The 72,089-nt window shown below is 41.1% G+C and overlaps 2 pseudogenes across 1 annotated transcript; both read left to right on the forward strand.

Moving 5' to 3' along the window:
• The first annotated feature begins 29,577 nt into the window (after positions 1–29,577).
• On the forward strand, positions 29,578–32,602 carry LOC147885722 (uncharacterized; annotated as a pseudogene).
• An 8,184-nt stretch (positions 32,603–40,786) lies between these two features.
• LOC147885723 (ent-kaurene synthase CPS/KS, chloroplastic-like) lies at positions 40,787–45,814 on the forward strand (annotated as a pseudogene). Its single transcript, XR_015543474.1, has 14 exons — positions 40,787–40,944; positions 41,229–41,311; positions 41,438–41,744; positions 41,865–42,048; positions 42,147–42,364; positions 42,529–42,649; positions 42,740–42,852; positions 43,306–43,532; positions 43,937–44,047; positions 44,274–44,372; positions 44,576–44,791; positions 44,909–45,047; positions 45,144–45,389; positions 45,528–45,814. The product of XR_015543474.1 is annotated as an ent-kaurene synthase CPS/KS, chloroplastic-like (transcript).
• The last annotated feature ends 26,275 nt before the right edge of the window (positions 45,815–72,089 follow it).

The following is a 72,089-nucleotide window of genomic DNA, read 5'->3' on the forward strand; positions in this document are numbered from 1 at the left end:
AGGGCAGCAAAGATCAGCCCATGACAGTCCGGAAAATTCAGCGAGAAATGCACAACAATTGGTTCTCAAGGAGCATGGCATTAAGAGGGAGAAAACATGTGGTTACAGCCCTCAACAAAATGGAAAGGCTGAAAGAAAGAACAGATTTGTAGCAGAAGTTTCCAGAGCCATGTTGGATGAGAAGAATATGCCTAGACCATATTGGGCAGAGGCAGTTTCATGCGCAGTTTATCTCATGAATCAGGCACCTACATCTTCAGTGCATGACATGACGCCTGAAGAGGCCTTTACAGGTGTCAAACCAGATATTTCTCATTTGAAAGTATTTGGTTGTTTATGCTATGTACATATCCCTGATGAAAGGAGAAGGAAATTGGATCCCAAGGCAGTAAGATGTGTGTTTTTGGGTTATGCCTCAGAGTCAAAGGGGTATAGATGCTACAACCCTTCTACCAGGAAGTTCTATATTAGCAGGGATGTTGTTTTTGATGAGCTGAACTCATGGTTCAAGCCACCTCATGCCAATGGGCAAGATGCCAGTGTTTTGGCAGAAACAGAAAACAATGCAATGCGCAGGCCCGCAGCGGACAGCCCACTAAACAGTGCAAGTCAAAGGGGTATAGATGCTACAACCCTTCTACCAGGAAGTTCTATATTAGCAGGGATGTTGTTTTTGATGAGCTGGACTCATGGTTCAAGCCACCTCATGCCAATGGGCAAGATGCCAGTGTTTTGGCAGAAACAGAAAACAATGCAATGCGCAGGCCCGCAGCGGACAGCCCACTAAACAGTGCAAGTTTGGGGCCCGGAGAGGTTGATAATAGTCCCAAAACTGTCACTCCATGGACAGGAAGACTAAGGTCAAATATGGGCGGTTTAGGGCAGCAAAGATCAGCCCATGACAGTCCGGAAAATTCAGCGAGAAATGCACAACAATTGGGGACTCAAAACAGTCCAAGAAATAGTGGTGCAGCAATAAGAAGTGAACAGCCAAGAAATAATGGTTATAACAGTCCAAACTTCAGTTCTGGGACTCATGGATTTGATGAGAATATGGGCTTTGATGCTGCGTATGAAAATCCAGAAGTACAATCATCAGGAAGGGTTTCTTTTTCTCCAGGTACAGTCATAGTTGATAGACACAATGCACCTACAGTTCCCCGCAGGTCAATGCGAGTTACTTATCCAGTTCAGAGGCTTACTTATGATGGTTTTATGGCAGTGCATCATGCATATATGGTTAAGGTTATCCAAGAGAGGGAGCCAAGTTCCCTTGAGGAAGCATGTGATAGCCCAAAATGGGTTGATGCCATGAATGAGGAAATGGATGCACTAAGTAAGCAGCACACATGGACACTTGCAGATTTGCCAGAGGGCAAGAAAGCAATTGGATGCAAGTGGGTGTACAAGGTGAAACATAAATCTGATGGTTCAGTGGGTAGATACAAAGCAAGATTGGTTGCTAAGGGCTATGCTCAAGAGTATGGAATTGATTTTGAGGAGACTTTCAGCCTTGTTGCAAAAATGGCAACTGTTAGAACTGTCATTGCTTTGGCTACGCACAATAAATGGGCTATGCATCAAATGGATGTTAAAAATGCATTTCTGAATGGTGATCTTATGGAAGAGGTGTATATGATGCAGCCACCTGGGTATGAAGACCCAAATCAGCCCACAAAAGTATGCAAGTTGCAGAAGGCATTATATGGATTGAAGCAAGCGCCACGCGCTTGGTATGGTAGAATAAATGCATACTTGCAGAAAATTGGTTTTCAGACATGCCAGTCAGACTCATCCTTGTATGTATATATTCAGGGGGAGCATATGATATTGCTGATTCTATATGTTGATGATCTGATATTGACAGGAAGCAGTGATGTGCTTATACAGCAGATGAAGGACAAACTCAAGGCTGAATTTGACATGAAGGACTTGGGTGAGCTGAGATACTTTCTTGGCATTGAAATCATAAGGGATGCCTATGACACTTGGATGGTGCAAAGGCAGTATGCTCTAGACATGCTCTCACGCTATGGGATGACGGCTTGTAAGCTAGTTTCAGTTCCCTTAGAGCAGAATGTCAAGTTAAGAGCAGATACAGGTGATGTCTTAGAAGATCCAGCTATGTATCGGCAGATGGTTGGTAGTCTGATTTATGTGACGATCACTAGGCCTGATCTTAGTTATGCAGTTGGCTTGGTTAGCCAGTTTATGCAGACGCCTAGAAAGCCACATTTGGATGCTGTGAGGAGGATCCTCAGATATGTGAAGTCCACTGTGCAGTATGGGCTTCACTACAGATCTTTTGGTGATCTCATCTTGTTCGGGTACACTGATGCCGATTGGGCAGGTAGTTCTATGGACAGGAGGTCCACATCTGGGTATGTATTCAGCATTGGAAGTGCCGCTATCACGTGGTCTTCCAAGAAGCAACCCACAGTTGCATTGTCATCTACAGAGGCTGAGTACAGAGGGGCAGCATTGGCTGCTTGTGAGTCTATATGGTTATGCAGCCTACTTGCAGATTTGGGGCAGTATGTCAAGGATCCTGTTGCTCTCTATTGTGATAACATGAGCAGTATTCAGCTTGCTAGTAACCCAGTGTTTCATGCACGTACAAAACACATAGAGGTTCACTACCATTTCATAAGAGAGAAGGTCCTGGCAGGTCAGATTGACATGTCCTATGTGCAGACAGGAGAGCAGGTTGCTGATATCTTCACGAAGGCGCTGCCTCGAGAGAAATTTGGGAACTTCCGATTCTTCATGGGAGTTCACAAGCTCGACTCGAGCTTGAGGGGGAGTGTTGCAGATATAGCAAGCTCCAGCCGTCATCATCCACCTGATGGATGATCTTATTGTGTGGATGTCGTTCTATCGGCAGTATGTATAGCGGAGTAAGCGATAGCTACCCGCTAGTTGTTCATCTAGGATTTGATATTACTAGATAGACTTATGTCTTGTACACTATGACCACTATGTTAGTCATATGTGGACTTAGGGTATGATGGAATAAAAAGTAAGAAAAGGGGACACACATAGTAGTCTTCCTACTACTCCTCAACACTTGTGTCTTGTGCTCATTGTCTCTCCACCTCCTCCTTCTCTTTTAATAGGTGCCACACTCATGGTCTCCCTAGGGACAAACTACTAGCTCCCATAGAGACCTTAGGCTACAAAATGTGCTCTCCCTTGTAGCACGTGATGAGGATCCAAGTGGTCTATAGACTATGCATTCATTGGGGAGACATGAGCATCAATCCCCATGGAGAAATGCTCCAACATGAGCAAGTCTCATGTCATTCATAGTTTATCGGGCCAGGTCAAAGTCTATGTGTGCTTTACAACAACAAACATTTTTGTCTTTGAGTTTTCTGATGTACCAGGGCTTACATTGCTCAAAGCTCCTTTGCCCAATTGAAATGTCAGGATTCAGATCCATGAACTTGAGATACAAATCCATCTTCTAATCCAACATGCGGCAACAATGATACAGTGAGCCCCTTTTAAATGAAACAATAGTACAGTGAGTCCTCCCTTTGCACTACTAAAACAATACAAAACATAGGATGCACAAAAATGCAATCTAATTAAAGTAATCAATCTATGGAAAAACAAAACAATTTCAACCCCTGGGCTGGTTTAATATAGTCACATATAATGAATCTAAATAGAACTAGTCATCTAATAATTAAACTAATCAATCTACTAGCAAAACAAAAAAATTTCAACCATCATGTTGATTTAGGATAGTCACAATTTCAACTACGAAACTCGTTTACAACAATCAAAATTTCAATCACAAGGTTGGTTTAGGACACGGTCATAATTTCAATTCCTGGGCTTGTTTAGGACACGTTTAGGACAGCAACAATTTCAACTACTAGGCTTGTTTAGGATAATCACAATTGCAACCACTGGGCTGGTAAAGGACATTGCCACGATTTCAACCACCGGGATGGTTTAGCCTAACTAACAAGTATATTACTTTTCATTTCTAAATTTCACAATTAGTACATAACATATATTGATGTTTGTCTTGTGCTAGCATCGGGCTGGTTTAGGACAATCACATTAAGTCCAAGCCATTCCGATCTATAAATTAAGCGGTATATGACACAAATAGTAGGAAATTAAATTTAACTAATTTAAGTACTAGGAAAAATAGTAATTTCACCCACCGGGATGGTCAACAACTAATGTCTTCCTAACCACACTAGTTTAGGACAATTACACAGCTGGTGATTGAGTTGAAGTAGCCACGGTTGCATGATGTTCCAACCACTCATCTAGTTTCGTAAAATAATAATATATTTCTTTTCTATTCCAAAATATATTGCTATTAATGTTTGCTCAACCATGCCACTGAGCTAGTCAACAACTAATGTTTGTTTAAACCCGTTGGTTTAGGACAATCACATAGCTTGTGTTTGAGTTGAACCAGCCACAATTGCATGAGGTCCCAACCACTGGGCTGGTTTAGGATAATCACATTAAGTCCAACCATGGTTTAAGAAATGAAACAAGAAAGCTATCCCAAAGCTCAATCAACCACCAGATTGGTTTAGGCACCACTGGCCTGCATTGTATCAAGCATGTGTATGATGTTCTCATGAAACACCTTGCATCCCATCCGTTTAAAACTGCAGCATCGACTCCACTGTTTGAGGGGTGCACATTCTCTGTTCTACGTGCCTCCCTTGAGTTACTAAACTTGCAAACCATCTATGGATGGAGCAATGCAAGTTTGAATGCATTACTCAAGTAAGCTTGAAAGTCTATTTTGCAAACTTGGTGAATTATGCTAGTGGGTCAATTACTCGAATGCTTTTCCTCATTTATGGTCTTCACGTGAAGGCTATTGTGTAAAATGCTTCCAAGGGAGAATAAATTACCGACCTCAAGAGATATGGCAAGGCAACATGTGACCTCTCTTGGAGGATTAGATTACAACCACATCCATGCATGTGTCAATGATTGCGTTTTGTTCCGTGGACTACATAAGGATGTAAGAGAGTGCCCTACTTGTGGAGAGGCAAGATATAGAGCAGATCTCAAAACTTTGGACATGCCTCGTAAGGTTCTGCGACATTTTCCCATAATCCCTCGCATCCAACATATGTTCAAGTGCAAATCCATTGCAGAGCTCATGTCATGGCATTCCTCCCATCGATCAACCGATGGCAAGTGGAGAACTCCCGCAGACTCTATTGCGTGGAAGCATATTGAAGACACATGGCCAAGCTTCAAGGAAGAACCTAGGAGCTTGAGACTTGGATTGGGTATGGATGGTGTGAACCCATTTGGTCTCAAAAGCACCTATTACAGTGTATGGCCACTGATATTGGTGAATTATAATCTTCCACCCTCTATGGCTATTAAGAAAGGACATGTTATGCTGTCCCTTCTAATTCTAGGGAAACATAAATTCAAAAATCCTGATGTTTATTTTGAGCCTTTGATTGACGAGCTAGAGATACTTTGGAGAGGTATCAAGGTGCATGATGTGAGCAGGCCTCCCTCATCATGAGACTTCAACTGCAAAGTAGTCTTGATGTGGATGATGCATGACCTCCCGGGCTATGGCGAGTGTTCAAGTAAGCATTGCACTTCTAATTATGAATAGGCAAAGGATGTGGCACCCTAAACCCACCTTCAACACTTAATTGCGTCTATTGTTCAGGTCTCACTACATTGGGTTACCATGCATGTCCTGTTTGTGGTACTTCACTAGTTGCCTCATAGGCAAACGCATTGAATAAGGTCATCTATGAGAATCACCATCGATTTCTCCCACCTGATCATCCTAGATATGTTGCCCTTTGGAATGAAGTCCTCCCACAATCACTCACTGCGGGAGATTGGATGAGAATTTGGGACGGTTCCACGACTCCTCCACCACTTGGCATGAGCCAATAAGGGTTTGTAACTATTGTGTGCTATATTGGCTAGAAATAAAGATTGTCGGCTAACACTTTATTTTGTTTACATACTCCATCTTTTATCGTTTACCATATTGGTCCCACCTCAAGATCAATCACCTGCTTGATCCCATGCATATCTTCAAGAATGTGGCATCTACCATTTGGGAGCATTTGAATGGGACACGAGATTCCATAGGCATAAGGGAGGATCTACGTACCACAGGAAGGATGCGTGAAGCTTGGCCACAAGAGAGACCAAATGGGTGTGTTTTTCTACCTCATGCACCGTGGAGGTTATCAAAGCTAGAGATGGCAGTGGTGAAGCGCGCTATTACTACAATTCGTACTCCCACTAGATGATAAGTCAGGTAGAATGCTTAAATGCCTACGGACTGACAATGGCGGAGAGTATCTCACTCATGACTTTCAGCATTTCTGTGATACACTTGGGATTAAGAGGGGGCTCACATCCCCTTATACTCTAGAGCAAAATCTAGTTGTAGAAAAGATGAACCGTATCATTCAAGAAAGGTTGCAATGCATGCTTTCCAATGCAAGTCTTTCTGGTGGTTTTTGGGCTGAGGCAATGAAGAATGCAGTGCATGTGATCAATAGATCACCTAGTAAGAGTTTGGATGGTGGTATTCCTGAAGAGGCATGGAGTGGCAAGAACCCCTATTACTCTCATTTGCATATATTTGGGTGTGAGGCATATGCACATTTGCCAAAAGAGCTTCGAAAGAAGCTAGATCCTAAGTCTAGGAAATGCATCTTTCTGGGTTATGGTGAAAGTGGAGAGATGGGATATTGTCTCTGGGATCCAGAAGCAAAGAAGATCATACACAGCCATGATGTAGTCTTCAATAAGAAGAAGATGCATAAGACACCCATGAGGGATGTGGAAATGAGGAGAATCACTTTCCAGGATGTGAATCCACCTGCATATGTTGATAGACAGCAAGCTGTCCATGCACCAAATGTGCAAGAAATGGTACCAACAAGTACCCCCACAGGTATACAATCAAGGGTAGATGATGGATCATCTATTGGTGGAAATGATGAGCCAAATGTGGCTGATATGCAGGTGGGACAGCAAGCTGAAATGCCCTTGAGAAGATCATCTAGAGTGTCTAGACCGCTTGATAGGTTTGTTTCAGGGGTAGACTATGTGATGCTTACTGATTGCGGGGAGCCTTCTTGCTACAGAGAGGCTATGATGCGCGAGGATCAATGCAAGTGGGAGTATGCTATGCAATTAGAGATGAGTTCACTTATGAAGAATAAGACTTGGGACTTGATTTCTTTGCCACATGGAAAGAAAGCATTGCCATGTAAATGGGTCTACAAAATGAAGGTCACAGGTGATGATGTGCCTAGGTACAAGGCCCATTTGGTCGCTAAAGGGTTCAAGAAAGAGAAGAGTGTGGACTTTGATGAGATATTCTCTCCGGTTGTAAAGATGACCACACTTAGATGCATGCTTGGACTAGTGGCATCAAAGGATATGGAACTTATGGAGATGGATGTCAAGACGACTTTCTTGCATGGGGATTTGCATGAGGAAATTTACATGGTGCAGCCGGAAGGGCTTTGAAGAAAAGGGCAAAGAGCATTTAGTTTGCAAGCTGAAGAAGAGTCTCTATGGTCTTAAGCAAGTGCCTAGAGAATGGTATCAGAAGTTTGATGCTTTCATTCGGTCCCACGGTTTTAGAAGGAGTGAAATTGATCACTGCCTCTACACTAAAAGGGCTAAGGATAATAGCCTGATAATCTTGGCACTATATGTGGATGATATGCTATTGGCTAGCAAGAATACTTATGAGCTAGATGCATTAAAGGCCAAGTTGTGTGAGGCCTTTAATATAAGGGATTTGGGACTTGCAGGTCATATTCTTGGTATGCGCATCACGTGTGATTGGAGTAGGAAACTCCTTTGGCTTTCACAAAAAGAGTATGTTACAAAAGTATTAGAGCATTTCAATATGGAGGGGGGGAAGGTAGTGAGTACTCCATTGCCTCCATATGTGAAACTGAGTCATACAGATAGTCCCAAATCAGATGAGGAAAGGGCCATGATGGCCAAGGTTCCTTATGCATGAGCAGTTGGGAGTCTTATGTATGCTATGATAGCTACTAGACCATACATTGCATTTGTAGTGGGAGTTGTTGGCTGGTATATGGCTAATCCAGGAAAGAGGCATTGGGAGGCAGTTAAGTGCATCATGAGGTACATGAAGGGTACCAAGGAGATGTGCATCTGCTTTGGTAGAGGAGACATGCGTGTACTTCGGTACATAGATGCAGACTATGTAGGGCATGTGGATAGTAGGAGATCCACTTCTAGTTATGTGTTCACCTTTGCAGGTGGTGCAGTGTTGTGGATGTTTCGCGCACAGAAGTGCATTGCTTTGTCTACCATAGAGCTGAGTATGTTGTAGCCACAAAGGGTTGCAAGGAGGCTATATGGCTTGATCAGCTAGTGGGAGATTTGGGGATTCATACAGGTGTACCGACATTGCATAGTGATTTCCAAATATGGTAAATAACCTTTTGTCCAAGTGATTTCCAAATATTCAACTTTATGGTCTATTTCAGGAGCATATATAATTATCACTGGAAAAGCATGTGGATTGGACGGCCTTACTCTTAACAAAAATATTGACACTACTTGACATCGATTAGATAAGATATTCATCCCTAAAGATTGACTAGGCTTGCAACAACAATCCTGTGCTCTTGGTTTTTAAGGATATGACTGGCTGGTGTTGGGTCTCCTCTTCATCTAATTTTTCGTAAAATCATGTAGCTAAAGAAGTTTGATTTATGTGATTGCGCCTCTTATTGCTCCATATGGAAACGTGAAAGCATGATGAACTCATGCACAACATAAAGCAACTATAGACACGCTTGATAGACGTGCAAAATAGCAGGCACATCTATAGGCGTTGCTTGAATAGAGAAATTACGGCACATCTAATAGCGCATCTAATAGATCGTCTATTTGCATGTGTATTAACACGTCTATTAGTGCATCTACACTGAGAAAATATGGGCCCATCTAACATTGTGTTTATCAGCGCATCTATTTGCATGTGTATTAGCGCATCTATTTACGTGTCTACACTGAGAATTAGACGTGTATTTAGATGCTAAACTGAGAATACAGAAAGTGAGATTTTGGTGTACATCACTACTTTCCAAACATTGCCCATGATTACCAAAGCACATAATTTTAACAAAAACATCAATGCTTTTTTGCAAGCCCACATATACAAGAATTAAGTGAGGTGAGGAGAATGAGACAATATGTAAAATAGTTTTGCCAATATCAATGATGGGCTACGGTTCAATCTAATCCTCAATGAGATCAACCCTTGCCAAACTATCTACTTCAAAATCCAAACAAGTGTTTAGATCTACAAATACATTCAACCCACTACTACTTGTGCTACTCATGTGCTCATCAAAATCAACATCACCAATGGTAGGCTCGTCCTCACGGGTAATGGCCTCAATATCTGTATCTCCTATCTCATGATCATCCTCCTCTCTCGTATCATGGTCATCATCACCTCCATGGCCATGATCATCCTCCATACGCTCCATATTAGTAAATGTAATATACATCACTTTGGAATGTGGCATAATAGGTATGACATGTCACCATCTATTATTATCCACCATTGGTTGATAGACAACCTAATTCAAACACAAATACAATCATGTTATTTTCCTTGCATCAAAGGTATCAAATATTTAAAAGCAAGTATTTTTATATGTGTGCACAGTACTTGTTCACATTGTTGCAGTGGTACTAGTGTGTCCTTCCTACTTTGCCAAAACTTTGTGGAAACAATAGTTACAAAGCCACTTGCATGGCATTTGATTGTTGCATTAGGGCTCCTTTCCACCACGTCGTTAAACCACTTTACATCCAAAACATACACAAAGAAGCGTCGAAAGTCAAGCTTAATAATATCTTAGATTATGCCACAATAATCATCCATGGCTGCATTGGCTCCCTCAAAGCTATCAGTGATGCCACAATCTTGTGTGTTTCTCTTATCATCAATCCGTTGTGTTCAAAAATGCTTGCCCTCACACCATACCTAATTTTTGTATCCTACTATTATTTATTTTATTTCTTGTTGGTTCCCCTCCAAAGCAAGAATTATAAATCTTGCATGTATAGTACCGCATATAGCAATCTCATCCACCAAATGCACTATAAGATGTAGTTGGCTTGTGAGAATAGAACATGGAAATGTCCCCTCCACTAAACAACCACCTCCACTGACATAACTCGAGCATTCTCAAGCATGGTGGGATCTATTTCCTTTGAGCTCACATACCTAGAAATGAAAAAGTACACCATATTAGCAATATGAACACCTTGCATGGAGCGTTGATATGCATCATATTTTGTATCATGTAAAGTACCTCACAAGCTCGCCCATCTTGTAAAGACAATCTTTCACGTCCTTCGATGCACTACGAGAAAGCTAGTAGGTAGTATGAACTGAACCCATGAGGAGGTGGTTGATTAGTTGCTTATAATTATTCACTCACAAATTTGAAAGGAAAAAGATATTATGCACATAAAATACTTATTGGAGCATCTTGTGCCAATCATGAGATTTCAAGCCATATAATTGCTCTACACCTCTTTTCTTGCTATTTGTAAAGGCTCCCTTCAAACACCTTATGCATCCAGTGGGAGTACGAATTGTAGTAATAGCACGCTTCACCATTGCCATCTCTAGCTTTGATAACCTTCATGGTGCACGAGGTTAAAAAACATGCCCATTTGGTCTCTCTTGTGGCCAAGCTTCACGCATCCTCCCTGTGTTACGTAGATCCTCCCTTATGCCTATGGAATCTTGTATCCCATTCAAATACTCTCAAATGGTAGATGCCACATTCTTGAAGATATGCATGGGACCAAGCAGGTGATTGATCTTGAGGTGGGACCAATATGGTAAACGATAAAAGATGGAGTATCTAAACAAAATAAAGTGTTAGCGGGCAATCTTTATTTCCAGCCAATATAGCACACAATAGTTACAAACCCTTATCAGCTCATGCCAAGTGGTGGAGGAGTCATGGAACCATCCCAAATTCTCATCCAATCTCCTGCGGTGAGTGATTGTGGGAGGACTTCATTCCAAGGGGCAACATATCTAGGATGATCAGGTGGGAGAAATCGATGGTGATTCTCATAGATGACCTTATTCAATGCGTCTACCGGTGAGGCAACTAGCGAAGGACCATAAACAGGACATGCATGGTAACCCGATGTAGTGAGACCTGAACAATAGATGCAATTCAGAGTTGAAGGTGGGTTTAGGGTGCCACATTTTTTGCCTATTCATAATTAGAAGTGCAATGCTTACATGAACACTCACCATAGCTTGGGAACTCATGTATCGTCCACATCAAGACTGCTTTGCAGTTGAAGTCTCGTGACAAGGGAGGCCTGCTCACATCATGCACCTTGATACCTCTCCAAAGTATCTCTAGCTCTCATCAATCAAAGGCTCCAAATAAACATCAGGATTTTTGACTTTATGTTTCCCTCGAATTAGAAGGGACAGCATAACATGTCCTTTCTTAATAGCCATAGAGGGTGGAAGATTATAATTCACCAATATCACTGGCCTTGGAAGCATTTTACACAATAGCCTACACGTGAAGACCATAAATGAGGAAAAGCATTCGAGTAATTGACCCACTAGCATAATTCACCATGTTTGCAAAATAGACTTTAAAGCTTACTTGAATAATGCATTCAAACTTGCATTGCTCCATCCATAGATGGTTTGCAAGTTTAGTAAATCAAGGGAGGCACGTAGAATAGAGAATGTGCACCCCTCAAACAGTGGAGTCAATGTTGCAGTAAAAAGATCATCCTGCTCCATGCTATCATCCCTCCCTTGATGGACATATAAATCCCACACCATATCATCAAACACCTCCTCCTCCACAGCTTCATGAGGTAATGGTGGAGGGATACTATCACCATCACTCCATGCATTCGTAATAGTCCCTCCTGAAGATCCCACCTCATATCGCCGATGCTTCGCCTCCTCACGGTGAGAATAGGGCAACATATGCAGTGTGGCACTGCATCCTATATCAAATTAAAATGGGATCATAACTCAAACATATGAACACCCATAGGTATCTCAATCAACCTTAACAATGGGGGTCTTGGGGCAACGTCGCCAGCAGCGCGGGGGAGGGGGGTGGGTGGGCAATGATCTATTTACACAGTATAGATGTGCTAATAGATGTGTTTTTAGACATGTTATTTGGTTTTAAACCTTCATGAACCAAACCTTTTCCTCACTTTGCCATGTTTGCTTTCCTTAGCTTGTTTTTCCATCTCCAAGATTAGCTCATCCCTAAGCATCTACACCTCATCCCCATGCATACACATTCATCTCCAAGCATACAAGAGAAGAGGGTGAAGAAGGAGACCACAAGAGAAGAAGGAGAAGAAGCTTTTCATACCTCTACCCAAGGTAAGTCTTTTGTCAATTGCTCTTCTCTCTCAATCTATGATCCTTTTTGTACTTGTGGAAAGATGTTTTCTTTAGATTTTTCCTCTTTTGCATGCAACAAAGAATGTTTTTGGGAACTTTTGTTTTATGTGGAGGTTGGTCGCTCTGTTGCTATCAGAGTTTTGTTGAGATTTGGTGTTACTAGAGCATGTCAAGTTATTTTTGAACTGTGTACCTACATGCATTGGTAGCCGTGTGTATAGGCACGCTTTGACAATTTGATATTCTTCTCCTTCCCATTTCATTTTCCCTTATCCTTCTTCCCCTTTTCCTTCTCCTTCTCCTTCTCATTCCCTTTTCCTTTTTCTTCTCCTTCTCACTCTCATCCCCCTTCTCATTTCTTAACTTTCCCATACTCATTCCTTCTTCTTCTCCTTCTCTTTCTCTTCCCTTTCTCGATCCTTTCCTTCTTCTTTCCCTTGCATGCATGTTTAAGTTGAATTTTCAATACCTTAAGCATTTAAAAAACAAAGGGATTGCATGAGGGAAATTGGGATAAAGCATGAGGGCGGGATAGGGAAAGAGGGCATGATGGAAATAAGGGAATGTATAATCTATTTCCTCTTATTCTCTTTCTCCCCTTTTTTCTTCTCTTATTTCTTTCTTCTCTTCTCTTCTAATCTTTTGATCTTCTTCTCTTCTATTCTTCTCTTCTTTTCTCTCTTCTTCTCCTCTCCTCTTCCTTCAGTTTTTTCTTTCTCCTCTTCTATTCTTCCTTTTCTTCTTCTTTCTCTTATTACTCCAAGTCTGAATGCTCTACTCATTACTTGCCTTATTTTTTGTGTCTTTGTGTATTTGTAGTTCATCACGTGGCAAGGAAGCTCTTTAGTATGTTGACCTGATTCTCAAGATGGCCTCTTGCAGCAATTATATAATAGTTTGGGGCACCCTCCCACTGCACAAGAGTTATATACATATATGATAAGCACTCAAAACACCCCGCATGAGTTGAGAGTATAGACTCCAAACGACCCCACACCCAAACCACCTACGATCACTGTTGTGGAGTCAAGGCAACCCAGTAGTAGGGAGAGTGGCCACACACGATGCATGGCATAGTGCTTTGGGGGCAGGGATGATTGAGATGCAGACATGCTAGAGGGTGATGGTATGATATACTATGATATCAATGAGACAGGTGGCATCTTACAAGATTCACGAGGGAAATAAGCCATGTCCTTCATGCTCTTTGTAGTTCATAAGAACTACAAAGATTGCTTTACTCCATTCAAAGAGTAGAAAGAAAGTTTGGCTGAGGATACCAGCAAGAGTTTATGTAGGAGGTACCCCAATAATGAACACCATCACAACAAGACAAAGCACCTACAGACATGCACACAGACGCGTTTACTGAACTAAAAAAAAACTTACGGGCACGTCTATTTGCACATCTATTTGCACGTCTAGAGACCCGCATCTAACAGTGCATCTATATAGGAGATAGACGTGCATATAGATGCGCATATAGATGCATAAATAGGCGCTCTACTAGAAAATTTAAACAACAAACAGATGCATCATTAAATGTGTGTATAGACGCATTTATAAATGATCTTATAGACGCTTTTATAGACACGCAAATAGATGCTCCTCGAACAGACAGACACGTATATAGATGTGTGACGCTCCAATTTTGTATATGAAATATTTTGGAATATATATCACAGATAGTGTTCAAAAAGGATGGTTTTGATGTTTTGAAGGTTTTGGGAAAGTTTGGTGTTGGTTGAAAAATTTTGGTTTATGTCCATTATGGTGTCGATTGGATTTTATGGCTTGATTTTGAGTTGGTTAGAGAAATAATTTAAAGAAACTCTGTATGAGAGAATTTTAGATCTTGTTGAGTAGAAAAACTTTGTCCTAGTGAAGAATTTGTGGTTCACTTGTTTGCATGCCTGTATGGAGGTCAGAAGTTGCTAACAAAGTGGTTTTGAGCTAAAAGTGCATCTAGATTTCCGTGTCAAGAGTTGCAGGCGTTAGACGAAGGTCGAGATGGAAGAATTAGCCATGAAAGGTCAATGCAAAGGGAAAGAAGAGGGTCCGATCATCGAGATGAGCTATTGAGCTTGTCCATTGGATCTACGAGGCAAGCATGGTGAAGCTCCGAACAGGGCCGTTTTCATGCTAAAAGTGCATGCTAAAAGAGACGTCGAGATTCCGTACACGTTTGCTATCAAAAGTGCACGCTAAAAGAAGGTGAAAAGCACATGCACGCTTTTCGAGAAAAGCTATTTCTGGCCAAATTTGGGGGCTTTTGGCCGTTTTTTTTGGAGTCGTGAAAGGCTATAAAAGAAGAGGAGATCGTGAGAAGGAGAACACACAATTCAACACATGCATATCGAGGCAAAGTGAAAGAGAAGAGAAGGCACGCATCTCGAGGTTGCTCGAGTGAAGAGAAGGCACGCATATCGAGGTGCTGTGAAAGTGACAATAGTGCACACGAATTGAGGCAACGCAAAGAAGATGATAAGATCAAGATATTTTGAGAGTGAGAGTGAGAGTGAGAGTGTGATTGAGATTTGATCATCTGATCATCTGATTTGAACATCTTCATGCGAGTGAGAGTGAGAGTGAGATAGCTCAAGGGTGGACGGGTGGTATCGAGCTCCATCACAGAGTGATTCTTCTCCAAAATTATTATAAAGACTCATCAATTTGATTCATACTGCAATCTCTCTTCTTGTTCATTCATGATTATTATCTTGCTACAATTTTGATGGTGATTTTGAAAGAACGTGCATGACAAGATGTGTTTATAGACGCACTGATAGACGTGCTACATAATATTTTTTAAAGTTACAGAATGCTGTGTATGTTGTGTACGCTATGTAGTTACAGGAATCCCATTTCCACATTGTGTAATTCAACTCTTATAGCCAACCGCATTTTAATTACCACTCTTGCAAGCACCTCTCTAGCCGACAATTACGATTCCAAATAAAACATTACAACTCCAAAACGTTTAGTTCACAAAGCATTAATTGATAGAACATTGCACAAGAAAATTAAAAGCTCAAAAAGTGCTTGTATGTACATATAGCACGAATCTAAGCCACGTCATGTGGCTTCAAGTACAAAAAATAAGAGGAGTGTATATACAAGAGGCACAAAGCCAAGCCAGTGGCTTTAAGTACAAAAAAGAGTAGCTAGCACTACTTCTATGACTAATCTAAGTTCTCCACATCCTCGCTCCATTCCACGCTCCCTTCTGCACTCCCTTCGCCGCCTCCTTCCTCATCTTCTTGTACAGGGGCTTGTAAACAAGGGACAACATATATCAATGTATGAAAAATCAAATCTTTACTGATAATATTGACATTATTTAATTACTTTCAAATACCTCGGGGGGCACTCCAGTAGCCCAGATATACTGCTCCTCAGTAATCAACCCATCATGATAGAAGTGCTTCCATGTATCTCCTCTACGATGGTGGTGGTGGTAGGCTATCTCGACTGGAGTAGGGTATCTGCCCATGATATCAAGCTACAAGACGACACAATTTGTAGAGGGGTTAGTACAAAGAAACAACCTCCTAATAAGCTACATAAACAATATAATTTGAGATTGATACTTACAAATTGGGCCTCCCATGATTCAACACCCCCTGCTCCAAAATGCACGCTTCCATATTGCTCCATTTGGATCCTTCGTGCCTCTATGTGCTGCACACTGGGATCCTCCCTTGCTAACTTCATTGCTTTCTTCCACTCACGCTTGTGAGTGTTGTGGGGCAAGCCCCTTGGTGGTTGACCTCCCTCAAGCCTGGCAAGCTCCGCTAGTGCCTGCCTCTTAAGTGAAGATCTTTTATTGCCAAGTATCGTAACAATCTTTGACTTGGCCCATTTATCTATGAACTGACGATTGGGGGGGTTAGGATACCTAGAGCGAACAACAACGAGGGTCTCATCAGCCAACCTCTTTGGCCAGTCTTTGTAGTGGATAAAGTAATCTCTATAATTATTAGCAATTATAGAGCACATGAAGGCCATGATGTCCTTCCCCTGTGCATCCATCAAGATGTCTCCTGTCTGTGATGTCATAGAACATCGTACCATCACCCAGAGGCACATCTAAATCATTTGAATCATCATCGTCCCCACCACCACCCCTCCCAAAGCACTATGCCATGCATCCCCCACCGCTCTCCTTGCTACCGTGTCGTGTTAAGCTAGTACCATGGGCACTCATAGTTGGAGACTGCACGAGACTACGTGGACCACTTGTAGCTGGAGAACCGAGTCTCAACTGCACAGGTGTACGCCGATGGCTCTGCAAGATAGAAGGACCTCTTGATGGCATGGGGGAAGGGGCATAAGATGGCATGGGGAAAGGGCCTCGGCTATGTAGCCGGCTGGGCTGTGCTGACTCTGTTGGGGTAATCTCAACTGGTGTGGGGTTGGGGTGGTTTGGACTCTATAGTGCCGACTCCTAGGGGGTGTTTAGAGTACCCGTCATGTAGCCATATAACTCCTGAGGACTGGGAGGGTGCCCTAAAAGGTTATATAACTCCCTAAAAATAGACTCCCAGAGATCAGGTTAGCCCGAAGAGCTTCCTAGCCACATGATGAACTGGAAAAAAGAAAAAAAAAAGATTACTGATGAGCTGAGAAGAGAAAAAGAAGAGAAAAGGAGAGAGAAAAGGGAAGGGAAGAGAAGAGAAGGGAAGGGAAGGGAAGAGAAGAGAAGGGAAGGGAAGGGAAGTGTCTAAATCTGTCGGAGTGCATCTATAGATGCATTTGAGAAGCACGTCTATTTTTGCATATAACAGCGCATCTATAGACGCGGCTGTCTGTGTTTGAAAACAGGCTAGACGTGTCTATAGACGTGCCTATAGATGTGGTTTTAGATGTGCCCGACACAAAAGCATAACACTAATACCAAAATCATTCGTTTCTTGGATACGACAAAGGAAAAATCCAAAGAGAGCAACTTCCAAAGAAGATCAACCGTAAAGAGACTTACCTTGGATAGAGGTATGGAAGCTTCTTGTCCTTCTTCAAAGTTGCTTCTCTTCCCTGTTCACCCTCTTCTCCTGTAAGCCTAGAAGTAAGTGTGGGTGCCTTCCTCTTAAGTGTGAGCCTGGAAGTAAGTGTGGGTGCCTTCCTCTTAAGTGTCGAACTGTGGATCTGTTAATAGCAAAGCAAGCAAGCCGCGTGAAGCTTATGTGAAGAAAAGCAAAGCAAGCACACTAAAAGTAGATTTGAAAACCATGTCTATAGGCGCGTCTAAAATCGTGTCTATAAGCACGTGTAATTGCACATCTAAATACACAGAGCAGACACGGTTTTAGATGTGCCTATAGACACACACCACAGAATAGACAGACACGGTTTTAGATGCATCTTTAGATGCGCCACAGAGTTTTAAAATTAAATATTTGAAGAAAAGCAAAATTTTTTGGGTTGTTTGTTTGTAGGATGTCTTCATCTTCAACAAGTAGCTCCAGTGAGGATGAATCCCTCCATATCCACCATCACGAAATGTGGTTGGAGCAAAAAATCAAATGTATGTGTGATTGATGTCGAGGAAACATGTATCGTGCATGCAGGATTACACTCAATCACATCTCAAAGTATGGAGAATGGGATGCGACCGTGACTGCTATAAAAAGTAGAATGACATCATGACTGGAAAATTGCAGTAAGGCAATTATGCATCCTCTAGTAGACAGGGCGATGACAGAAATGAGCATCTATTTATGGTGCAGCACATGATCAATTTTGTGACAAGTGTAGAAGAAAGAAATGATGTGTGATATGTTGACTCAGGTGCGTCAAACCACATGACAGGTCATGTAGAAATGATGCAAGATGTAAGGAAAATGGAAAGACTAGGATTTGTGGAGATTGGAGACTAGGTCATGTTAACATACATCAACTTAAATTAATGCAAGCCCAAAATATTGTTGTAGGATTGCCTAAGTTCAAGGTTGCAGAAATGCATAAGGTATGTGAAGCCTGTGTTAAGGTTGATTGAGATATCTATTAGTGTTCATATGTCTGAGCTATGATCCCATTTTAATTTGATACAGGATGCAGTGCCACATTGCATATGTTGCCCTATTCTCATCATCAGGAGGCGAAGCGTTGGCGATATGAGGTGGGATCTTCAGGAGGGACCGTTACGAATGCATGGAGTGATGGTGATAGTAGCCCTCCGCCATTACCTCATGAAGCCGTGGAGGAGGAGGTGTTTGATGATATGGTGCGGGATTTATATGTCCATCAAGGGAGGGATGATAGCATGGAGCAGGATGATCTTTCTACTGCAACATCGACTCCACTGTTTGAGGGGTGCACATTCTCTATTCTACATGCCTCCCTTGAGTTAACTTGCAAACCATCTATGGATGGAGCAATGCAAGTTTGAATGCATTACTCAAGTAAGCTTTAAAGTCTATTTTGCAAACATGGTGAATTATGCTAGTGGGTCAATTACTCGAATGCTTTTCCTCATTTATGGTCTTCACGTGCAGGCTATTGTGTAAAATGCTTCCAAGGCCAGTGATATAGGTGAATTATAATCTTCCACCCTCTAGGAATGAAGTCCTCCCACAATCACTCACCACGGGAGATTCGATGAGAATTTGGGACGGTTCCATGACTCCTCCACCACTGGGCATGAGCCGATAAGGGTTTGTAACTATTGTGCGCTATATTGGCTAGAAATAAAGATTGCCCGCTAACACTTTATTTTGTTTAGATACTCCATCTTTTATCGTTTACCATATTGGTCCCACCTCAAGATCAATCACCTACTTGATCCCATGCATATCTTCAAGAATGTGGCATCTACCATTTGGGAGTATTTGAATGGGACACAAGATTTCGTAGGCATAAGGGAGGATCTGCGTACCACAGGGAGGATGCATGAAGCTTGGCCACAAGAGAGACCAAATGGGCATGTTTTTTTACCTCGTGCACCATGGAGGTTATCAAAGCTAGAGATAGCGGCCGTGAAGTGCACTATTACTACAATTCGTACTCCCACTGGATGCATGAGGTATTTGAAGGGAGCCTTTACAAAGAGTAAGAAAAGAGGTGTAGAGCAATTATATGGCTTGAAATCTCATGATTGGCACAAGATGCTCCAAGTAAGTATTTTATGTGCATAATATCTTTTTCCTTTCAAATTTGTGAGTGAATAATTATAAGCAACTAATCAACCACCTCCTCATGGGTTCAGTTCATACTACCTACTAGCATTTCTCGTAGTGCATCGAAGGATGTGAAAGATTGTATTTACAAGATGGGCGAGGTTGTGAGGTACTTTACATGATACAAAATATGATGCATATCAATGCTCCATGCAACGTGTTCATATTGCTAATATGGTGTACTTTTTCATTTCTAGGTATGTGAGCTCAAAGGAAATAGATCCCACCATGCTTGAGAATGCTCGAGCTATGTCAGTGGAGGTGGTTGTTTAGTGGAGGGGACATTTCCATGTTCTATTCTCACAAGCCAAGTACATCTTATAGTGCATTTGGTGGATGAGATTGCTATATGTGGTACTATACATGCACGATGGTTGTTCTTCCTCGAGCACTTCATGAAGACCTTGAAGGGCTTCGTGAGACAAAATGCAAGGCTTGAAGGTAGCATGGCCGAGGGTTGGTTGGTACAAGAGTCACTTGTATATATTTCTGAGTTTCTTGTTGATGTGGATAGCTCTCTCCCACGACTATGGAGAGATGATGAAGACCTAAGGATGACCTCTATTGTGCCTCAAGGGAAAGGATGCAACAAAGTAATAGACACAGAGTTGCATAATAGTATCAACCTCTATTGCGTGCTTAATAATGATGTGATGAAAAGATGGGTGACAAGATACGAGGATGCAAAGGCAAGAAGACAAGAAGAAAGGGCCCTCTTTCGTACACACCACGGATCTCGTGTGCCATACCCTCAGTATCTAAGAGCACTTCCAAAGGATATTCATGTGGATTGGCTACTTGATGAAATGGAGAAAGCAGAGAAAGACGAGGGGATGCATATCACAATGGAAGAATGGGAGTATGCTAGGGGATGCATGAGCAAGGTCGGTATATAGAATGTTATGCATAAGTTAGGAGCTGTCAATAATTTAGATTGCTTATTTAATTAATTTTTTCTTGGTGTAGTGCACTATGTTCAATGCTATATGGTGTGAGGGCAAGCATTTTTGAACACAACAGATTGATGATAAGAGAAACACACAAGATTGCAGCGTCACTGATAGCTTTGAGGGAGCCAATGGAGCCATGGATGATTATTGTGGCATAATCCAATATATTATTAAGCTTGACTTTCGACGCTTCTTTGTGTATGTTTTGGATGTAAAGTGGTTTAACGACGTGGTGGAAAGGAGCCCTAATGCAACAATCAAATGCCATGCAAGTGGCTTTGTAACTATTGACTCCACAAAGTTTTGGCAAAGTAGGAAGGACACACTAGTACCATTGCAACAATGTGAACAAGTACTCTGCACACATATAAAAATACTTGCTTTTAAATATTTGATACCTTCGATGCAAGGACAATAACATGATTGTATTTGTGTTTGAATTAGGTTGTCTATCAACCAATGGTGGATAATAATAGATGGTGACATGTCATACCTATTATGCCACGTTCCAAAGTGATGTATAGTACATTTATTAATATGGAGCGTATGGAGGATGATCATGGCCATGGAGGTGATGATGACCATGATACGAGAGAGGAGGATGATCATGAGATAGGAGATACAGATATTGAGGCCATTACCCATGAGGATGAGCCTACCATTGGTGATGCTGATTTTGATGAGCACATGAGTAGCACAAGTAGTAGTGGGTTGAATGTATTTGTAGATCTAAAAACTTGTTTGGATTTTGAAGTAGATAGTTTGGCAAGGGTTGATCTCATTGAGGATGAGATTGAACCGTAGCCCATCATTGATATTGGCAAAACTATTTTACATATTGTCTCATTCTCCTCACCTCACTTAATTCTTGTATAAGTGGGCTTGCAAAAAAGCATTGATGTTTTTGTTAAAATTATGTGCTTTGGTAATCATGGGCAATGTTTGGAAAGTAGTGATGTACACCAAAATCTCACTTTCTATATTCTCAGTTTAGCATCTAAATACACGTCTAATTCTCAGTGTAGACACGCAAATAGATGCGCTAATACACGTGCAAATAGATGCGCTGATAAACGCAATGTTAGATGGGCCCATATTTTCTCAGTGTAGATGCACTAATAGATGTCTTAATACACACGCAAATAGACGATCTATTAGACGTGCTATTAGATGCGCCCATAATTTCTCTATTCAAGCAATGCCTATAGATGCACCTACTATTTTGCACATCTATCAAGCGTGTCTATAGTTGCTTTGTGTTATGCATGAGTTCATCATGCTTTCACGTTTCCATATGGAGCAATAAGAGGCTCAATCACATAAATCAAGCTTCCTTAGCTACATGATTTTACAAAAAATTAGATGAAGAGGAGACCCAAAACCAGCCAGTCATATCCTTAAAAACCAAGAGCACAGGATTGTTGTTGCAAGCCTAGTCAATCTTTAGGGATGAATATCTTATCTAATTGATGTCAAGTAAAGTGTCAATATTTTCGTTAAGAGTAAGGCCATCCAATCCACATGCTTTTCTAGTGATAATTATATATGCTCCTGAAATAGACCATAAAGTTGAATATTTGGAAATCACTTGGACAAAAGGTTATTTCCCATATTTGGAAATCACTATGCAATGTCAGTACACCTGTATGAATCCCCAAATCTCCCACTAGCTGATCAAGCCATATAGCCTCCTTGCAACCCTCTGTGGCTACAACATACTCAGCCTCTGTGGTAAACAAAGCAATGCACTTCTGTGCACGAGACATCCACAACACTGCACCATCTGTAAAGGTGAACACATAACCAGAAGTGGATCTCCTACTATCCACATGCCCTCTGCATAGTCTGAATCTATGTACCAAGGTACACGCATGTCTCCTCTACCAAAGCAGATGCACATCTCCTTGGTACCCTTCATGTACGTCCTTGAATGGTACGGTTCATCTTTTCTGCAAGTGGATTTTGCTCTAGAGTACGAGGGGATGTGAGCTCCCTCTTAAAAAATTCCCTACCTACCAATTCTAATAACCCTATATACACTCCTTAAAACTCCATCTAGCACGTCTTATCAAGGAGTATTAGAAAACCCCCTAACTACCAACTCTAATAACCTATATACACCCCTTATCTAAATTTTGAGATGATCAAAGTATCCCTTAAGTGTGAAAAACTTCATTTTTGGATTAAAAGCCCCCTTATGTACTTATATTTTCATAACTCATAAAAATATAAAACACCTTCTATTGATTGCACTTGTTATCTTACATTTTTCTTAGTGCCCCCCCCCCTGCGGGGCTCTTCTCCCTCATGATGCAACATGCTTTAGTCGTCTTTAAGTGCGGTAGAAGGGGAAGGGTAAGAAGCGAGTTTTTTGAGCGAGTTTTTTTTAGCAACTAGCATGTTTTGTTCCAACTTGCACTTAACTGCCTCACAATGCCTCTTTCCTGAATTAGCCATATACCGGCTAACAACTCCCACTACAAATGCAATGTCTGGTCTAGTAGCTATCATAGCATACATAAGACTCCCAACTGATAATGCATAAGGAGCCTTGGCCATCATGGCCCTTTCCTCATCTGATTTGGGACTATCTGTATGACTCAGTTCACATATGGAGGCAATGGAGTACTCACTGCCTTCCCCCCCTCCATATTGAAATGCTGCAATACTTTTGTAACATACTCTTTTTGTGAAATCCAAAGGAGTTTCCTACTCCGATCACACGTGATGCGCATACCAAGAATATGACCTGCAAGTCCCAAATCCTTCATATCAAAGGCCTCATGCAACTTGGCCTTTAATGCATCTAGGTCATAAGTATTCTTGCTAGCCAATAGCATATCATCCACATGTAGTGCCAAGATTATCAGGCTATTATCCTTAGCCCTTTTAGTGTAGAGGCAGTGATTAATTTCACTCCTTCTAAAACCCTAGGACCGAATGAAAGCATCAAACTTTTGATACCATTCTCTAGGCACTTGCTTAAGACCATAGAGACTCTTCTTCAGCTTGCAAACTAAATGCTCTTTGCCCTTTTCTTCAAAGCCTTCCGGCTGCACCATGTAAATTTCCTCATGCAAATCCCCATGCAAGAAAGCTGTCTTGACATCCATCTACATAAGCTCCATATCCTCTGATGCCACTAGTCCAAGCATGCATCTAAGTGTGGTCATCTTCACAACCGGAGAGAATATCTCATCAAAGTCCACACCCTTCTCTTGCTTGAACCCTTTAGCGACCAATCAGGCCTTGTACCGAGGCACATCATCACCTGTGAACTTCATTTTGTAGACCCATTTACATGGCAATGCTTTGCGAAACAAGCTACCTTGTACTCTGCCTCTGTAGAAGAGAGGGCCACAATGGGTTGCTTCTTGCTTACCCAATAGCAAATCCCAGATCCAAGTAAGAAACAATATCCGAAAACTGACTTTCTAGAGTCAACGTCACCTCCCAATCCAAGTCACAGTAGCCAATCAAGGAATCTCCTGATCTAAATGTGATGCCATAGTCAAGAATTCCTTTGAGGTACCCAAGAACTCACATGCCTGCATTCCAATGGTTCTCTCGAGGATGATTCAAGAACTTGCTTAAGACACCAACTGTAAAATTGATGTCAGGCCTAGTATTGCAAAGGAAAGTTAGACTTCCCACTAGTCTTCTATACTTCTTGATGTTGACCAATGGTGAGGCATCTTCTATAGAAAGCCTTGCATTCACCTCCATGGGTGTGACCACATGCTTGCACTCAGTCATGCCAAATGCCTTCAGAATCTCTCAAGTCCCAAGTCTTATTCTTCATAAGTGAACTCATCTTTGATTGCATAGCATACTCCCACTTGCGTTGATCCTCACGCATCATAGCCTCTCTGTAGCAAGAAGGCTCCCCGCAATCAGTAAGCATCACATAGTCTACCCCTGGAACAAACCTATCAGGTGGTCTAGACACTCTAGATGATCTCCTCAAGGGCATTTCAGCTTGCTGTTTCACCTACATATCAGCCACATTTGGCTCATCATTTCCACCAATAGATGATCCATCATCTACCCTTGATTGTATACCTGTGGGAGTACTTGGTGGTACCATTTCTTACACATTTGGTGCATGGACAGCTTGCTGTCTATCAACATATGCACGTGGATTCACATCCTGGAAAGTGATTCTCGTCATTTCCACATCCCTCATGGGTGTCTTATGCATCTTCTTCTTATTGAAGACTACATCATGGCTGCGCATGATCTTCTTTGCTTCTGGATCCCAGAGACAATAGCTCATCTCTCCACTTTCACCATAACCCAGAAAGATGCATTTCCTAGACTTAGGATCTAGCTTCTTTCGAAGCTCTTTTGGCACATGTGCATATGCCTCACACCCAAATATATCCAAATGAGAGTAAGAGGGCTTCTTGCCACTCCATGCCTCTTCAGGAATACCACCATCCAAACTCTGACTAGGTGATCTATTGATCACATGCACTGCAATCTTCATTGCCTCAACCCAAAAACCACCAAAAAGACTTGCATTGGAAAGCATGCATTGCAACCTTTCTTGAATGGTACGGTTCATCTTTTCTGCAACTGGATTTTGCTCTGGAGTACGAGGGAATGTGAGCTCCCTCTTAATCCTAGGTGTATCATAGAAATGCTAAAAGTCATGAGAGAGATACTCTCCACCATTGTCAGTCCGTAGGCATTTAAGCTTCTAGCTGACTGATCATCTAGTGGGAATACGAATTGTAGAAATAGCGCGCTTCACCGCTGCCATCTCTAGCTTTGATAACCTCCATGGTGCACGAGGTAAAAAAACACGCCCATTTGGTCTCTCTTGTGGCCAAGCTTCATGCATCCTCCCTATGGTACATAGATCCTCCCATATGCCTATGGAATCTCGTGTACTCCCATTCAAATGCTCCCAAATAGTAGATGCCACATTCTTGAAGATATGCATGGGATCAAGCAGGTGATTGATCTTGAGGTGGGACCAATATGGTAAACGATAAAAGATGGAGTATCCAAAAAAAATAAAGTTTTAGCCGACAATCTTTATTTCTAGCCAATATAGCACACAATAGTTCCTTGGTCCTCGTGAGCTATGCCTTCTTCCTGATCCTCATCACGTGCATCTAATCCCTGGCCCTGGTGATCACTTGCCTCCGATGATGGGACGCTTGAGCTTTGACCCTAAGAGTGAACCATATAAATTGAAAATTAGATTGGAACTTAAGAATAAAACAATTTAAAAAGTGAGATTACAAGTAGGAGTAGACTTATACCATGCGAGCAACCACCTCAGCCCAATCGACCGTTGCTCCCATTGCCTCTTGCTCAATAAACCACGGCTTTGTTCCTATGCCAAATGCGCATCACGTCTCTACATCTGTAGGAAGATGACACATCGCAGCTTGCTATGGATCCAATTTACGAGAGTTAGAGTTAGCTAAAGTGCATGTAATATGTAGTAAAACAAATAGAACAATACATTAAATGAGAAGAAGTAGACTTACCACAGTTGCCTCAAACACCAACCGTCTGCATGCGCCAAAGTGCGAAGTACCTATGATGTCCAACCATCTCTTCGCAGCCCTCCTCTGACCCTCAAACAATTCAGGATTGTCCCTATTCTTCTTCTTGAAGAATTTCCAATCAGCTTGTTCTGCCCAGCTGGGGTTAGCCAACCCCTTTGTGATGGAAGTACGCAAGGTTGATCTACGATGCTTCAAGGCCAAACCCATGCGCTCTCGCATATAATCCTCATTAAACTCCCAATTTGGTAGGTTAGGTTATTTTTGTTTTAATTCATGGATGACCGTTTGCTTCTTTTGGTCATCTTAATACCGCCAATCCGTAGCAATGCCGCTCTTGAAGTGATGGCTCATCAACCGCCTCATAGTGGCCATCACTACTTTGCCCTTTCCATCTTCTGTTCTCTCTCCGACAGCTGTGATTTTTTGGGAGAGATCCCCTGATGAGTAAGGAGGACTGATGGTAGCAGAGTCAGAAGGAGTGGAAGCTGTGTGAGCACTTCCGGAGCGAGTAGTAGCAATGGGAGTAGGAGAGGGCAAGGGACCTGACAAAAGCTGCCCTTCCTAGTCTTCCTTCCCTTATGAGAGGCACGCACAAGTGATGACCCCTCGGTTGAAGGGGCAAAAGGGGACGGCTGGGCAGTACATCCAGCTGTCAGTGTAGGGGAGGGAATTACTGAGGTCATCTGAGATAGCAGAGAGAAGAATCTCGCTGCCTCCTCATCGCTCATTTGCACTACAAACTCGTCGGGACTCCCGACAAAGTCATGTGCGGCTAACAAAGGAGTTCCCCGAGGGGTAGTCGCAGTGCTACCTAGAAGAGGAGTCGGACTAGGGGTAGTCGTAGTGCTAGGTCTGAGAGGAGTCGGACCAGGGGTAGTCCTCAGGGTAGTCGCCTGAGAGGAATCAAAGTCCTCTGGAGCATATAGATCATGAGCTCTCCTCCTACGAGGCTATCCGTACTCGTCGGATGAGTGACGTGATCCCATGTCTAACATAGACGCAAACATGAAAACAAAAAATAAAAAAAACGGAGACATATGCTCATGCTTATGCTTATGCATGAGCATAAGAACATGAGCATGAAAGAGGGAAAAGAGGGGGAAAAGAGGAGAAGAGAGAAGAAGAGGGAAAGGAAGGAGAGATTGGAAAAGAGGAAAGAGGGAGAGAAAGAGAGAAGAAGAGGGAAAGAGAAAAGAGGAAAAAAGAGACATATGCTCATGCATAAGAGGGAAAGAGAAAAGAGGAAAAAAGAGACATATGCTCATGCTTATGCATGAGCATATGTCTACTTCTCTTATGCTTATGCTTAAGCATAAGCATGAGCATAAGAGATAAGCACAAGCATATGCTCATGCTTATGCTTATGCATGAGCATAAGAGAAGGGGGAAAGAGAGAATAAGAGGGAAAGGAAAGAGGGAAAAGAGGGGGAAAAGAGGAGAAGAGAGAAGAAGAGGGAAAGGAAGGAGAGATTGGAAAAGAGGAAAGAGGGAGAGAAAGAGAGAAGAAGAGGGAAAGAGAAAAGAGGAAAAAAGAGACATATGCAATGAGCATATGTCTACTTCTCTTATGCTCATGCATAAGCATAAGCATGAGCATATGTCTCCTTGTCTTATGCTCATGCTTATCTTTATGCATGAGCATAAGAGAAGGGGGAAAGAGAGAAGAAGAGGGAAAGGAAAGAGGGAAAAAGAGGGAAAGAAAGAGAGAAGAAGAGGAAATGAAAGAGGGAAAAAGAGGAGGAAAGAGATTGAAGGAGAGAAGAAGGAAAGGAGGGAAAGAAGAGGAGAGAAGAGGGAAAGAAGAGAAAAGAGAGGGGAAGAGAGGGTTCCTACACCCATCAATACAGCTAGCGCTTAAGGCGCTAGCTGCAGGCCAATGCAAATAACAAAAATAATAAATGGAAAAAAGAGGAAGCACTTACCTGAAATAGTACGTCCCACTCAGTGTTGTGGACTGGCCCTACAAAAGAGAGGAAACATATCATTTTTCAAATAAGATATTAGAGGAAGGAGGAGATTACAAAAGTAACTTCTTGAAAGGAGGAGATTGAGGAGACAAGGAGAAAGAGAAGGAAGAGAAATACAAAAAAGGGAAAGAAGAGGCGAGTCTTCTTTCTTTCTTGAAATCTTGTTTTTTGTTTCAATCCTTTGAAAACAAGCATGAAAACTAGTTTACAGGTTTAGCAATACAAGGAGAAGCACTCACAAAACTAAAGCTAACAAACAAATAACCTACATTGTTGAAAGAAACTCACCTCTTTAAGAACTTCCTTTCAAGAAACCAAAGAGGAAAAAGGATCGAGAGGGAGTATAGGGCTAGGAGAAGGGTGAGGAGTGGAGAATAGAGTGGGAGGTTGTCGGAAATAGGTGGGAGTCATCGAAAATAGGTGGGAGGAGAGATTGCCTTGGTTACTTGAAAGATTAGAGAGATTGCTAAAGAAAGCACTACACGATGTGAGTGTTGGGTTTTAACCCACAACGTCGCTATATAGCGACACTTTTAATTAAAAATGTCGCTATATAGCGACGGAACAAAGCAAAAAGTCGCTATATAGCGACACTTTAAGTCACTTTTTGTTCTAAAATGAAGGGAAGCTCATAGATGCTATTTTATAATTGTTAATATCTCTTCTTGCAACTTATGTTGTGATTTTATAAGTGTAGATGGAAGGGATGAGTGGAAGCTTGTCCGATGATGTGCCAATTCCTGGGAGCACGAAGTGGATTAGGGAGAGGTTATACTGTCATTGCACTCATTGCAAGCGAGAAGTATGACATCAATGTCGTATTATCATGCACCACTTGCGGATGTATGGGGAGGAGCCTGAACCAATACCCACCGTTGGTGTTGCACGTGTTGATGGACCATCGGTAAGTCAAAGCTATTTAAGTTCGCAGTCTTATTGGATACTAGGAAATACAAGATCTTATATTTACACAAAATATTAAAACACGATGAGGAGGGTGATGAGGGTACACATATACCTTCACACTTTGAGCAAGACTATAGTCTCCCAGATGATGACGAGGGTATGGTCGACATGATGGATTCCATTTTTAGGGGCACTACATCCCATGTACATGTGATGTCAGATTCTAAGGTCAAAATGCGAGAGTTGCAATCAACACAATTTTACGAGGGTGCTAGGATGTCTAAACTACATGCTTGTCTCTCAATCTTGAATCTGCAAGTAAAATATGGGTGGTCAGATACAAGTGTCTCGGCCTTAATGAGGTTAGCTCTTGCTTTAATTTGACTCATTATTTGGATATTGTTTGTTTTGAGAATCATCATGTTTGTTTTGAGAATCATCATTTGGATAGTGTATACTGAATCATCATTGTTTGAAGCCTATGTATGTTTGAGTTGTCATAGGTTGCTCCAGAAGATGTTGCCTGCACCAAATACCATGTCTGCATCAAGAGATGAAGCAAAAAAGATGCTAACAATGGTGGGTATGGATACCATCCATGCTTGCCGTAATGATTGTATTCTCTTTTGTCGTAAGCATGGAGATTTGGCTAGTTGTCCAAAGTGTGGGGAACAATGATATAGAGATGACTTGTGGGTGAGCAGATACCGGTAAAGGTCTTGAGACACTTTCCCATCATTTCAAGAATACAACACATGTTTCGATGCAAATCCATAGCGGAGTTGATGACGTGGCATGCATCTCATCAGTCCACTGATGACACATTGAGGATTCCCATAGATTGTGTAGCTTGGAAGCACATAGATAATCAATGGCTAGACTTTACGAGGGAGGCATGCAACTTACATCTTGGGCTCACCATGGACAATGTGAATCCTTTCGGGTTACGCTCGACATCTTGGTCGACATGGCCCATAGTCGTGGTGAATTACAATATCCCACCATGGCTAACAATATAAAAGGGACACCTCATGCTTGCACTACTTGTGCCAAGAAAGTACAAGGCAAAAAATATGGATGTGTACATGGCACCTTTGATAGAGGAGTTACAGATATTATGGAGAGGAGTGCAGGTCTTTGACATTTCCAGAGCTCCTAAACATACCAATGATATTTTGGTGAGGGGTATATTAATGTGGACCATGGATGGCTACCCAGGATATGCAGAGTGCGCAGGTACGTTATTGTGTCTTTACATGTATAATGAGGGATTATGCTTTTATGACTCTCTTTCGCATGCATGTCTTATACTAACACATTCATGCACGCATGCAGGACTTGTTACAAGTGGGTACCATGCTTGTCCTCTTTGTGGACCGGGTTTGAAAACGCTTGCACACTACTCCAAACATATGATGAAAAATGTTTATGAAGGTCATGCTCGATACCTTCCACTCGACCATCTTGCACGTGGAGGTCAGCTTGATCCACCACCATCATATTTGAAGGCAAGTGACTGGATTCAAGCTTGGAGGGTGAATGGAGAGGAACCTCCTCCTGGAATGAAGAGGCTATCGATCTTTCACGATCTTCCTTATTGGGGTCAGTTACAAATCAATCATCTCTTGGATCCCATGCATATCTTCAAGAATGTGGGGGCTACTATTTGGGCACACTTGGTTGGTTCCAAAGACTCAAGAGGAGTGCGAGAAGACTTGCGTGCTATGAATAGGATGTCTTGTTTGTGGCCCCAAGTGCATGCTTCGGGTAAAGTTGTCCTCCCAAAAGCAACATGGATCCTCTCTACGAGGGAGGAGGCAGCGGTCAAGGCAGACATTGCCTCTTTTCAAACACCGACAGGGTACATGCATTGCTTGAAAGGAGCATTTTCAAAGTACAATAAGCTTAGTGGGCTCAAGTCCCATGATTGGCACAAGGTCTTACAGGTATTCTAAGTAGAATTAGTGTACCGATAATCGTGATGCGTTAGCGTAATTATGATTATGTTATATTGTTGACATGACTTCTTTTCAAACACCCACAGGATACATGCGTTGCTTAAAATGAGCATTTTCAAAGGACAATAAGCTTAGTGGGCTCAAGTCCCATGATTGTCACAAGGTCTTACAGGTATTCTAAGCTGTAGGATTAGTGTACTAATAGACTTGATGCACTAGCATAATTATGATTATGTTATATTATTGACATGAATTCTTTGTTGCTTTGATAGTTCATTCTCCCAATTACAATAAAAGGGTGCTTACAAGAAGATGTTAGAAATGCTATATTCAATATCTGTGGTATTGTGAGGTATGCTTACTATCAAATCGCATTGATTGCATTTTCTTCAATTTAAGCTGATTAATCTGTAGACTGATTATGAAAATATCTTACATGGACATGTGAAATAGGTGGATATCTCAAAAAGAGATCTCCACATTGAGCATCGAGAAGGCTAGGGTGGAATCCATCGAAGCCGTATGATCGAAGCCGTATGCTTGCTTGAGAAGCACTTTTCCTCGAGCATTATGAAAACTCAAGTCCACTTGCTTGTGCACATAGTTGATGAGGTGGCTATAGCAGGTACCGTTCATAGTTGATGGATGTTTTTTCTCGAGTGGTTTATGAAAACTTTAAAGGGATTTGTAAGACAAAGAGCAAGACTAGAAGCAAGCATGGTAGAGGGATGGCTTGTGCAAGAGTTCTTAGTATATATCACAGAGTTTCTTGCATCCATGGATCCCGATATGCCGTAAGCTTGGCATAACAAGAATGATGATCGCATCGTTGGCGAGGTTCCCCAAGGAAAAGGGATTGAAAGAAAGATGAGCGAAGAGCAAACGGAGAAATTCAATAAGTTTTGTATCCTCAATAGCCCTGAGATGCAAAAGTGGATTGAGAGATATGAAGTGGCCAAAGCAGAAAGAATAAATGCAAGGACGAGATTCAGAGTAATGTACAGGTGATCGCAACCATATCCACGGGATCTGGCTCTTCTTGTGATGCTCCACTTTTGTATATGAAATATTTTGGAATATATATCACAGATAGTGTTCAAAAAGGATGGTTTTGATGTTTTGAAGGTTTTGGGAAAGTTTGTTGGTTGAAAAATTTTGGTTTTGTCCATTATGGTGTTAGCTAGATTTTGCGGCTTGATTTTGAGTTGGTTAGAGAAATAATTTGAAGAAACTCTGTATGAGAGAGTTTTAGATCTTGTTGAGTAGAAAAACTTTGTCCTGGTGAAAAATTTTTGGTTCAGTCGTTTGCATGCCTGTATGGAGGTCAGAAGTTGCTAACAAAGTGGTTTTGAGCTAAAAGTGCATCTAGATTTCTGTGTCAAGAGTTGCAGGCATTAGACGGAGGTCGAGATGGAAGAATTAGCCATGAAAGGTCAAATGCAAAGGGAAAAAAGAGGGTCCGATCTTCGAGATGAGCTATTGAGCTTGTCCATTGGATGTATGAGGCAGGCATGGTGATGCTCCGAACAGGGCCATTTTCATGCTATCATAAGCGTACGCTAAAAGAAGGTGAAAAGCACACGCACACTTTTCGAGAAAAGCTGTTTTTGGCCAATTTTGGAGGTTTTTGGCGGCTTATTTTGGAGTCTTAAAAGGATATAAAAGAAGAGGAGATCAGGAGAAGGAGAACACACAATCCAACGCACACATATCAAGGTTGAGCGAAAGAGAAGAGAAGGCACGCATATCGAGGTTGTGCAAGCGAAGAGAAGGCACGCATATCGAGGAACTGCAAAAGTGACAATAGAGCACGCGAATTGAGGCAGCGCAAAGAAGAAGATCCAATCAAGATATTTTGGGAGTGAGAGTGTGATTGAGATTTGATCATTTGATCATTTGATTTGAACATCTTCATGTGAGTGAGAGTGAGAGTGAGAGAGAGTGAGAGAGAGTGTGAGATAGCTCGGGGGTGGACGGGTGGTATCTGTGAAGATAGTGGGAGAGAGGGAAGGAGTCTCACTTGTGGCTTTCTCACATGCACAATGGGGGAATACACACAAAGGTGGAGGCTAAAAACAGTTTTCCTCTTCTTAGTTGTGAAAGCCAAAAGAACTCTAGTACAAAGAAATAGAAGAACCCTATATGAGGGTCTCAAACCAAACTCAACTAACTAAGGTGGCGTACTAACTGAGCCACGAACTAGAGTAGATAAGGATATCTGTCATCCAGCTATTATTCGTGGGCGGTGTACCAACCGCGTCTGTAGCTAACAAGTCGGTGACATAAATGCATAACGGTCACCCTGGCATATCACGAGTGGAGCTCAATATCTCAACACTCCCCCTCGAGCTCAATCCCAATTCATGCACACCAAACAGGTCTCTGAATTTGTGCAGCTTCTCTGTGTCCAATGCTTTCGTGAATATGTCAGCTACCTAATCCTCTGTGCTGACATAAACTAGATCAATAAGACCTAGTAAAACCTTCTCTCGCACATAGTGATAATGCACCTCAATGTGCTTTGTTCTAGCATGATAGACTGGGTTAGTGTATACTACTCATGTTGTCACAATAAATGACAACTGGCCCATCTGTAGACTGATGCATATCATAGAGTAGCTTATGCAACCAAGCTACCTCGCATGCAGCCATTGCTGCACCCCTGTACTTAGCCTCTGTGCTTGACAAGGCAATTGTAGGCTATTTCTTGCAACTCCAAGTGACTGCAGCACTCCCAAAAGAGAGCACATATCCACTGGTAGATTGTCTATCAGAAATACTACCAGCCCAATCAGCATCAGTGTATCCATGCAACTGTATCTGAACCCTAGCCTCATAGAATAGTCCATACTGCAATGTGGACTTCACATACCTGAGTATGTGTCTAGCCGCATCCAAATGCAGTTTCCTTGGAGCCTGCATAAACTGACTTACCAATCCAATAGCATAGCTTAAATCTAGCCTGGTAATAGTCATATAAATCAAACTTCCTACTATGCGTCTATACATAGTAGGGTCTTCCGGAAGCTCACCTGCATCTGTGCTCAGCTTCACATTCTACTCCAAAGGAACTGAAATAGGCTTACAGCCTGTCATCCCATATTTGGACAGCATGTCCAATCCATACTGCCTCTGCAAGAGCTGTATCCCACTTGGTGATCTAATCACCTCAATGCCCAAGAAATAACGCAGCTCTCCCAAATCCTTCATCTCAAACTTCTGCTTCAATAGCATTTTCACATGAAGAATATCTTCATCACTATCACCTGTGATGATCAAATCATCAACATAAATGACAAGCAGCATAACCCCAGCATAATCCCTTTCTCTGTTTTTCTCACATAGAGTGAGAAATCTGCCTTGGAAATCTGAAAGCCAATAGTGACAAGATATTGTCCTATCTTGTCAGACCATGCTCTAGGTGCTTGCTTAAGGCCATACAAGGCTTTCTTAAACTTGCAAACAAACTCAGGATGAATAGCATGAACATAACCTGGTGGCTGCTCCATAAAGACCTCTTCTTGCAAATCACCATGCAAGAAGGCATTCTTTACATCCATCTGGTGTAAAGACCATCCCTTTGATGTAGCCATAGCAATGACTGCTCTTACAGTTGCCATCCTTGCAACCGGATTGAATGTTTCTTCATAATCAATGCCATATGTCTGTGCATACCCCTTGACAACTAATCTTGCCTTGTATCTATTCACAGAACCATCTGCATTGTGCTTGATCTTATAAACCCACTTACAGCCAATTGCATTCTTGTCTTTAGGAAAAGGCACCAATTCCCATGTAGCATTTTCTTCCAAGGCATCCATTTCTTCATCCATGGCTTTCTCCCATTTTTCATTTCCCATGGCTTGCTCAAAAGAAGTGGGTTATGGTTCCTGTATCACTTTGACCATATAGGCATAGTGAATGGCTGTAAATCCATCATATTTCAGCCTATCCACAGGATACCTAGCTCTGGTAGACCTGTGCAAAATAGGCTCACTTCCAGGTGCTCTCAAAACATCCCTGGTCTTCCTTACTCTAGGTGTAACAACAGAAGGAATACCCAACTCATCATCAATGCTCTAATCTGAGCCACTGGATTCAACATCCACATAAGAGTGACCTGCATTCACATCAAACATGGGCTGATCTACCTTCTCTTTTCCTTTTTGTGATACCTGCATACCACTATCTGCATTGCTTTGAGGAGATTCTCCTGATCTCAATCTACCTGTCCATGGCAAAGTATGTGAACCACTGCTAGAGGACACTGTAGGTCCACTGATATTTTGTGACTGCTACATTGAATTCTGTGCAGCATTACCATTTTGTGCATCTACATCAATCATCACATTACCTCGTTTATACCAGCTGCTCATCTCATCAAAAACAACATCTCTGCTCACTGTAAACTTACGAGAAGAAGGGTTATACCATCTATATCGTTTCTGCTGCAGAGAATAACCAATAAAGATGCACTTCTCAGCCTTTGGATCCAACTTGGACCTCAACTCATCTGGCACATGAACATAGGCAATGCAACCATTGGCTCTCCCTGCCTCTAGAGTTACCATGTCCTCCTGCATAGGACTAGTTTTCTTGAGTTTGCTGCATATTCTGATTTCTACCACGGCCTGCAGATCTTCCTCCTCTACCTCTGCCTCTACCTCTTCCAGCATTTGAGTAGAAGAGACAGTTTCTTTTGAAGTTCCTCCTGAAGAAGATGCACCCCCATTTCTCTACTCTTCGGAAATTAGAAGAGCAAACAACTCTTTAAAATCAGGAAATTTTTCACGGACGGAAATGGATGTCCGGAAGTGTGCATAATCCTTTCCTAGACCATTCAAGGTCACAGAAACTAGATCATCATCTTCCACTGGCGACCCAATGGAAGCAAGTGCATCTGCAATTTTCTTCACCTTCATGTGGTAGTCATTGATGCTCAAATTTTCTCTCTGCACATTGTGCAACTCCTGTTTGAGCTGCATTTTCCTGGCTTGCATATTTGTGCTGTACATTTTTGCCAAAGTATCCCATGCCTCCTTTGGCGCACTTGCATCCTGAATATGCACAATCATAGAATCAGAAATACTGATAGACAGCTAGTACATAACTTTCCTAGCTCTCTCATGCCATCCTTTAAATGCCTACATTTCCTGCTGATTGGGAACATTAGGAAGAACTGGTTCTTCTTCATTTCCTGTAATGAACTCCCAATAGCCTTTTCCCATAAGGAAATTCATCATTCTAAACTTCCATGCCTAGGGAAGTTGTTCTTGTCAAGTTTTTCTGTGACAATCTGTGAAAGAGAATCAGACGCCATTACAGAACACTGCAAAATATTATGTCACTGCGAAAAACACAGCTTTTGCTTCACACGAGCAGATCTGCAAAACTGATGAAAGTGGTGTTTGACCACACAGTCACTTTCTAGTGACGATTTTGCATCAACAGGCAACAAGGATGATTCTGCAACTCCCAATATCTCTGCACACAGGCATACGATGCAATTTTTGCGACAACTTTTCACCGAGCAACCGAGCAGTGGTCGCACAGCAAAAACAGGGCCTTTTTCTGAGTGCCTGCGAAGAACTTTCGCCTTCAAAACGGGCCCGAAAATGGCCTTGAATCCAAAAAATAAAGTCACCAAGGGCTTCGCCCTTGCCCACAGCATATATTGCCCTCTCGCCATACCACGAAGGGCGTCTCAATCTGAGACAGTGCACTCTTGTAGTTCTGGTTGTGCTACCTGCAAAGATTTGCTCCCAAACTCGAAATAGGAAAGCAACACTGGTCCTCTTACCAGGACACCACGAACTTGGTTTGCTTTCTTGAGCTCCTTACGATGAACAAGGCTCTGATACCATGTGAAGATAGTGGGACAGAGAGAAGGAGTCTCACTTGTGGCTTTCTCACATGCACAATGGGGGAATACACACAAAGGTGGAGGCTGAAAACAGTTTTCCTCTTCTTAGTTGTGAAAGCCAAAAGAACTCTAGTACAAAGAAATAGAAGAACCCTATATGTGGGTCTCAAACCAAACTCAACTAAGGTGGCATACTAACTGAGCCACGAACTAGAGTAGATAAGGATAGCTATCATCCAGCTATCATTCGTGGGTGTACTACCAACCGAGTCTGGAGCTAACAAGTCGGTGACATAAATGCACAATGGTCACCCTGGCATAGCTCGATATCTTAACAGTATCGAGCTCCTTCACGGAGTGATTCTTCTCCAAACTTATTGTAAAGACTCATCAGTTTGATTCATAATGCAATCTCTCTTCTTGTTCATTCGTGATTATTATCTTGCTACAATTTTGATCGTGATTGTGAAAGAACGATATGTGACACTTCTCCCTACTCACATGTCACTTGATTGGCTACAACTGGCTCTACGTAAAGCCGAACGTGATGGAGAGACAATAAACGAGTGCGAGCGAAAGTTATCATCTGGATGTATGGTGCATGTAAGTTTCTTACCTCTTGATGTAATTAAGTAATTATTTGTGGCAATATACACTATAAAATAGATGCATCTTCATTGTTTTAATGATGCTCTTTTACAATACAAAAAGTACAGTGCATTATGGTCATATGGATGACATTTTTGCATGGAACGCATTGATTCAAAGAGAGTCACATATGATTGTGGAAGCATGGCTAACTTAACACAAGATAGCCGAGCAAGTGCTTCGAATACCAATCTTCTCTCCTCACAGTTGAATTATTATGGAACCATACGCGACATCTATGAAGTTGATTTCAGACGATTTAGTATTTTCATTCTTGATGTAAAATGGTTTAAAACTATTTACGACGGTCCCCATGCGATAGTGAGAAAAGATAGTAGCGGTTTCTTTGCAATAGACTTCACCAAACATTGGACCGATGAAAGTGATGCTTTTGTTCTTCCCGAGCACTGTGAGCAGGTGCATATTAATGATTTAATTAATCGAAGCATTCGTTTTTTAAGATCCATTGATACATGTACTTGAGCATAATTTCATATATATAATTGACGACATTTGGCACCCATCTTTAATATAGGTGGTTTTTCATCCCAATCGTTCTGATCCAAGATGGTGGTACGTGATCCAAGTTGCACCACGAAGTAAGCAAATTTTTGAAGATAGAGATGTGGATATGGAGATGCCACTACCAATGCTGGATCCAATTGATGAATCTAGTGAAGAAGATGTAGATCACCATATGAGCCAAGAGGAAGATGCGCATAATGACATCGCATGAGAGGAAGATAGAGATCACGATATTGAGGAAGAAGACAACGATCATCATGAATCACCACACTTTATTGAAGAAGATGATCAAATAACTTTAGGTGAATGTACGATGCTAGAGTACGATGATGATATAGATCAACTCGTTATAGAGTTGGAGATAGACTTGTTTGGCACCTTAGACTTGGCTCAAGATGAAACAATTGATGTAAATGCTCTTAATTGATTTTTTTCATCTCAAATTTGGACATGAATATATAAGCTTCAAAGGCTTGATGTACATGCTCTCATATTTTTATTCTCTATGAGATCAAACATGTATGAAAATTTAAAAAAATTTGTCATTGGAAAAAACTAACTTTTAAGGCCTATATGGAAAAAAAAACCTCTCTGGAAAACGTTGCTATAAAATAGTATATCAGTGTCGCTATATAGCAACCTTTATAAAAGTCGCTATATAGCGACGCTTTACGGAACCCGCTTTCCATCCCGATGATTAACGCCATGCAGGTGCTAAACGTCGGTATGTAAACATTGCAATAGGATCCGTGTGTAATAGTGTATAGGTTCAGCTTTTGCAAGAAAATGGAAATGTGTTATTGTATTCACAATTGTGATGTATCTATATATTCTTGGACTCTTTCCATGTTTACTAGACATTTGGACATTTTTCATGTTTACTACATGTTTGGTGCTTTTGCATGTTTGTTCTCCATATCACTTGTGTTTAAGTTTCACTTGTATTTAACTTTCATAAATACTTTATGCTAGTTATAGCTTAATGATGCACATGTAGGCCGGAGCTTGATAATGCACTGGCTAACTATGCATGATACAGTCTAATGATGATGAGTAGGATAGTCTAATAATGCATAGGTTGATGATTCAATATAGGAAAGTTAGGATGATAATGTGCAAGATCATTTGATGTTGCACAAGATGATGATGTTGCATAGGCAGGCTAATGATGATAAGTATAATGATGCATAGGTAGGGCAAGATCATGATGTAGAATGCCTTTCCATGTGCCATAGAAAAATAAGGTCAATAAACTCATAAATTGTAATGAATTACTTGCAAAATGCTAAGTCCCTTAAGGGCATTGAGAGAAAGGCACAAATATATGAATAGTAGAATTGTTCAAATAGGAATCATTATAGTAAGATATGTTGTATACAGTACATCACTCATGTCTAGAAAACTCAAGATTCGTGTAGAAGGAATAAGTAAATGTGACCCACTAACTTTTCATGTAAAAGGAATACATTAGAGTGACCCACTGACATTTCATGTGAAAGGCATACAATAGTGTGACCTGCTGATATTTCATATGAAATGCAAACACCCATTGACTTTCATAGTTCTAATGAGTGCTCAAACACCCATTGACTTTCATAGTTCTAGTGAGTGCTCAAACAAAATATTTTTTCAAGCCATTAATATCAAGGGAAATCCAAAGGTAGACACCCATTGAGAGAAATGTTTTTTCAAGTCATTAATATCAAGGGCAATCAAAGGAAGACACCCATTGACTTTCATAGTTCTAATGGAGACATGTGAAATGCACACACCCATTGACTTTCATAGTTCTAATGAGTGCTCAAACAAAATGTTTTTTCAAGCCATTAATATCAAGGGCAATCCAAAGGCTTAACTAGATTGGATCTTAACACTTCCCAAAAATCATATTAATGCCATGACTTTTAAACAACAGTACATACATGCATGTGGGTATTGCATCCTCCTATAGTGGTGAATCCAAGGGCTTTTGGATACAAAAGAGAAAACAAAGGATGTTAGGCTATTAAAATGTAATTTTTATAAGATAATAGTAATTTGAAACAAAGCACCTTAATTCACTTTTTAAAAATCTAGGGAGGAAATTCACAAAAGGAGTTCCAATCCTCCACTATAGGTGAAATTCAATCGCAAAAAATACACTCTAAGCTGGTTTCTAAGAGCACTTGTTCTAACCCGTCAAGGTCGATGCTGGACAGGAAAACTTCTTGTATACGGGAAAGCCCTGAGGGAAGCTTTTCCTTAGAATGAAAGTGGCTCACGCTGTGAGCCACTTTCATTCTAAGGAAAAGCTGATTTCAGGGTTTACCCGTACGTTGAGGGCCCTGTCGGAGGTCTGATGTACTCTGATTAATTACCAATCGTCTCCAGACCACTTTGCATTCTCTTCGTCTTCCAACTCTGATGGCCACATCCTAGCCATCTTCCCAGTTGCCTCGATGTGACATGAGACCATACGGATGTGATGTTTTCTAGTCGTAAGTGCATCTTCCAACTTGATGTTACGTGAGACCGTACGTGATAGAAAAAAACCGTTCAAATTTTGTTGAAAAAACATTTTAAATATGAAAAAAACCGACTAATTTTTGTTGTGCCTTTAGAATGCGGCTGAGATTTTGATATTTTAGTGTAAAAACAGGCAAATGTGTATGTTTTGAGAGGCTTACTTGGAGATTGCCCTTAATTTGACTACTCGACCGTCACCGTCACCGAGGATCTCGACGAGACGCACCTAAAATGTGTCTTTAAAATGGTGTCGTCTCACTCGTTACACCATCACCATGGCTCTCTCTTCCTACTTTCCCCTCCCGCCTCACTACCTCTCTCACAGAGAATCAGTGCACTGCCTCCATGCTTCCACCTACTCCGCCTCACGCGGCCTCCAGCGCATGTTCAAGCTCCGCAGCACCAAATTGGAAGACCAACAGTACCAGCTGCGCCACAGCTTTCGACCAATCGGTACGCTCTCTCACCATTTCCTTTTTCCACCTGAAAGATTCAAACCTCAATTACCAACCGGCTCTACAATTATGCCAACGCCGCTCAGCAGAATCGGCACTCACACTGCACACACAATATATCGCCAGCCTTGATCACGTCAAACCGTCGCATCTGCGATCAAGCTCGATCAACTTAGAATTTCATTACAGTATGAGGTATCTACATTTCGTGTGAACCTAAAGAGTAAACAGCCGTCGCCTCTCCGCCTCAAAATATGTCTACTTATGTATGTTGCTAAACAGCGGTTGCAGTCAATATCAACACGGATGAGGATGTTCCAGCGGTCTCAAGCGAAGACGCTCCGATTCGAGAAGCTTCCCTGCGGGTATAAGTTTGCACAAATATTTAGGCTGCCATGTTTTGACCTCAACCCCGCCCTTAACCATGTTATTATCTCACAACTTTTATGCTGCTAGTATGCTAATATTTCTGGTCTATATTCTCAACACAGGTTGGAGATAATGCGGAAAATTTGAGAGAGTGGATCGAAACGATCAGGGATATGTTTCGTTCCATGACCTGTGGTGAGATATCTATTTCTGCCTATGACACGGCCTGGGTTGCATAAGTGCCAGATTTAAATGGCAAGAGTGGACCTCAGTTCCCAAGTTCTGTCGAATAGCTTAAAAGGAACCAGCTTCCTGACGGCTCCTGGGGTGATAAAGAGTTGTTTCTCGCTTACGACCGTGTTTGCAGCACTGTTGCCTGCGTCGTAGCCTTAAAGACATGGAACACGGGCGAGGAGAATATAAAGAGAGGTGTCCACTGTCAATCGTATACTCCATCAATTGTTTTATCTCTATCGTGCGCTGCTAATTCACTCAATCAAGGGCGACTCGCAACAATATGTTGTAAAATGTTTATATTCTAATTCCCAGGTTTGGAATTCATCCACGGTACTGTGGCCAAAATCGAAGAAGCAGTGGACGACTACATGCCAATTGGGTTTGATGTCGTTTTACCCGCGATGTTGGAAGATGCAAAAGATCTGGGTCTGGACCTTCCGTATGATGCACCGATGGTGATTTGTATACAAGAAGAGCGCATAAGGAAGCTAAAGAGGTGAGAACGTGGTATCTACATTGAGTAGCAATGTGGACTTTGATTGGACTCATTGCAGGATAAGTGAAGTTAATATTGTTATGCTGCGCACAATGCAGGATCCCCATGGAACTACTTCACACTTATCCCACCACGTTGTTGCATTCTCTGGAGGGTTTACACAGGATAGTGGATTGGAGCAGGCTTTTGAAGTTGCAGTCGAACAATGGTTCATTTCTTTTCTCACCAGCCTCTACCGCTTGTGCACTGAAGTATACTGGAGACCGAAAGTGCCTCGAATATGTAACTTTGACACTACAAAGGTTTGATAATGCAGGTATTTTTGTAGAATCAGGCAATCGAGATTAAAATATACATCGTTTGAACGATTGCATTTTGCATGTTGACCAAGACAATGTAGCTTAGTTATTTTGGTAAAAGCAAGGCAAGGTACTTTGATACTATTATGATGGACTCACTAAGCCGTGCAATGTTGGGTAGTGCCTAATGTATATCCCATTGATTTGTTCGAGCGTTTGTGGATCGTGGATCGCCTCGAGAGGCTAGGAATCTCACGCTACTTCAAAAGTGAGATCAAAGATTGTTTAGACTATGTATACAGGTGAGAGATGGGTGATTGTAAGAGAGACAATGACGACAATAATATAGGTTTTGCATGAGAGAAATTGTTATTCTAAATTGAATTGGACAGGCATTGGACGAAGACCGGAATCACATGGGCTAGCAAGTCAGATGTCTACGACATAGGCAACACAGCGATGGGATTCCGATTATTACGTCTTCATGGCTATGACGTTTCTCCAGGTAGAGAATGAACCAGCACTGTCATGGACCGTAGCTATGTATCTCAAACTTTGTAATTAGCATGATAACCAAGTCATCTCAAACCATCACATCGAGCAGTATCATCATCTTGTTGTCTATCTAATCTTTTGTTAAATTACAGTTCAAGCTTATCACCTTCTTGTAGTATCTTAGCAATACCAGTTATAGGCATATAAATCCATAGTATCAAGCCATGCTTGAAATTTTCAAAGCTGATCTTTTATCTTGTTTGCTCAATCTTGATCCACCTGTTTCCCTATAGCCCTCTTGGATCTTGGCAACCTATGTTTTTGCCTTGTTCACAATGTGCAAACCTAGCTTATGGCTATGTATATATTGTGCTTGATCTTTTCTATAAACAGGGATTTGTTTCGTTTGTCTTGTTGCATGTCCCTATCGCTAAGATAACGTTTTGATCATCACCCCTTGCAGACGTCTTCAATCGCTTCATGAAAGATGATTGGCTCTTCTCCTTCAAGGGACAAATGACCCAATCCGTGACTAGCATGTATAATCTGTATCGAGCCTCACAAACGATGTTGCATGGTGAAACCATCCTAGACGACATCAAGCATTTCACCAGAATTTCTCTCCAAGACAAAGTGGAGAAGAATGAGATCCAAGACAAGTGGATTATCACTAAAAGTCTCCATAGTGAGGTAATCTCACAATTCTCACATTTACATTTTGTAATCTTTTAAGATGTCCAAGCTACTATGTGATGCAAAACGAAGTACATACGATGAAGTATGTTTGAGTGAAGTAATTTCTAAGGGTGCTCGTAAATGTACCTATTATAACTTGTATTTTCTTGTGAACTTAGAACATCTATTAATACACAACTTAGGGATATCTTCTTAGATATTATGATGGGTAGATGCACGTATATTATACATTCATTTATTTTGTTAGTGTGGCACTTGATAATCTCAGTCATGAACTAATAAAAGTCGAATTACTCCATGGACATGGAATACAAGCGTTGTAGAATGTTTGTCCTTATTCCATTCATTGAATAATCTTCACTTTTTCGTTTACTAATTTTGAGCATATTAATTTTCAGGTAGAGTATGCGCTCAATTATCCATGGTATGCAAGCCTTCCACGTATCGAGACAAGACTATCTAGATCAATATGGAACTAATGACATATGGATTAGAAAATCCTTATACATGTAAGCTCTTTACTCTAATCAATATGAATCTAATGATATATGGATTGGGAAGTCCCTATACAAGTAACCTTTTTGGTAACCATCACATCATCATTATAGTATATAATTATACAAAGTTGGGACAAATATCCTTCTTTCTCCTCATCCCATTGTCTTCATGAGCTCTTCATGAAATGTCAAGGTCCAATCCGCTCATATATTGTCTATGTATATGTTGTACTTGTAGGATGCCTTTTGTCAGTAATGAAACCTTCTTAAATCTAGCCAAAGCAGACTATAACTTGTGTCAAACATTTCATCAAAGGGACCTTGCTCAACTAATCAGGTGACATTATAATTTCACCTCATTTGTCATTACTTCTCATTCTTAGAATGGTGCTCATGATTTCTTCTTATCATCATAACAAAAAATGCACCTATGTCCTCAACCCCTCAACCCAAACAAATTCCAAATTTTAGGGACATTATAAATTCATAATAACAATATGTGTTCGTAAAATATCTCTAACATTTCTCTATAAAATATAGATGGAACAAGGAGTGCCAATTTGATAAGCTTAGCTTTGCTCGTCAAAAGATGATGGAGTGCTTTTTCTCTTCAGCAGCTACAATATTTAAACCTGAGTATGCACTTGCAAGACTAGTATGGACAAAGTGTAGTGTCCTTACTACTATAATTGATGATTTTTTTGACATCAAAGGATCTATTGAAGAGCTCACTACATTCTTGGATGTAGTGAAGAGGTCTATTCTTTCTCAACTCTCAATACAACATACAATTTATATTCAATCTAGATTCTCAAGGGCACCTTGCACTCCTTGGATAGTAGTACTAAGAATATTGGTTTTCTTTATCTACAGTTGGGATCCTTCACTAATAAAGAGCTCCTCCCATGAAACAAGGATATTGTTTATGGGCCTCTATAATAGTATTAATGCTATCAATCAAGAGGCTCTTGCATGTTAAGGATGAGACATTAGTTCTGAGTTAAGATATACTGTAAGTTTGCTAAAGTGCATACCATATAGTCTTTCTTTATTATAAATTTGCTCATATTTATGCATGCTAAAGTAATGAATTTAATGTCATTGGTAGTGGACAAGATGGATCACCACCATATGGACTAAAGCTAAGTGGACAAGCTCACAATACTGTCCAAATTTTGAAGAATACTTTGAGAATGCAAAACCTTCGTTTGGATTAGAGCCAATTGTGGAGGCTACACTCTTCTTTCTGGGTGAAAGGCTACCAGAAAACATTTCTACTAGTAAGGAGTTTTTCAAAATAATGGACTTGGTTAACATTGTGGGGCGCTTGAATAACGATATTCAAAGCTATAAGGTTACTGTTCATTCTTGTGTGTATATGATACTTGAGAAACAATTAGTGTCCTTTTGGTTTTTAAAAATTTTATTCAAAGGACTTGCATGCCATATGCTAACTAGAGTTCTAAATTTTTGAATTGTTGGCTTTTTGTAGAGAGAAACATCTCAAGGAAAATATTCAAGTGTGAGCATCTTCCTACGAGAAAATCCAAGGGCTACAGAGGAGGATGCTATCAATCATTTTAAGGTTTTAATAGATCAAAGCATGGTTGAATTGGTACAAGAAAACCGAAAGAGTAAAAGCATACCAAAGCAATGCAGAGAACTATATTTCAATTCCGCTAGAATCACAAATCTTTTCTACCATAGATGTGATGGTTTTTCATCACTATTGAGATGCACCAACATGTCAACTCAGTAATATATGCCAAAGTACCTTGAAAATTTCACAATTCATGAACCGAGATACATCTACTCATGTATAAATAATTTCTAAGAGTTGTATTCAACTCATTCCTTGATGTCGTAAGGTCATTTGATGAGCATTAGACATCATGCCTAAGAGTTGTAATCTTCTCATAGCTTGTATAAAGAATCTCTAAGAGTTTTATTGAGATCAATGTACCTACTCCTTGTACTTCCTCACAAAGAAGAACATAGTTTCCTTCATGCTATCATATATTGGATTGTTACATTGTTTGAGCTATTGTTAACTTAGAACGTTGTCACAAAACTATAGGAATCTTTTTTCCAAAAATCCACCCATATGCTGAAAGGAAAGCTCTAGATGCCACATGTTTCTATGTAGACAACAATAATCTTGCAAGCATGCCAATGTTTCTAAGGAAAATAAATTGTTCAAGTATCTTGACATCAATTCAACGTCTCACCCATATCAATACAAAACATGAAGCACATACAAGAATTAAGAGTTATATTGTAGCACTCTACAAAATTCATGTGTGATTCTATATCGAAAGAAACATGTGAATAGATAAATGCAACTTAGCCATGTGGTTTATGTTTAAAAATTACTCCTTTTCCTTTCATTTTATGTGGCTATTTATTAATCTACAATTATGATATGTTATTTTTCATTTAGATTATAATGCATATCCTATTTCATCTAAGCATAATTGTATGTGAATCTTGGGTCTTTGCGGGCAAATTACATCACTCAGAGATTAGACCTTATGAGAACACAGATGTTTTGGAAATATGAATAAGCCTTATGCTTTCATATCAACAATACAAAAAAGTGAGAGTATAATATTCTCTTATCTTTATTTGGAGAAGCCATCATCAATTTTTGGAAAATCAAAGAGTGGGTTTGATGTTGATGTAGAATGAAATGTTGATTGGGATTCTATTTTATAGAAGAAAACTGCATTTCCTACTAAAACATGCATTTGGAACTTAAACACCTTGAAAATTTTCACTCCCTAATATGTCGACCAACTTGGCAAAATAGCAACTGCTGTGATTGCTCTACCACTAGCTTGGTGGTGCCATATTCACGATTCAATAAGAAACATATTAAGAATTGGTAACATAGATTCATGTAGTTGATTGCTCTAGGGTCATTGTTTGCTTGGGTGTAGCCATTTTTGGCGAGTTTCACGGAATATTCTGTATATGGGTATCTTGCATGACCCATAACTTATGGATTGCTCAATGAAATTTCGCAAACTTTGTCTTCAAGTTGTAGTACACATTCCAACTTCAACATGAGACCAAAAAATTATGGAATATTGATTTGGAACAAGACCATTAAAGCATTACAAGTGCTATCCTGAAGAATAGAGGATATAGAAATTTATTAAAAAACATTAATTATTTCTTTTGTACATACATGCAACCAAGCATTCAAAAGTACACTACATGAGCTTCTCCTCAAGCCAAGGACACACCTATATGAGAGCATTAGGTACTGGTTAACGGGCTTCTAATGTTGTACTAAAGTGATGCACACCACTTTGATGGCACACTCCATATCTTTTTTTTATTTGTTGAAAAACAAAACGAATTTAAAATGTGGAATCCAAACTAGTGGCACTACTGCATGGTGGTCTTCAAACATTGATAGTTGTTGATATTGATATCTAGATTCACCCTAAAATGGAAGAAGCTGAAAATATGCAATTTGTGCATGTGCGAATATCTTTTAATAAATCCAACACTATTTACAATTTTGAATTGTTTCTTTTTCCATGCACTTGCTTGATAAATGGATCATAAGCATGCCAAAGGTAATTGCGTTTTGTAATACATAACATCCAACCCAATAGTGTGCCCTTTAGCCTATTTGTATTTTGAAGTATTTTAGGCCACATTGCACTTGTTTGGGATATCCAATTCTACTAAACTGTATTGTTAGAGGGGGAAAACCCACGAATTTTAAATTTTCACACCTCTCACGATCATCCATCTAATCTAGGAATATTAAGTACTTGCAACTTGCCTCCACCTTGTAACCCGCATGATGCAATGTTCATGATCAGTCTAGAATAGACCCAAAGAATCTAGCTTATGAGATGAGCAGAGAATAGAAGACAACTTACCCCAAAACAATACAATGCACGCCAACGGCAGCATGCAGCTCACCATGGCTTGCAAGAGAAGAAGCTAGGGGATGCAAGACAGGAAAGCTGAAAAGCTTGGTTAAGGCACAAAGAACAGATTGTGGGTCGAGGAAAGCAATGGCACGTTATCAAAAAAAGCAATGGAAGACACTTTTGCAACATTTGCGAAGGGAGGAAAAATGAGAAGAAAGAAGATTCCTTGCAGAGTAGCAACAAGAAGCAATTGCAGATGCACGCATTTGATCATTGCCACTAGAGCAAAGAGCATGAGCTATGGTGACATGATTGGTGGGAGCATTCGAGGTAGCAACATCAAGCCATACCAATCTATAGTCTTCACAAGCTTTAGCATGCACCCTAAAGTTCATAGAGTAACAACCCTACCAACACCTCAGAAGATATATGCCCAAGAAGCTATGCTCTCTAAGCTGAGAAATGGACTTTCGAAAGTGTAAGGGGTGCATATCTTAGATCAACTAGCTGCAAAGAGGGAAACATTAGTTATCTTGGTGTCCCTTGAAACAAAGGAGAAATGGCTTGGGCACACAATGTTGAAGATGTTGTCAATCAAAAGGACCAACATGGCTCCATCGGTTGAACCTAGAGCAAAAGCAATGAATGATAATCCCGATCCGAGAAGTTTGTGGGCTTCAACAGAATGCAAGATAAGGAGAGATAGCCTAAGTGCGAAAGTTATGGCTAGAGTGACAATGTTTTGACATGAAAATATGAGAGTTTATCCAAATAGAAATTGCTTTTTTTTTAAATGGATGGGATACAAGGTGTTTGATGAGAACATCATACACATGCTTGATACAATGCAGGCCAGTGGTGCCTAAACTAGTCCAGTGGTTGTTCATGATTGAGCTTTGGGATAGCTTTCTTGTTTCATTTCTTAAACCATGCTTGGAATTAATGTGATTATCCTAAACCAGCCCAATGGTTGGGACCTCATGCAATTGTGGCTGGTTCAGCTCAAACACAAGCTATGTGATTGTCCTAAACCAATGGGTTTAAAAAAACATTAGTTGTTGACTAGCTCGGTGGCATGGTTGAGCAAACATTAATAGCAATATATTTTGCAATAGAAAAGAAATATATTGTTATTTTACTAAACCAGATGAGTGGTTGGAACATCATGCAACCGTGGCTACTTCAACTCATTCACCAATTGTGTGATTGTCCTAAACTAGTGTGGTTGAGAAGACATTAGTTGTTGACCATCCCGGTGGTTGAAATTACTGCTTTTCTTAGTACTTAAATTAGTTAAATTTAATTTCCTACTATTTGTGTCATATATCGCTTAATTTATAGATTGGAATGGCTTGGACTTAATGTGATTGTCCTAAACCAGCCCGATGCTAGCTCAAGACAAACATCAATATATGTTATGTACTAATTGTGAAATTTAGAAATGAAAAGTAATATACTTGTTAGTTAGGCTAAACCATCCCGGTGGTTCAAATCGTGCTAGTGTCATTTACCAGCCCAGTGGTTGCAATTGTGATTATCCTAAACAAGCCTGGTAGTTGAAATTATTGTTGTCCTAAACGTGTCCTAAACAAGCCCAGAAATTGAAATTATGACCGTGTCCTAAATCAACCTTGTGATTGAAATTTTGATTGTCATAAACGAGTTTAGTAGTTGAAATTGTGACTATCCTAAACCAACATGATGGTTGAAATTTTTTTGTTTTGCTAGTAGCTTGATTAGTGTAATTATTAGATGACTAGTTCAATTTAGATTCATTATATGTGACTATATTAAACCAGCCCAGGGGTTGAAATTGTTTCATTTTTCCATAGATTGATTACTTTAATTAGATTGCATTTTTGTGCATACTATGTTTTGTAGTGTTTCATATTGTTTTAGTAGTGCAAAAGGAGGACTCACTATACTATTGTTTCATTTAAAAGGGGCTCACTGTATCGTTGGTCCCGCATGTTGGATTAGAAGATGGATTTGTATCTCAAGTTCATGGATCTGAATCCTGACATTTCAATTGGGCAAAGGAGATTTGAGCATTGTAAGCCCTGGTACATTAGAAAACTCAAAAACAGAAATGTTTGTTGTTGTAAAACACGCATAGACTTTGACGTGGCCCAATAAACTATGAATGACATGAGACCTGCTCATGTTGGAGCATTTCTCCATGGGGATTGATGCTCATGTCTCCCAATGAATGCATAGTCTATAGGCCACTTGGATCCTCATCACGTGTTGCAAGGGAGAGCACATTTTGTAGCCTAAGGTCTCTATGGGAGCCAGTGGTTTGTCCAAAGGGAGACCATGAGTGTGGCACCACATTAAATGCATTGGTGGAACATGAAAGCATTGCACTCTACAATTAAGTAGAAGACATTTCATGTATGTCCAAATGAAATGAGGTAAACACCTCCTCCTCCATGGCCTCATGAGGTAATGGTGGAGGGCTACTATCACCATCACTCCATGCATCCATAATGGTCCCCCCTGAAGATCCCACCTCATATCACCGATGCTTTGCCTGCTCATGACCAGTATAGGGTAACATATGCAGGTGTGGAACTGCATCTTGTATCGAATTAGAAAAGGAGCATAAATGAAAAAATTGAACACCCATACTTTTCTCAATCAGCCTCAACATTTTAACAATTACCATGGATACGGTCGCATTCCATTCTCCGTACTTTGAGATGTGACTGAGTGTAATTGTACGAGCATGATACATGTTTGCTCAACCAGGCCTCAACCACATTTCTTGATTGTGAAGACGGAGGGATTCATCCTCACTGGAGGTGGTTGTTGAAGATGAAGACATCCTATAAATAATAACTCAAAATGTTAGTCTGAAATGTTAGCTAAGCCAGCAGCCCTTGAAATTTTTACCCAAATTCTATGTAATGCATCTATTAGCGTGTCTGTACTATGAAAACGTGTCTATACATGCATCTATTACACAGTATAGATGTGCTAATAGATGTGTTTTTAGACATGTTATTTGGTTTTAAACCTTCATGAACCAAACCTTTTCCTCACTTTGCCATGTTTGCTTTCCTTAGCTTGTTTTTCCATCTCCAAGATTAGCTCATCCCTAAGCATCTACACCTCATCCCCATGCATACACATTCATCTCCAAGCATACAAGAGAAGAAGGTGAAGAAGGCGACCACAAGAGAAGAAGGAGAAGAAGCTTTTCATACCTCTACCCAAGGTAAGTCTTTTGTCAATTGCTCTTCTCTCTCAATCTATGATGCTTTTTGTACTTGTGGAAAGATGTTTTCTTTAGATTTTTCCTCTTTTGCATGAAAAAAGAATGTTTTTGGGAACTTTTGTTTTATGTGGAGGTTGGTCGCTCTGTCGCTGTCAGAGTTTTGTCGAGATTTGGTGTTAGAACATGTCAAGTTATTTTTGAACTGTGTACCTACATGCATTGGTAGCCGTGTGTATAGGCACGCTTTGACAATTTGATATTCTTCTCCTTCCCATTTCATTTTCCCTTATCCTTCTTCCCCTTTTCCTTCTCCTTCTCCTTCTCATTCCCTTTTCCTTTTTCTTCTCCTTCTCACTCTCATCCCCCTTCTCATTTCTTAATTTTCCCATACTCATTCCTTCTTCTTCTCCTTCTCTTTCTCTTCCCTTTCTCGATCCTTTCCTTCTTCTTTCCCTTGCATGCATGTTTAAGTTGAATTTTCAATACCTTAAGCATTCACAAATGAGATGGGGTAGGTTGTATGAATTGTTCTTTCCTTCTAGTTGATGGTCATGCATAAAGCATTATGCATTGGATGTTCGTGCATGAAGCTTTAAAAATTTAAAGCAATAAGCATATGCTCAATTCACATGAATAAAGATTTGATGCATATGTTTCATATGCATAACTCTTTACTCGGGGGGGTCACTATGTATAAACCCTCTATATCACGTGCGTTCAAGGCCTATATTTAAAGTCCCTTATCTGTAAAAAATTTCATTAATAAAATGTACCCCTTTTCTATACAAATCTGTAAATTTTTTTCAAAACTATTTTAAATAGTCCCTTATGTATATTTATTTCTGTAAATTTTAGAAATAAAAAAAATCCTTCTGTTGAACTCACGTGATAGGGTTACATATGATGAGTGACCTCCCCGAGACTCTTTAAAGCTTTATGCATATGTATAGGGGTAGAGCATGATCTTTTATGCTTGTGGAAAGAGGGAATGCATGATAAAAAACAAAGGGATTGCATGAGGGAAATTGGGATAAAGCATGAGGGCGGGATAGGGAAAGAGGGCATGATGGAAATAAGGGAATGTATAATCTATTTCCTCTTATTCTCTTCCTCCCCTTTTTTCTTCTCTTTTCTTGTCTGCTCTTCTTCTCTTCTCTTCTAATCTTTTAATCTTCTTCTCTTCTATTCTTCTCTTCTATTCTTCTCTTCTTTTCTCTCTTCTTCTCCTCTTCTCTTCCTTCATTCTTTTCTTTCTCCTCTTCTATTCTTCCTTTTCTTCTTCTTTCTCTTATTACTCCAAGTCTGAATGCTCTACTCATTACTTGCCTTATTTTTTGTGTCTTTGTGTATTTGTAGTTCATCACGTGGCAAGGAAGCTCTTTAGTATGTTGACCTGATTCTTGAGATAGCCTCTTGCAGCAATTATATAATAGTTTGGGGCACCCTCCCACTGCACAAGAGTTATATACATATATGATAAGCACTCAAAACACCCCGCATGAGTTGAGAGTATAGACTCCAAACGACCCCACACCCAAACCACCTACGATCACTGTTGTGGAGTCAAGGCAACCCAGTAGTAGGGAGAGTGGCCACACACGATGCATGGCATAGTGCTTTGGGGGCGGGGATGATTGAGATGCAGACATGCCAGAGGGTGATGGTATGATATACTATGATATCAATGAGACAGGTGGCATCTTACAAGATTCACGAGGGAAATAAGCCATGTCCTTCATGCTCTTTGTAGTTCATAAGAACTAAAAGATTGCTTTACTCCATTCAAAGAGTAGAAAGAAAGTTTGGCTGAGGATACCAGCAAGAGTTTATGCAGGAGGTACCCCAATAATGAACACCATCACAACAAGACAAAGCACCGATAGACGTGCACACAGACGCGTTTACTGAACTAAAAAAAAACTTACGGGCACGTCTATTTGCACATCTATTTACACTCGGGGGGGTCACTATGGATAAACTCTCTATATCACGTGCGTTCAAGGCTTATTTATAAAATGCCTTATCCGTATATTTTTCATTAACAAAATGTACCCTTTTTCTATACAAATCTGTAATTTTTTTCTAAAATCATTTTAAATACTCCCTTATGTAAGTTAAATTTTGTAAATTTTAGAAATTAAAAATATCCTTCTGTTGAACTCACGTGATAGGGTTACATAAGATGAGTGACCCCCCCGAGTATTTACACGTCTAGAGACCCACATCTAACAGCGCATCTATATAGGAGACAGACGTGCATATAGATGTAGATATAGATGCATAAATAGGCGCTCTACTAGAAAATTTAAACAACAGATAGACGCATCATTAAATGTGTGTATAGACTCATTTATAAATGATCTTATAGACGCTTTTATAGATGCGCAAATAGATGCTCCTCGAACAAACAGACACGTATATAGATGTGTGACGCTCCAATTTTGTATGTGAAATATTTTGGAATATATATCACAGATAGTGTTCAAAAAGGATGGTTTTGATGTTTTGAAGGTTTTGGGAAAGTTTGGTGTTGGTCGAAAAATTTTGGTTTTTGTCCATTATGGTGTCGATTGGATTTTATGGCTTGATTTTGAGTTGGTTAGAGAAATAATTTGAAGAAACTCTGTATGAGAGAATTTTAGATCTTGTTGAGTAGAAAAACTTTGTCCTAGTGAAGAATTTGTGGTTCACTCGTTTGCATGCCTGTATGGAGGTCAGAAGTTGCTAACAAAGTGGTTTTGAGCTAAAAGTGCATCTAGATTTCCATGTCAAGAGTTGCAGGCATTAGACGAAGGTCGAGATGGAAGAATTAGCCATGAAAGGTCAATGCAAAGGGAAAGAAGAGGGTTCGATCATCGAGATGAGCTATTGAGCTTGTCCATGGGATCTACGAGGCAAGCATGGTGAAGCTCCGAACAGGGCCATTTTCATGCTAAAAGTGCACACTAAAAGAGACGTAGCATTCTGTACACGTTTGCTATCAAAAGCGCACGCTAAAAGAAGGTGAAAAGCACATGCACGCTTTTCGAGAAAAGCTATTTTTGGCCAAATTTGGGGGCTTTTGGCCGTCTTTTTTTGGAGTCGTGAAAGGCTATAAAAGAAGAGGAGATCATGAGAAGGAGAACACACAATCCAACGCATGCATATCGAGGCAGAGCGAAAGAGAAGAGAAGGCACGCATCTCGAGGTTGCTCGAGTGAAGAGAAGGCACGCATATTGAGGCGCTGCGAAAGTGACAATAGCGCACACGAATTGAGGCAACGCAAAGAAGATGATAAGATCAAGATATTTTGAGAGTGAGAGTGAGAGTGTGATTGAGATTTGATCATCTGATCATCTGATTTGAACATCTTCATGCGAGTGAGAGTGAGAGTGAGATAGCTCAAGGGTGGACGGGTGGTATTGAGCTCCATCACAGAGTGATTCTTCTCCAAAATTATTATAAAGACTCATCAATTTGATTCATACTGCAATCTCTCTTCTTGTTCATTCATGATTATTATCTTGCTACAATTTTGATGGTGATTGTGAAAGAACGGTGCGTGACAAGATGCGTTTATAGACGCACTGATAGACATGCTACATAATATTTTTTAAATTTACAGAATGCTGTGTATGTTGTGTATGCTATGTAGTTACAGGAATCCCATTTCCACATTGTGTAATTCAATTCTTATAGCCAACCGCACTTTAATTAGCACTCTTGCAAGCACGTCTCTAGCCGACAATTACGATTCCAAATAAAACATTACAACTCCAAAACGTTTAGTTCACAAGGCATTAGTTGATAGAACATTGCACAAGAAAATTGAAAGCTCAAAAAGTGCTTGTATGTACATATAGCACCAAGCTAAGCCATGTCATGTGGCTTCAAGTACAAAAAATAAGAGGAGTGTATATACAAGAGGCACAAAGCCAAGCCAGTGGCTTTAAGTACAAAAAAGAGTAGCTAGCACTACTTCTACGACTAATCTAAGTTCTCCACGTCCTCACTCCATTCCACGCTCCCTTTTGCACTCCCTTCTCCGCCTCCTTCCTCGTCTTCTTGTATAGGGGCTTGTAAACAAGGGACAACATATATCAATGTATGAAAAATCAAATCTTTACTGATAATATTGACATTATTTAATTACTTTCAAATACCTTGGGGGGCACTCCAGTAGCCCAGATATACTGCTCCTTAGTAATCAACCCATCATGATAGAAGTGCTTCCATGTATCTACTCTGCGATGGTGGTGGTGGTAGGCTATCTCGACTGGAGTAGGATATCTGCCCATGATATCAAGCTGCAAGACGACACAATTTGTGGAGGGGTTAGTACAAAGAAACAACCTCCTAATAAGCTACATAAACAATATAATTTGAGATTGATACTTACAAATTGGGCCTCCCATGATTCAACACCCCCTGCTCCAAAATGCACGCTTCCATATTGCTCCATTTGGATCCTTCGTGCCTCTATGTGCTGCAAACTGGGATCCTCCCTCGCTGACTTCATTGCTTTCTTCCACTCACGCTTGTGAGTGTTGTGGGGCAAGCCCCTTGGTGGTTGACCTCCCTCGAGCCTGGCAAGCTTCGCTAGTGCCTGCCTCTTAAGTGAAGATCTTTTATTGCCAAGTATTGTAACAATCTTTGACTTGGCCCATTTATCTATGAATTGACGATTGGGGGGGTTAGGATACCTAGAGCGAACAACAGCGAGGGTCTCATCAGCCAACCTCTTTGTCTAGTCTTTGTAGTGGATAAAGCAATCTCTGTAATTGTTAGCAATTACAGAGCACATGAAGGCCATGATGTCCTTCCCCTGTGCATCCATCAAGATGCCTCCTGTCTGAGTGATGTCATAGAAGATCGTACCATCACCCAGAGGCACGTCTAAATCATTTGAATCATCATCGTCCCCACCACCACCCCTCCCAAAGCACTATGCCATGCATCCCCCACCGCTCTCCTTGCTACCGTGTCGTGTTAAGCTAGTACCATGGCCACTCATAGTTGGAGACTGCACGAGACTACGTGGACCACTTGTAGCTGGAGAACCGAGTCTCGACTGCACAGGAGTACGCCGATGGCTCTGCAAGATAGAACGACCTCCTGACGGCATGGGAAGGGGCATAAGATGGCATGGGGGAAGGGCTTCCTGGCCACATGATGAACTGGAAAAAAGAAAAAAAGAAGATTACTGATGAGCTGAGAAGAGAAAAAGAAGAGAAAAGGGAAGGGAAGAGAAGAGAAGGGAAGGGAAGGGAAGAGAAGAGAAGGGAAGGGAAGGGAAGTGTCTAAATCTGTCAGAGTGCATCTATAGATGCATTTGAGAAGCACGTCTATTTTTCCATATAACAGCGCATCTATAGATGCGGCTGTCTGTGTTTGAAAACAGGCTAGACGCGTCTATGGACGTGCCTGTAGATGCGGTTTTAGATGTGCTCCGACAGACGGACTATTCGAAAAAGTGAAAAAGGACATGCGCCTGACACAAAAGCATAACACTAATACCAAAATCATTCGTTTCTTGGATACGACAAAGGAAAAATCCAAAGAGAGCAACTTCCAAAGAAGATCAACCGTAAAGAGACTTACCTTGGATAGAGGTATGGAAGCTTCTTGTCCTTCTTCAAAGTTGCTTCTCTTCCTTGTTCACCCTCTTCTCCTGTAAGCCTAGAAGTAAGTGTGGGTGCCTTCCTCTTAAGTGTGAGCCTGGAAGTAAGTGTGGGTGCCTTCCTCTTAAGTGTCGAACTGTGGATCTGTTAATAGCAAAGCAAGCAAGCCGCGTGAAGCTTATGTGAAGAAAAGCCAAGCAAGCGCACTAAAAGTAGATTTGAAAACCACGTCTATAGGCGCGTCTAAAATCAGGTCTATAAGCGCATGTAATTGCATGTCTAAATACACAGAGCAGACACGGTTTTAGATGTGCCTATAGACACACACCACAGAATAGATAGACACGGTTTTAGATGCACCACAGAGTTTTAAAATTAAATATTTGAAGAAAAGAAAAAATGTATGTGTGTTTGATGTCGAGGAAACATGCATCGTGCATGCAGGATTACACTCAATCACATCTCAAAGTATGGAGAATGGGATGCGACCGTGACTGCTATAAAAAGTAGAATGACATCATGACTGGAAAATTTCAGCAAGGCAATTATGCATCCTCTAGTAGACAGGGTGATGATAGAAATGAGCATCTATTTATGGTGCAGCACATGACCAATTTTGTGACAAGTGTAGAAGAAAGAAATGATGTGTGATATGTTGACTCAGGTGCGTCAAACCACATGACAGGTTATGTAGAAATGATGCAGGATGCAAGGAAAATGGAAAGACTAGGATTTGTGGAGATTGGCGACTAGGTCATGTTAACGTACATCAACTTAAATTAATGCAAGCCCAAAATATTGTTGTAGGATTGCCTAAGTTCAAGGTTGCAGAAATGCATAAGGTATGTGAAGCCTGTGTTAAGGTTGATTGAGATATCTATTAGTGTTCATATGTTTGAGTTATGATCCCATTTTAATTTGATACAGGATGCAGTGCCACACCGCATATGTTGCCCTATTCTCATCGTGAGGAGGCGAAGCATCGGCGATATGAGGTGGGATCTTCAGGAGGGACGGTTACGAATGCATGGAGTGATGGTGATAGTAGCCCTCCGCCATTACCTCATGAAGCCGTGGAGGAGGAGGTGTTTGATGATATGGTGCGGATTTTATATGTCCATCAAGGGAGGGATGATAGCATGGAGCACGATGATCTTTTTACTGCAACATCGACTCCACTGTTTGAGGGGTGCACATTCTCTATTCTACATGCCTCCCTTGAGTTAACTTGCAAACCATCTATGGATGGAGCAATGCAAGTTTGAATGCATTACTCAAGTAAGCTTTAAAGTCTATTTTGCAAACATGGTGAATTATGCTAGTGGGTCAATTACTCGAATGCTTTTCCTGATTTATGGTCTTCACGTGCAGGCTATTGTGTAAAATGCTTCCAAGGCCAGTGATATTGGTGAATTATAATCTTCCACCCTCTATGGCTATTAAGAAAGGACATGTTATGCTGTCCTTTCTAATTCCAGGGAAACATAAAGTCAAAAATCCTGATGTTTATTTGGAGCCTTTGATTGATGAGAGCTAGAGATACTTTGGAGAGGTATCGAGGTGCATGATGTGAGTAGGCCTCCCTTGTCACGAGAGTTCAACTACAAAGCAGTCTTGATGTGGACGATGCATGAGTTCCCAAGCTATGGCGAGTGTTCATGTAAGCATTGCACTTCTAATTATGAATAGGCAAAGAATGTGGCACCCTAAACCCACTTTCAACTCTTAATTGCATCTATTGTTCAGGTCTCACTACATCGGGTTACCATGCATGTCTTGTTTATGGTCCTTCGCTAATTGCCTCACGGGCAGATGCATTGAATAAGGTCATCTATGAGAATCACCATCGATTTCTCCCACTTGATCATCCTAGATATGTTGCCCCTTGGAATGAAGTCCTCCCACAATCACTCACCATGGGAGATTGGATGAGAATTTGGGATGATTCCATGACTCCTCCGCCACTTGGCATGAGCCGATAAGGGTTTGTAACTATTGTGTGCTATATTGGCTACAAATAAAGATTACCCGCTAACACTTTATTTTGTTTAGATACTCCATCTTTTATCGTTTACCATATTGGTCCCACCTCAAGATCAATCACCTACTTGATCCCATGCATATCTTCAAGAATGTGGCATCTACCATTTGGGAGTATTTGAATGGGACACAAGATTCCGTAGGCATAAGGGAGGATCTACGTACCACAGGGAGGATGCATGACGCTTGGCCACAAGAGAGACCAAATGGGCATGTTTTTTTACCTCGTGCACCATGGAGGTTATCAAAGCTAGAGATAGCGGCCGTGAAGCGCTCTATCACTACAATTCGTACTCCCACTGGATACATGAGGTGTTTGAAGGGAGCCTTTACAAAGAGCAAGAAAAGGAGTGTAGAGCAATTATATGGCTTGAAATCTCATGATTGGCACAAGATGATCCAAGTAAGTATTTTATGTGCATAATATCTTTTTCCTTTCAAATTTGTGAGTGAATAATTATAAGCAACTAATCAACCACCTCCTCGTGGGTTCAGTTCATACTACCTACTAGCATTTCTCATAGTGCATCAAAGGATGTGAAAGATTGTATTTACAAGATGGGCGAGGTTGTGAGGTACTTTACATGATACAAAATATGATGCGTATCAATGCTCCATGCAACGTGTTCATATTGCTAATATGGTGTACTTTTTCATTTCTAGGTATGTGAGCTCAAAGGAAATAGATCCCACCACGCTTGAGAATGCTCGAGTTATGTCAGTGGAGGTGGTTGTTTAGTGGAGGGGACATTTCCATGTTCTATTCTCACAAGCCAACTACATCTTATAGTGCATTTGGTGGATGAGATTGCTATATGCGGTACTATACATGCACGATGGTTGTTCTTCCTCGAGTGCTTCATGAAGACCTTGAAGGGCTTCGTGAGACAAAATGCAAGGCTTGAAGGTAGCATGGCTGAGGGTTGGTTGGTACAAGAGTCACTTGTATATATTTCTGAGTTTCTTGTTGATGTGGATAGCTCTCTCCCACGACTATGGAGAGATGATGAAGACCTAAGGATGACCTCTATTGTGCCTCAAGGGAAAGGATGCAACAAAGTAAAAGACACAGAGTTGCATAATAGTATCAACCGCTATTGCGTGCTTAATAATGATGTGATGAAAAGATGGGTGACAAGATACGAGGATGCAAAGGCAAGAAGACAAGAAGAAAGGGCCCTCTTTCGTACACACCACGGATCTCATGTGCCATACCCTCAGTATCTAAGAGCACTTCCAAAGGATATTCATGTGGATTGGCTACTTGATGAAATGGAGAAAGCAGAGAAAGACGAGGGGATGCATATCAAAATGGAAGAATGGGAGTATGCTAGGGGATGCATGAGCAAGGTCGGTATATAGAATGTTATGCATAAGTTAGGAGCTGTCAATAATTTAGATTGCTTATTTAATTAATTTTTTCTTGGTGTAGTGCACTATGTTCAATGCTATATGGTGTGAGGGCAAGCATTTTTGAACACAACAGATTGATGATAAGAGAAACACACAAGATTGCGGCATCATTGATAGCTTTGAGGGAGCAAATGGAGCCATGGATGATTATTGTGGCATAATCCAAGATATTATTAAGCTTGACTTTCGACGCTTCTTTGTGTATGTTTTGGATGTAAAGTGGTTTAATGACGTGGTGGAAAGGAGCCCTAATGCAACAATCAAATGCCATGCAAGTGGCTTTGTAACGATTAACTCCACAAAGTTTTGGCAAAGTAGGAAGGACACACTAGTACCATTGCAACAATGTGAACAAGTACTATGCACACATATAAAAATACTTGCTTTTAAATATTTGATACCTTCGATGCAAGGAAAATAACATGATTGTATTTGTGTTTGAATTAGGTTGTCTATCAACCAATGGTGGATAATAATAGATGGTGACATGTCATACCTATTATGCCACATTCCAAAGTGATGTATAGTACATTTACTAATATGGAGCGTATGGAGGATTATCATGGCCATGGAGGTGATGATGACCATGATACGAGAGAGGAGGATGATCATGAGATAGGAGATATAGATATTGAGGCCATTACCCATGAGGACGAGCCTACCATTGGTGATGCTGATTTTGATGAGCACATGAGTAGCACAAGTAGTAGTGGGTTGAATGTATTTGTAGATCTAAAAACTTGTTTGGATTTTGAATTAGATAGTTTGGCAAGGGTTGATCTCATTGAGGATGAGATTGAACCGTAGCCCATCATTGATATTGGCAAAACTATTTTACATATTGTCTCATTCTCCTCACCTCACTTAATTCTTGTATAAGTGGGCTTGCAAAAAAGCATTGATGTTTTTGTTAAAATTATGTGCTTTGGTAATCATGGGCAATGTTTGGAAAGTAGTGATGTACACCAAAATCTCACTTTCTATATTCTCAGTTTAGCATCTAAATACACGTCTAATTCTCAGTGTAGACACGCAAATAGATGCGCTAATACACATGCAAATAGATGCGCTGATAAACGCAATGTTAGATGGGCCCATATTTTCTCAGTGCAGATGCACTAACAGACGTGTTAATACACACACAAATAGACGATCTATTAGACGTGCTATTAGATGCGTCCATAATTTCTCTATTCAAGCAACGCCTATAGATGCACCTGCTATTTTGCACATCTATCAAGCGTGTCTATAGTTACTTTGTGTTGTGCATGAGTTCATCATGCTTTCACGTTTCCATATGGAGCAATAAGAGGCTCAATCACATAAATCAAACTTCTTTAGCTACATGATTTTACAAAAAATTAGATGAAGAGGAGACCCAACACCAGCCAGTCATATCCTTAAAAACCAAGAGCACAGGATTGTTGTTGCAAGCCTAGTCAATCTTTAGGGATGAATATCTTATCTAATCGATGTCAAGTAAAGTGTCAATATTTTCGTTAAGAGTAAGCCATCCAATCCACATGCTTTTCTAGTGATAACTATATATGCTCCTGAAATAGACCATAAAGTTGAATATTTGGAAATCACTTGGACAAAAGGTTATTTCCCATATTTGGAAATCACTATGCAATGTCAGTACACCTGTATGAATCCCCAAATCTCCCACTAGCTGATCAAGCCATATAACCTCCTTGCAACCCTCTGTGGCTACAACATACTCAGCCTCTGTGGTAGACAAAGCAATGCACTTCTGTGCGCGAGACATCCACAACACTGCACCACCTGCAAAGGTGAACACATAACCAAAAGTGGATCTCCTAATGATCCACATGCCCTGCATAGTCTGAATCTATGTACCCAAGTACACGCATGTCTCCTCTACCAAAGCAGATGCACATCTCCTTGGTACCCTTCACGTACCTCATGATGCACTTAACTACCTCACAATGCCTCTTTCTTGGATTAGCCATATACCGGCTAACAACTCCCACTGCAAATGCAATGTCTGGTCTAGTAGCTATCATAGCATACATAAGACTCCCAACTGCTAATGCATAAGGAGCCTTGGCCATCATGGCCCTTTCCTCATCTGATTTGGGACTATATGTATGACTCAGTTTCACATATGGAGGCAATGGAGTACTCACTGCCTTCCCCCCCTCCATATTGAAATGCTGCAATACTTTTGTAACATACTTTTTTTGTGAAAGCCAAAGGAGTTTCCTACTCCGATCACACGTGATGCGCATACCAAGAATATGACCTGCAAGTTCCAAATCCTTCATATCAAAGGCCTCATGCAACTTGGCCTTTAATGCATCTAGCGCATAAGTATTCTTGCTAGCCAATAGCATATCATCCACATATAGTGCCAAGATTATCAGGCTATTATCCGTAGCCCTTTTAGTGTAGAGGCAGTGATCAATTTCACTCCTTCTAAAACCCTAGGATTGAATGAAAGCATCAAACTTCTGATAACATTCTCTAGGCACTTGCTTAAGACCATAGAGACTCTTCTTCAGCTTGCAAACTAAATGCTCTTTGCCCTTTTCTTCAAAGCCTTCCGGCTGCACCATGTAAATTTCCTCATGCAAATCCCCATGCAAGAAAGCTGTCTTGACATCCATCTATATAAGCTCCATATCCTCTGATGCCACTAGTCCAAGCATGCATCTAAGTGTGGTCATCTTCACAACCGGAGAGAATATCTCATCAAAGTCCACATCCTTCTCTTACTTGAACCCTTTAGCGACCAATCGGGCCTTGTACCTAGGCACATCATCACCTGTGACCTTCATTTTGTAGACCCATTTACATGGCAATGCTTTCTTTCCATGTGGCAAAGAAACCAAGTCCCAAGTATTATTCTTCATAAGTGAACTCATCTTTGATTGCATAGCATACTCCCACTTGCGTTGATCCTCACGCATCATAGCCTCTCTATAGCAAGAAGGCTCCCCGCAATCAGTAAGCATCACATAGTCTACCCCTGGAACAAACCTATCAGGTGGTCTAGACACTCTAGATGATCTTCTCAAGGGCATTTCAGCTTGCTGTTCCACCTACATATCAGCCACATTTGGCTCATCATTTCTACCAATAGATGATCCATCATCTATCCTTGATTGTATACCTGTGGGAGTACTTGGTGGTACCATTTCTTGTTGAGATATCGAGCTCCACTCGAGATATGCCAGGGTGACCATTGTGTACTTATGTCACCGACTTGTTAGCTGGAGATGCGGTTGGTACACCGCCCACGAATAATAGCTGGATGACAGCTATCCTTATCTACTATAGTTTGTGGCTCAGTTAGTATGCCACCTTAGTTAGTTGAGTTTGGTTTGAGACCCACATATAGGGTTCTTCTATTTCTTTGTACTTGAGTTCTTTTGGCTTACACAACTAAGAAGAGGAAAACTGTTTGTCAGCCTCCACCTTCGTGTGTATTCCCCCATTGTGCATGTGAGAAAGCCTCAAGTGAGACTCCTTCCCTCTCTCCCACAATCTTCACATGGTATCAGAGCCTTGTTCGTGGTAAGGAGCTCAAGAAAGCAAGCCAAGTTCGTGGTGTCCTGGTAAGAGGACCAGTGTTGCTTTCCTATTTCGAGTTTGGGAGCAAATCTCTGCAGGTAGCACCAGCCAGAAGTGCAGGAGTGCACTGTTTCAGATTGAGACGCCCTTCGCGGTTTCGGGGCCCGTTTTGAAGGCGGAAGTTCTTCGCAGGCACTCAGAAAAAGGCCCTATTTTTTGCTGTTCGACCACTGCGTGGCTAGTCGGTGGAAAGGTGCCGCAGAAATGGCATCGTATGCCTGTGTGCAGAGATATTGGGAGTTGCAGATTCATGCCTATTGCCTGTTGATGCAAAATCGTCACTAGGAAGTGACTGTGTGGTGAAATACCACTCCCGTCGATTTTGCAGATCTGCCCGTGTGAGGCAAAAGCTGTGTTTTTTGCAGTGACAGAATATTTTGCAGTGTTCTGTAATGGCATCTGATTCTCTTTCACAGATTGTCACTGAAAAGCTTGACAAGAACAACTTCCAGGCATGGAAGTTTAGAATGACGAATTTCTTGATGGGAAAAGGCTATTGGGAATTCATTACAGGAAATGAAGAAGAACCTGTTCTTCCTAATGTTCCCAGTCAACAGGAAATGCAGGCATTCAAAGGATGGCATGAGAGAGCCAGGAAAGTTATGTACTGGCTGTCTATCAGTATTTCGGACTCCATGATTGTGCATATTCAGGATGCAAATACGCCAAAGGAGGCATGGGATACTTTGGCAAAAATGTATAGCACAAATACGCAAGCCAGGAAAATGCAACTCAAACAGGAGTTGCACAATGTGCAAAGAGAAAATTTGAGCATAAATGACTACCACATGAAAGTGAAGAAAATTGCAGATGCACTTGCTTCCATTGGGTTGCCAGTGGATGATGATGATTTGATTTCTGTGACCTTGAATGGTCTAGGAAAGGATTATGCACAGTTCCGGACATCCATTGCCGTCCGTGAAAACTTTCCTGATTTTGAGGAGTTGATTGCTCTTCTAATTTCTGAAGAGCAGAGAAATGGGGGTGCATCTTCTTCAGCAGGAACTTCAAAAGAAACTGTCTTCTACTCAAATGCTGGCAGAGGTAGAGGCAGAGGTAGAGGAGGCCGATTTGCAGGCCGTGGTAGAAATCAGAATATGCAGCAAACGCAAGAAAACCAGTCCTATGCAGGAGGACGTGGTAACTCTAGAGGCAGGGGGAGCCAAAGAGGCCGTGGTGGATGGCAGAGAAGCCAAAATGCAAACAGCAATGTTGAATGCTACTATTGTGGCAAAATGGTCATATGGCTAAAGACTGCTACAAAAAGCAGAATGACATTATGAGTGGAAAATTGCAGCAAGGCAATTATGCATCCTCTAGTAGACAGGGCGATGACAGAAATGAGCATTTGTTTATGGTGCAGCATATGACAAATTCTGTAACAAGTGCAGAAGAAAGCAATGATGTGTGGTATGTTGACTCGGGTGCGTCAAACCACATGACAGGTCACGGTGAATGGATGCAGGATGCAAGAAAAATGGAAAAACCAAGATTTGTGGAGACTGGTGATGATACTGCACATCCTATTGTGCAAATTGGCAAAATCCTTTGTCTATGCAGGATGGGAAAAAGAAATACTTGTCTGATGTATTTCATGTCCCGAACATCACCAAGAACCTGGTTTCTGTTGGTCAAATGGTTGAGCAGGGCTTGCAGGTTAGATTTAATCCTCATGGATGCTTTGTTGAGGATATGAAAAATAACGGTCGCTTGATAGCAAAAGGAAAGAAGAAGGGCAGGATGTTTACGTTGGATGCAGACATGCCTGAATTGAGTGCAGCAATGTTTGCACATGGGACCGGTGTAGTTGCAGATATTGATATCTGGCACAAACGCATTGGTCATGTTAATATATAGCGACTAAAATCAATGCAAGCCCAAAATATTGTTGTAGGATTGCCTAAATTCAAGGTTGCAGAAATGCACAAGGTTTGTGAAGCCTGTCAATTTGGGAAACAGGCAAGGAAACCTTTTCCTAGGCATGTTCAAGAGAGTAAAAAGCCATTGGAATTAATCCACTCTGATGTGTGGACTACAAAAGCTGCATCTATTGGAGGCTGTCACTATTTTGTCACATTTATTAATGACTTCAGCAGAAAACTGTGGGTGTATTTTATGAAAAAGAAAAGTGAAGTGTTTGGGCACTTCAAAGCTTTCAAAGCTATGGTTGAAAAAGAAACAGGCCTGCAAATAAAATGCCTAAGGTCAGATGGAGGGGGAGAGTACCTCTCAAATGAGTTTGCAAGGTTCTTGCAGGAGCATGGTATAAAGCAACAATATTCATGCAGTCATACCCCACAGCAAAATGGAATTGCAGAAAGAAAAAACAGGCATATTGGAGACGTATCTCGGGCTATGCTAAATGAAAAAGATCTACCAGATTATTATTGGGCTGAAGCAGTTGCTACAGCAGTCTATATAATGAAGAGGACTCCCACTGCAGTAATACATGGCATGACGCCAGAGGAGATGTATACTGGTAGGAAACCAGATATTTCTCATTTGAAGATTTTTGGTTGCATTGCCTATGTCCATGTGCCAGATGAGTTGAGGTCCAAGTTGGATCCAAAAGCTGAGAAGTGCATCTTTATTGGTTATTCTCTGCAGCAGAAAGGGTATAGATGCTATAACCCTTCTGCACGTAAGTTCACAGTGAGCAGAGATGTTGTTTTTGATGAGATGAGCAGCTGGTATAAACCAGTAAATGTGATGATTGATGTAGATGCACAAAATGGTATAGCTGCACAGAATTCACAGCAGCAATCACAAAATATCAGTGGACCTGCAGTGTCCTCTAGCAGTGGTTCACATACTTCACCATGGACAGGTAGATTGAGATCAGGAGAATCTCCTCAAAGCAATGCAGATAGTGGTACGCAGGTATCACGAAAAGGAAAAGAGAAGGTAGATCAGCCCATGTTTGATGTGAATGCAGGTCACTCTTATGTGGATGGTGAATCCAGTGGCTCAGAACAGAGCATTGATGATGAGTTGGGTATTCCTTCTATTGTTACACCTGGAGTAAGGAAGACCAGGGATGTTTTGAGAGCACCTGGAAGTGAGCCTATTTTGCGCAGGTCTACCAGGGTTAGGTATCCTATGGATAGGCTGAAATATGATGGATTTACAGCCATTCACTATGCCTATATGGTCAAAGTGATACAGGAACCAGAACCCACTTCTTTTGAGCAAGCCATGGGAAATGAAAAATGGGAGAAAGCCATGGATGAAGAAATGGATGCCTTGGATGCTAATGCTACATGGGAATTGGTGCCTTTGCCTAAAGGCAAGAATGCAATTGGTTGTAAGTGGGTTTATAAGATCAAGCACAATGTAGATGGTTCTGTGAATAGATACAAGGCAAGATTAGTTGTCAAGGGGTATGCACAGACATATGGCATTGATTATGAAGAAACTTTCAGCTCGGTTGCAAGGATGGCAACCGTAAGAGCAGCCATTGCTATGGCTGCATCAAAGGGATGGTCTTTACATCAGATGGATGTAAAGAATGCCTTCTTGCATGGTGATTTGCAAGAAGAGGTCTTTATGGAGCAGCCAGCAGGTTATGTTCATGCTACTCATCCTGAGTTTGTTTGCAGGTTGAAGAAAGCCTTGTATGGCTTGAAGCAAGCACCTAGAGCATGGTCTGACAAGATAGGACAGTATCTTGTCACTATTGGCTTTCAGATTTCCAAGGCAGATTTCTCACTCTATGTGAGAAAAACAGAGAAAGGGATTATGCTGCTGGTCATTTATGTTGATGATTTGATCATCACAGGTGATAGTGATGAAGATATCCTTCATGTGAAAATGCTATTGAGGTAGAAGTTTGAGATGAAGGATTTGGGAGAGCTACGTTATTTCTTGGGCATTGAGGTGATTAGATCACCAAGTGGGATACAGCTCTTGCAGAGGCAGTATGGATTGGACATGCTGTCCAAATATGGGATGACAGGCTGTAAGCCTATTTCAGTTCCTTTGGAGCAGAATGTGAAGCTAAGCACAGATGCAGGTGAGCTTCTGGAAGACCCTACTATGTACAGATGCATAGTAGGAAGTTTGATTTACATGACTATTACCAGGCCAGATTTGAGCTATGCTGTTGGGTTGGTAAGTCAGTTTATGCAGGCTCCAAGGAAACCGCATTTGGATGCGGCTAGACGCATACTCAGGTATGTGAAGTCCACATTGCAGTATGGACTATTTTATGAGGCTGGGGTTCAGATACAGTTGCATGGATACACTGATGCTGATTGGGCTGGTAGCATTTCTGATAGACGATCTACCAGTGGATATGTGTTCTCTTTTGGGAGTGCTGCAGTCACTTGGAGCAGCAAGAAACAGCCTACAGTTGCCTTGTCGAGCACAGAGGCTGAGTACAGGGGTGCAGCAATGGCTGCATGTGAGGTAGCTTGGTTGCATAAGCTACTCTATGATATGCATCAGTCTACAGATGGGCCGGTTGTCATTTATTGTGACAACATGAGCAGTATACACTTGGCAAAGAACCCAGTCTTTCATGCCAGAACAAAGCACATTGAGGTGCATTATCACTATGTGCGGGAGAAGGTTTTACTAGGTCTTATTGATCTAGTTTATGTCAGCACAGAGGATCAGGTAGCTGACATATTCACGAAAGCATTGGGCGTAGAGAAGCTGCGCAAGTTCAGAGACCTGCTTGGTGTGCAGGATTTGGGATTGAGCTCGAGGGGGAGTGTTGAGATATCGAGCTCCACTCGAGATATGCCAGGGTGACCGTTGTGTACTTATGTCATCGACTTGTTAGCTGGAGATGCGGTTGGTACACCGCCCACGAATAATAGCTGGATGATAGCTATCCTTATCTACTATAGTTTGTGGCTCAGTTAGTATGCCACCTTAGTTAGTTGAGTTTGGTTTGAGACCCACATATAGGGTTCTTCTATTTCTTTGTACTTGAGTTCTTTTGGCTTACACAACTAAGAAGAGGAAAACTGTTTTTCAGCCTCCACCTTCGTGTGTATTCCCCCATTGTGCATGTGAGAAAGCCTCAAGTGAGACTCCTTCCCTCTCTCCCACAATCTTCACATTTCTTACACATTTGGTGCATGGACAGCTTGCTGTCTATCAACATATGCACGTGGATTCACATCCTGGAAAGTGATTCTCCTCATTTCCACATCCCTCATGGGTGTCTTATGCATCTTCTTCTTATTGAAGACTACATCATGGCTGCACATGATCTTCTTTGCTTCTGGATCCCAGAGACAATAGCCCATCTCTCCACTTTCACCATTACCCAGAAAGATGCATTTCCTAGACTTAGGATCTAGCTTCTTTCAAAGCTCTTTTGGCACATGTGCATATGCCTCACACCCAAATATATCCAAATGAGAGTAAGAGGGCTTCTTGCCACTCCATGCCTCTTCAGGAATACCACCATCCAAACTCTGACTAGGTGATCTATTGATCACATGCACTGCAGTCTCCATTGCCTTAGCCCAAAAACCACCAAAAAGACTTGCATTGGAAAGCATGCATTGCAACCTTTCTTGAATGGTATGGTTCAATAAACCACGGCTTTGTTCCTATGCCAAATAAACCACGGCTTTGTTCCTATGCTCCCATTGCCTCTTGCTCAATAAACCACGGCTTTGTTCCTATGCCAAATGCACGTCGCGTCTCTACATCTGTAGGAAGACGACACATTGCAACTTGCTATGGATCCAATTTATGAGAGTTAGAGTTAGTTAAAGTGCATGTAATATGTAGTAAAACAAATAGAACAATACATTAAATGAGAAGAAGTAGACTTACCACAGTTGCCTCAAACACCATCCGTCTGCCTGCGCCAAAGTGCGAAGTACCTACGATGTCCAACCGTCTCTTCGTAGCCCTCCTTTGACCCTCAAACAATTCAGGATTGTCCCTATCTGCTTCTTGACGAATTTCCAATCAGCTTTGTCTGCCCAGCTGGGTTTAGCCAACCCCTTTGTGATGGAAGTACGCAAGGTTGATCTACGATGCTTCAAGGTCAAACCCATGTGCTCTCGCATATAATCCTCATTAAACTCCCAATTTGGCAGGTTAGGGCATTTTTGTTTTAATTCATGGATGACCGTCTGCTTCTTTTGGACATCTTAATACCACCAATCGGTAGCAATGCCGCTCTTGAAGTGATGGCTCATCAACCGCCTCATGGTGGCCATCACTACTTTGCCCTTTCTATCTTCTGTTATCTCTCCGACATCTGTGATTTGATAGGAGAGATCCCCTGATGAGTAAGGAGGACTGATGGTAGCAGAGTCAGAAGGAGTGGAAGCTGTGTGAGCACTTCCGGAGCGAGTAGTAGCAATGGGAGTAGGAGAGGGCAAGGGACCTGACTGATACTGTGTCTCTGGACCAAGTGGAGACCTATAGAAATGTGAGTGTGCTGACTCGTCTACATCTCCTGAGTCAGCACAACAAAAGCTGCCCTTCCTACTCTTCCTTCCCTTATGAGAGGCACGCACAGGTGATGATCCCTCGGTTGAAGGGGCACAAGGGGACGGCTGGGCAGTACATCCAGCTGTCAGTGTAGGGGAGGGAATTACTGAGGTCATCTGAGATAGCAGAGAGAAGAATCTCGCTACCTCCTCATCGCTCATTTGCACTACAAACTCGTCGGGACTCCCGACAAAGCCGCTAGCAAAGGAGTTCCCCGAGGGGTAGTCGTAGTGCTACTTGGAAGAGGAATCGGATTAGGGGTAGTCATAGTGCTAGGTCTGAGAGGAGTTGGACCAGGGGTAGAGTCCTCAGGGTAGTCGCCTGAGAGGAATCAAAGTCCTCTGGAGCATATAGATCATGAGCTCTCCTTCTACGAGGCTGTCCGTACTTGTCGGATGAGCAACGTGATCCCATGTCTAACATAGACACAAACACGAAAACAAAAAATAAAAAAAATGGAGACATATGCTCATGCTTATGCTTATGCATGAGCATAAGAACATGAGCATGAAAGAGGGAAAAGAGGGGGAAAAGAGGAGAAGAGAGAAGAAGAGGGAAAGGAAGGAGAGATTGGAAAAGAAAAGAGGGGGAAAAGAGGAGGAGAGAAGAAGAGGGAAAGGAAGGAGAGATTGGAAAAGAGGAAAGAGGGAGAGAAAGAGAGAAGAAGAGGGAAAGAGAAAAGAGGAAAAAAGAGACATATGCTCATGCTTATGCATGAGCATATGTCTACTTCTCTTATGCTCATGCATAAGCATAAGCATGAGCATATGTCTCCTTCTCTTATGCTCATGCTTATGTTTATGCATGAGCATAAGAGAAGGGGGAAAGAGAGAAGAAGAGGGAAAGGAAAGAGGGAAAAAGAGGGAAAGAAAGAGAGAAGCTCGGGGGGGTCACTATGTATAAACCCTCTATATCACGTGCGTTCAAGGCCTATATTTAAAATCGCTTATCTGTAAATTTTTTCATTAATAAAATGTACCCCTTTTCTATACAAATCTGTAAATTTTTTCCAAAACTACTTTAAATAGTCCCTTATGTATATTTATTTCTGTAAATTTTAGGAATAAAAAATATCCTTCTGTTGAAGTCACGTGATAGGGTTACATATGATCAGTGACCCCCCCGAGGAGAGAAGAAGAGGAAAATGAAAGAGGGAAAAAGAGGAGGAAAGAGATTGAAGGAGAGAAGAAGGAAAGGAGGGAAAGAAGAGGAGAGAAGAGGGAAAGAAGAGAAAAGAGAGGGGAAGAGAGGGTTCCTACACCCATCAATACAGCTAGCGCTTAAGGCGCTAGCTGCAGGCCAATGCAAATAACAAAAATACTAAATGGAAAAAAGAGGAAGCACTTACCTGAAATAGTACGTCCCACTCAGTGTTGTGGATTGGCCCTACAAAAGAGAGGAAACATATCATTTTTCAAATAAGATGTTAGAGGAAGGAGGAGATTACAAAAGTAACTTCTTGAAAGGAGGAGATTGAGGAGACAAGGAGAAAGAGAAGGAAGAGAAATACAAAAAAGGGAAAGAAGAGGTGAGTCTTCTTTCTTTCTTGAAATCTTGTTTTTTGTTTCAATCCTTTGAAAACAAGCATGAAAACTAGTTTATAGGTTTAGCAATACAAGGAGAAGCACTCACAAAACTAAAGCTAACAAACAAATAACCTACATTGTTGAAAGAAACTCACCTCTTTAAGAACTTCCTTTCAAGAAACCAAAGAGGGAAAAGGATAGAGAGGGAGTATAGAGCTAGGAGAAGGGTGAGGAGTGGAGAATAGAGTGGGAGGTTGTCGGAAATAGGTGGGAGGTCATCGAAAATAGGTGGGAGGAGA

This window comes from Dipteris shenzhenensis, chromosome 25 (assembly GCF_047967505.1).
Source record: "Dipteris shenzhenensis isolate YYH24624 ecotype China chromosome 25, Dip_SZ_1.0, whole genome shotgun sequence".
NCBI lineage: Eukaryota > Viridiplantae > Streptophyta > Polypodiopsida > Gleicheniales > Dipteridaceae > Dipteris > Dipteris shenzhenensis.